This window comes from Sminthopsis crassicaudata, chromosome 2, assembly GCF_048593235.1.
Source record: "Sminthopsis crassicaudata isolate SCR6 chromosome 2, ASM4859323v1, whole genome shotgun sequence".
In the NCBI taxonomy this organism is placed as follows: Eukaryota; Metazoa; Chordata; class Mammalia; order Dasyuromorphia; family Dasyuridae; genus Sminthopsis; species Sminthopsis crassicaudata.
Window position 1 is genome coordinate 540,666,978 of NC_133618.1, and position 66,542 is coordinate 540,733,519.

General features: G+C 41.4%; 2 protein-coding genes across 4 annotated transcripts in view; both read left to right on the forward strand.

Annotated features, from left to right (window-relative positions):
* The first annotated feature begins 2,915 nt into the window (after positions 1-2,915).
* Positions 2,916-41,395, forward strand: IGDCC4 (immunoglobulin superfamily DCC subclass member 4). 2 transcript variants are annotated; one of them, XM_074294800.1, is made up of 21 exons: positions 2,916-3,246; positions 12,912-13,043; positions 15,964-16,314; positions 16,578-16,719; positions 17,860-17,993; positions 19,652-19,792; positions 25,904-26,059; positions 26,993-27,406; positions 28,285-28,449; positions 29,590-29,727; positions 30,558-30,728; positions 31,317-31,556; positions 31,887-31,988; positions 32,241-32,424; positions 33,093-33,220; positions 34,938-35,108; positions 35,515-35,652; positions 36,363-36,468; positions 38,667-38,898; positions 39,720-39,881; positions 40,871-41,395. In XM_074294800.1, the coding sequence occupies exons 2-21, from the start codon at positions 13,019-13,021 to the stop codon at positions 41,333-41,335; spliced, it is 3,765 nt and encodes a 1,254-aa protein (XP_074150901.1). In that variant the 5' UTR covers positions 2,916-3,246; positions 12,912-13,018; the 3' UTR covers positions 41,336-41,395. The 2 variants fall into 2 exon arrangements, with proteins under 2 accessions (XP_074150901.1, XP_074150899.1); XM_074294798.1 differs by lacking the exon at positions 12,912-13,043.
* A 12,870-nt stretch (positions 41,396-54,265) lies between these two features.
* Positions 54,266-66,542, forward strand: part of IGDCC3 (immunoglobulin superfamily DCC subclass member 3) — a 70,353-nt gene continuing 58,076 nt past the window's right edge. For both annotated transcript variants that reach the window (XM_074294801.1, XM_074294802.1), the window contains exons 1-2: positions 54,266-54,586; positions 58,314-58,619. In XM_074294801.1, the coding sequence (XP_074150902.1) occupies positions 54,499-54,586; positions 58,314-58,619 (394 nt within the window). In that variant the 5' untranslated portion in view covers positions 54,266-54,498. The remainder of the gene's footprint in view (positions 54,587-58,313; positions 58,620-66,542) is intronic.

A 66,542-nucleotide genomic window follows, 5' to 3' on the forward strand; every position in this document is an offset into this window, starting at 1 on the left:
AGAATCCAGCCATTCTGGAGAGTAATTTGGAACTATGCCCAAAAAGTTATCAAACTGTGCATACCCTTTGATCCAGCAGTGCTACTATTGGGCTTATATCCCAAAGAAATACTGAGGAGGGGAAAGGGACCTGTATGAGCCAAAATGTTTGTGGCAGACATTTTTGTAGTGGCTAGAAACTGGAAGTTGAATGGATGTCCATCAATTGGAGAATGGTTGGGTAAATTATGGTATATGAAGGCTATGGAATATTATTGCTCTGCAAGAAATGACCAGCAGGAGGAATACAGAGAGGCTTGGAGAGACTTACTCAACTGATGCTGAGTGAAATGAGCAGAACCAGAAGATCTCTGTACACTTCAATGTTGTATGAAGATTATTCTGATGGAAGTGGATATCTTCAACATAAAGAAAATCCAACTCACTTCCAGTTGATCAATGATGGACAGAAATAACTACACCCAGAGAAGGAACACTGGGAAGTGAATGTAAATTGGTAGCACTACTGTCTATCTACCCAGGTTACTTATACCTTCAGAATCTAATACTTAATGTGCAACAAGAAAATGATATTTACACACATATATTGTATCTAGGTTATATTATAACATATATAAAATGTATGAGATTGCCTGTCATCAAGGGGAGGGAGTAGAGGGAGGGGGGATAATTTGGAAAAATGAATACAAGGGATAATATTATTTTTAAAAATTACTCATGCATATATACTGTGGAAAAAAGATTCTAAATTATAGATAGATAGATAGATAGATAGATAGATAGATAGACAGACAGACAGACAGATAGATAGATAGATAGATAGATAGATAGATAGATAGATAGATAGATAGATAGATAGATAGATAAATCATGAGGCAAAGTTGTCCCTAGGCTGTATAGCAAAGGAGATCTAAATTCTGCCTATCATTACTAACCTAGAAAGGCTTCAAATACAGACTGGAGTGGAATTGTACTGCTTAACTTCAGAGATCACCTGATTAAAATCATATGACCGAGGCTGGTCCTTGGATAATTATGACTATAATAACTGATGAACACTTTCTACCAAGGAGTAGAAGATAAAATTAAACAATATGTTTAAAGTACTTCACAAACCACAAAACAACTATAGAAATGCTACCTTTATTTTCCCATCTGTATGGAGAGAGAAATAACTTTAGTAGCAAAATCACTAATCCTTGAGGTATAGCATTGTTTTTTTAATATAATGTTTTTTTACTGCAAAAATACAGTATTCATTCTGGACTAAATATATTTTTTCTGGGCTAACCTGGAAACTCAACTATAAGAAAAGTGTGTTCAGACTTTTTTAGTAGATTTTAGGAAATGCCTGTATAAGCCAGGATCTCTTCTTTTAAAGAATTTACACCTCTAGTCCTGTTTGTGGTAGTAAAATATCGAAAATGGAAGGAATGCCCATCTATTGGGGAATGACTTAACAAGCAGTGGTATATGAACGTAATGGAGTACTATTGCACAATAAGAAATGAACAGGCAGATTTCAGAAAAAAACTGGAAAGACGAACTGATGCCGAGTAAAGTGAGCAGAACCAGGAAAACACTGTATCTGGTTAACAACAACATTGTGAGATGATCAATTATGATTGTATCAGCTCTTTTCAGCAACACAATGATGTGGTTATGATTCATAACCAAATAAAGAACTGATGGGCTCTGAATACAGATCAAAGCCATTTTTTTCACTTATTTTATTCTTGTGTTTTTTTTTCCCTTTTGATTTGCTTCTTCTTTCACAACAGTAATTAATATGGCAACGTGTTTTACATAAATACATGTATAAACTGTATCAAACTGCCTTCCATCTTTGGAAGAGGGGAGGGAACAGAGGAATGGAGAAAAAACTCAAAATCTTGTAAAAAAGAATGCTAAAAATTTTCTTGACATGTAACTGGAGGAAAAATAAAAATAACACACATCCTCATCAGGGTAATAAAATTACCATATATATGTAACCATTAAAGAACAAAACAAGAAAGTGCCCGGAATTGCTGGTCGGTGTGAGACAGACCATGAATGCTTTGGAAGTTCAGAAAAGGAAAGGAGGAAAGAAATCAATGCCAAATAGGATGTTCAAACAAAGCTTCGTGGAGTTGACAAAAGTCAAGCCTTGAAGGATGGGAAAGAGGTGGATTGATTCTAGAGAACAGTAGCTGACTGAACACTACGCCAATCACTGAGTTCATCATACTAGGGAACCGAGGTAATCTCTTGATTCACCCAACCCTCATAAAGACTACGGAGAAATACCCTGTATTTATATATACTTATGTGTGTATGTGTTGTTTCTTCTAATAGAACGTAAGCTCCCTGAGGGAAGCCAAGTTTCATTTTTGTCTGTATCCCCAGAATTTAGCTCAGTATTTGAGACATAAATATGTGTTCAATAAATGTTTAGAGAATTCTTTTTGGGTGTTGGTTGGACTAACTAGCTGCTGAGGATTATTTCAACTTTCAATTCTTTGATTAATTGGCGTGGGCGTTGGGTAGACCTTGTGAGCCAAACTAAGTGACCTCTGTGCCTCAGTTTCCCCACTTGCTTAAAAAAGGTGTCCTCTGTCTTTGGAGTTCAAACAATAGCTTCTGAGACACCTGATTCCAATGTGAGGACCCTCTCTTCCAGGAACCGGGGCTCCCTTTCCTGGGGAGAAAGCTGGGCCTCAGGCTAATCCAGGGAGGTGAGTCCTAAAGGCGGAGACATCGAGATAGAGAGACACATACGCGAGAATGGGATTTTGTGTATGCATCTATGTATAGTTTGGTTTTGGGCTGGGGCTAGTATCTGGGAGGGGGGTGCTATTAAGGGGCGGGGTGGGGCCTCGGGGGGGGGCGCTGCTGGCCACGGTGGAGTGGGGGTGGCGGGGGGCGGAGGAGAGGTTGCTGCTGGCACAGGCTCAGGCGTGTCTGGCGGACAGCTCAAGTGGGACTTGGGGCCGGCTGAGCCTTGCAAGGAGCCCCAGCTCGGGTTCTCGCCAAGATGGCGATAGAGGGGAGGGAGAGGCGAAGGCAGCGGCCCCGGCCCCGGCCCCGACTCCGGCCCCCGAGGCCGCGCCCCCGGAGCTGCGGCTCCCTGGGCCAGTGACACCGTGCGCCCCTACCCCGGCAGGCAGCGGCCGCGGCGCCCGGGGCTCCCTCCCATGGCGCAGGGAGACGCCAGGCGCAGTCTTTGGGTGCTGTCGCTGACCTTCTGCGCACTGTCCGTCCACGGTAAGGGGCCCGAGGGCCACCGGGATGAGGAGGGGGAAGGGGACTGCGTGTGTCCGTGTGTGTGTGTGTGTGTGTGTGTGTGAGTGTGTGTGTGTGTGTGTGTGTGTGTGTGTGTGTGAGTGTGAGTGTGTGTGTGTATGTGTGTGTGTGTGCGCGCGCGCGTTCGCATTCGCGCCCGCGCTCCTGTGCCCCAGTGTGTGCCCATGTCCCTAGGGTGTACGCGGGTCTGTGCTTGGAGGTGCGTGGCTGTGTGTGTGCAGCATTGTTTATGCGCGTATTTGTGGTACAAGGCTGCCTGGGGTGGGGTGCAGGAGGTTGTCAGGTTTGGGGGAGACTTGCGGTTTATGGGGTGTGGAGAATTCTGTGACTTTGGGGCGGGAGGCGTGTGTGGATTTATAGGGCGGGCTGGGGGTATAGATTCAGAAGTGTGGAGTGAAGATTTGGAGGTGGCCGCTGTGGGGACTGTGGGGCTACTGGGCTGTGGGTACGGCGAAAATGACGCACATCTTATCCCAGTGCAGGCGATCGCTTGAAGGTTTGGAGGGAGGTAGAGTCCAGACATCAAAATTATTGCTCCAAGGCAAGCAGTTGCGGGGGGGGGGGGGGGGGAGGGAGGGGAAGGAAGTGAGAGGAGAAGAGGGATTTTGGGTAGAGAGAGGGGAAGGGTGTGTGTGTATTTGTGTGTGTCTGTGTGTGTGTGTGTGAGAGAGAGAGAGAGAGAGAGAGAGAGAGAGAGAGAGAGAGAGAGAGAGAGAGAGAGAGAGAGAGAGAGAGAGAGAGAGAGAGAGAGAGAGAGAGACAGAGACAGAGAGAGACAGAGAGAGACAGAGAGAGAGACAGAGAGAGAGACAGAGAGACAGAGACAGAGACAGAGAGACAGAGACAGAGAGAGAGAAAGAGAGGCAGAGAGAGACAGAGAGACCCAAAGCAAGATTTTACACACACACTCCCTCTCACTGAGTATTGTGGAATAAACCTTTCTCTCCCATCTCCACCCCACTCCCCGAGGGAGCTGGGACCGAAGTGTGTCAAACCAGTTGGAGAGAGGAAGTTTTGGGGACGACAAGGGTTCCTGAGGGGCAGCTGACCCAGAGCTCGTTTCTGTTACTCCGATCCGGGTTCTGCCGTGACAGTGCAATCTTGTGCTTAGTTACTGTTCTTCAGTTTGGGAGTTGGGGGTGTCTGGGCTGAGCCGCCTGAGGAGGGAGGGAGATGAGCGGGCCGGCTTTGTTTGCTCCTTACTTGAGGGGGTGGGGAGCGGGGAGCGATGTGGAAGAAGGCCTAGAGTGGGAGGGGGGAGAGAGAAGGGGATCTCTCCAGCTGCTTTGGCTTTCCAGCTGGATTCAGAGTCCCCTAGCCACAGACCATGTGGTGGTGTTGGGAAATGAGGCAGGAGAGGGAGAAATAGGGACTTACTGGAGCTTCAAAACCTCTGAGACCTAGAAATCTTTTGCAAAATTCACACCTACCCCTCCAGTTCTTCCCTCCACGTCCCCTCATTCCAGTAACTTTGACCAGTACATAGGGTTCAGAGAAGAACACCAGATCCCTATCTTTTAACCTTTTAGAATTCCTAATCTTACTAATGGAGTCTATTGTACAAGAGAGAGACAGCTTTGGGGCAGACTGATAGAAGGAGAGGTTGATGGGAACTATCATACACACACTGATCCCCTAACCCCAACCTATGGAGTCAAAGCTGCCTTCTCTCTTTCCATCTCCTTGTCCTGTTTTACCTTTCCATCACCCTCACCTGGGTCATTAAGATCCAGTGGGGATTATGCTTAGAATCATAGGAATATAAACTGAGGGTTAAAGGGGATTTCAGAGGACATCTGGTCCACCCTCTTCATTCTGTAGATGACAAAATTGAATTCCAAAGAAGTGAAATGATTTGCTCAAGATCATGCCAAAAGAAATGAGAGATCTAACATTGAGAATTCAGGTCCTTGCACTTCCAAATTCAACATCCTATTCCCCAAACTCCCTTCTTCATGTCACTCTCCTGTTCAGAACCTTTCAATGGCTTTCCATTACTCATAACATAAAATCCAAAGTTCTTTCAGTCTTACTTCCAGTACTTACTAGCTCAATGACCATGGATCAGCGATCTATCTAGGCGTGTTTCCTAATCTGAGTGATAGTAGTACCTACCTAGAAAGACTGTTGACAGAATCAAATGGGATGATGCATGTAAAATACTTTGAAAACTTTAAAACACTATAAAATACAGCTGCTATCACTGCTACTACTCAGCCTGGTATTCAAGACTTTCTACAAATCTGCTTTTCTCTCCATATTTCTGTCCTCCTGCTGCCTCTACACATTCAGTTAAATTCAGCAAACATTCATTAGGTGTGAACTAAACTGTGTGTAAGACATTGTGTTAAAGGTCAGGGCTAACACATGCTATGTTCATTTTTTTTTTCTGGGTTGTTTTTTTTTTTTCTTCTTCTCTCTCTCTCCCTTGGTTTTTCCCTTTTATTCTGATGTTTCTTTCCCAACATGATTCATAAAGCAATGTGTATTAAAATTAATTAATTAATTAAAAATAAAAAATAAAAGTCAGGGCTACGAAGACAAAAAAAAAAAAAAATTGGAAAATTCCTGCCCTCAAAGAGTTTATATTTTGCTAAGAGAATATATCATATCCACAGAGCTAACAAGTATGCTGTATCATAATCCCTGATATGTTCTATTTCTGCTTTCTACTCCACCTAGATTACCTGTTATTGATCTTTTCACAAGTTTCCATCACATCATCATTAATCTAAACCCTATTGTTTGCCTTTGCTTTGAATCCCCCCCACCTTTCTGAAATTTTTCTCAAAATCACATTCTCCTGGAAGCCTTGGGATCTTTCAGTGGTTAGTGATCTTCCCTTCTTGGAAGTATCTTTCCAAGTATCTGAAATGGACCTCTGGTGTACATCTCATGTATTATTTTGAAGTGTTATTTTGTATTTGTATCATGTCTTCTTATTCGTGGAATTCTTAATCTGGGGCCCATGAACTTGTTATTTTTAATATTTCAATAACTGTATATATTTGATACATAGTTATGGAATATATGTTTGATAATTGTATGACGGGTTTCCTTTGAATTCCTACATATTTTGTATTGTTTATTTGAAAACATGATTCTGAACAGAGTTCTAAAGGAGTGACCAGATTGCCAAAGGAACCTATCATACAAGTAAGGTCGAGTCTCCGTGTAAATGCTAATGGGGAGGGACAGTGTTCTTATATGTCTAATAAGAACTATCATGCTGTTCTGAATACAGTAGGTGCTTAATGTTTCTGCTTCTTGGGATTTTATTCTGTATCGAGGATTTGGTTGGATTGGATGGAACAGTTTTTGGAGAATCTTGGTTAGGACCATGGTTCATGGGTTGAGATTGCTGTTGGGATGAGTATGAGAATAAGTTAGAGGAGAAGTTGGATTAAGTACTTCTTAATCTTTTAATTAAGATTTCCAGGGGCATCTTTTAATAAGCAGCCTTTATTTTCATATGTAGTTTTTTTATTTATTTTTATTCCAAATTTAGACACCAAACTGAAATAGGCATTTCCTTTTACATAGTAGAATAACAAGTAGAAAAAGAAGGTTATATAATTTCATATATATATATATATATATATATATATATATATATATATATATATATATATATATATATATATATATAAAGATACACACACACACACACACACATATATATATATATATATATATATATATATATATATATATATATATATATATATTTCCCCCTTTCTCCTGAAACTACTGGCTATGAAGAGCTGGGCATTAATAGTGTGGGAACAATTCTTAGAGAATTCATATCTGGATTATGATATGAATCAATGAGTACATTGATTTTGCCTGCAGGTGCCAATCTTTCCTTAGCTAAGGATATACCCCTCCCCATTTCATCATTGTCAGTGCTTGTCTAGAAATAGACAAGAGGGGAATGTACTGCTAGAGCATGTGGAGGGGAAAGAAGTGGGGAGAGACATAGGCATGGAACATTGCACTGGAATGACTTCAAACAGTGTACTTTGCCCTCTGTCCTGATGCCCTCTTACTCACTTGAAACTCAAACAAAAATCCCCAAAACACCCTTAGCTAGCATAACTTGGGGAGTTAGAGAAGATAAAGAGGGTGGGTCAGCAGATAAGACTTGAACAGGATGCCTTGAGTTATTATCATGATCCCTACAGCCCAGTGTCTTGGAACTGTCTACTTTTCATCTCCAAGTCTTTGAACAGGTCATCCCATTTACTTAGATTGTAGTCTTTCCTTTTCTTGGCTTTCTTCAAAACATAGCTCAGGAGTCACCTTTCCTGATCCTATTGCTTGTTAATATTTTCTTTTTCTTGAAAGAATTTGATAATATTTTATATATGCTTACTTATGAACAGATTGTATCTTCTCCCTCCCTCTGCCATTTTTCCATGTTAATTCCTTAAGGATAGGGCAGCATCTTACATATATTAAACCCTTTATAAATGTTTGGGGACATCACTTAAACATCTCTAGCTTTTTTCAATAACAAATTAGACATTCAAGTACATCTGAAATAACTCCCTTGAAAATTGGCAAAATATTTTCCCTGCAAGAGTCCTATGAAATGTAGATTGTAAAAGCATCTCATTTTACAGAAGGGAAAACTGATTCTCAGAGAAATATTGTGACAGTTCTATCTTCATATAAAACAATTAGAAACTGCTATACAAACATGTCTCTTGCCTTTGAGTCCAGGGTGTTTTCTATCATACCAAATAGCTTCTACAGGAATTTAGTTAAATCATTCTTGAACCTGTTTATGCTTTTAATCTGAACCATTTTTTTTCTTGGTAATCAGTCATCCATATATGGATGAAATATTTATTAAATATAATAATAAGATCTTAAGTTCTTTTAATTTATCTAAAACTTAGCTCTTTCAGCCTTCAAAGAGGCTCTTTCATCCAATGATTGTAGGACTTGGTGAATTTACCTTTCATAAAAGGGAATAACACTGAGCAGTTATTGAGTTTGAGAAGACCCAATTTTTGTAGAATGCCTTTCATGCCTTTGATAATTTGAGTTGCCCCTCTGTGGACCTCTTCCAGCTTTGTTACATTTATACTTGAGGTGGGGGGAGTCAGATTTGCGTATGATATTCCAGATGTGGAGCAGATGGTTTTGCCAGAAGGAAGGCCTGGGGTAAAGGGTGAGGAGGTTCTCAAGAATTGGTTTGAGGCCCCTGTGTTTTGGGGATGAGATCAGACTGATACCCCAGTCTGCCACAGAGTATGGTAGGGGAAGGACATCTTTCTGAGAAAGAGAAAGGAGAAGGGGAAGATGGATAGATGTCAGAGAGCATTTCAATTCCATATATTCAAACTGTTAGGAGACCATTAGTCTTCTTTTCCTTCTATAAGGAATCTGGACCTAACTTTCTAAGGATTCATTGAAGATAAGGGAACAGATCTAGTCTCTAGAGGAACACTAGGGCTTGAGATGAGATTTGTAAAACATTTAGCACAATGCCTAGTACATAGAAGTCATTTTGCTTATTCCCTTCTTCCTCTGAGGTACAATGGGATTCAGGAGTTAGGAGAGCATAGATTTATTTTTATTTTTATTATTAGTTTTCACCATTTACTTTTATAAGTTTTGAATTGCTATTTTTCTTGCAATTGATATAGGTTTTACAATACAATCATATTAAAAATATTTCCACATTAGTCATGTTGTGAAAGAAGAATTAAAAGGGAAAAATCATCAGAATGCAAAAACAAAAACAAAATGAAAATCGTATGTTTTGATCTATAGTTCTTTCTCTGAATGTGGATGACATTTTTCATCCCAAGTCTATTGGTGTATTGCTGAGAAGAGTCAATTCTATCATAGTTGATTATCTCATAATCTTGTTCTTAATGTGTACAATGTTCTCCTGGTTCTGCTCACTTCACTCAGCATCAATTCATGCAAGTCTTTACAGACTTTTCTAAAATCAGCCTGCTCTTATTATAAAACAATAGTATTCCATTACATTCATATACTACAACTCGTTCATCCATTCCCCAATTGATGGGCATCCCCTCAAATTACAATTCTTTGCCACTACAAAAAGGATTGCTACAAACATTTTTGCACATATGGGTCCTTTTACCTCTTTTCTGACATCTTTGGGATATAGATCCAGTAGAGACACAGCTAGGTCAAAGGATATGCACAGTTTGATAGCCCTTTTGGCATAGTTCCAAATTGAAGAGCATAGATTGAGAACTAGAAAGGACCTCAAAGGTCATGCAATCCAGTCATCCCATTCTACAGATGAAGAAACCTTAGTTCAGATAGTGAAAGGTCTTCTCAAGGTCTAGTGAGCAAAATGTAGTAAAGTCTCCTGACTTCAGATCTAGCGGTCTTGGCATTACATCACATCTCTTCTAGGATCAGGTGAGTCCATCTCTATAGACACTGACAAACGGGGATATTCAGATGCGGGTGACCAAGATAGTAAAAAACTTGGAAACATTTTGTAAGAAACAATTGAACGAACTAGATCTAGAAGAAGGAAAGGTGGGGATGGAAAGTTAAATGCCTTCAAGTATTTGAAGGGAGACCAAGGTGAATTACATGAATGTTTCAGCTTTGTGGATTCAATCCCTCTTGATTAAAAAAAAAATTACATTGTTATCTTTTTTTTTTTTTACTGTCAACTTAATTTCCAAATACTTCCCTCCATCTCCGAGATCCATCCTTCACAACAAAGAACAAAAAAAAAAAAAAAAAAAAAAAAAAAAAAAAAAAAAAGGGGGGGGGGAGTGGGAAATCTCAGCATAACTAACCAGCCACATCAACCAAATCTGACAGGCTTGATGTTTCACACCCCATCTCTGGGTAGAATAGAGGGAGATATCTTTTCTTCTGGGCCAAGTTCAACAAGCACTTTTAAAGTCCCTGCTGTGTATCAGGAGAGAGGTAATATTGTAGAATGGATAGAGTAGTGGAGTTAGAATCAGGAAGCCATGGGTTCAAATTTCTCTGGAATTTACTTGACCTGTGATCACTTTTTCTGAATTTCAGACAATCCTCTAAGGCTATGGATTATTGTTGGATGCCATTTATTTGGGTGGAGTAAATTCCCACCTGGATGGAGAAAGCCACAAATCATTTAGAAGGAGTAGATTTGGTCTGGCCAGTTTGGGAGGGTTGAACTATGGATTCGATAATATAGAAAGAGCACTAGCTGTAGTCAGAAGATTTATTAGGTTCAAACGTCCCTATTCTGGGCATGTCATTTATTTAATCTCCCTAGGACTCTGTTTCCATATGTGGGAAAGAGTGGGTTGGCTCTAAATTTGTGCTTCACTAATCCTTACTGTAATGGGAGGCAGACTTCAATTTTGTTGGGGAAATACTTTCCAAAAATTAGAACCACTTAACAATTGAATTGGTTACTTAATGAATCAACTCAATGTTCTGAAAGGCTGCAAGACCAGTTAGTGGGACTGGTCCTGCACTGGATGGGAAACTGGATTAGATTATATCTAAGGTTCCTTCCAACTCTATGAACTTTATCTATATTGCCCTCTCAGCCTTTCTCTGTAATAAATCTTCCTGTTTGCCTCTCTATTTGTCTCTCTTTGTTTCTGTCTACCACTCTATCTCTTGGTATTTGCTCCTCCATCTCTCTCAGTTTTGTGTCTCTGTGTCTGTCTCTGTCTGTGCCTGCCTCTCTGCATATCTCTTTAACATTTCTGGAAATTGGAGACGTCTTGGTTATTTCTCTCTCTTCCCACTCTGTTCTTGCTTAGTCTACTGTTCCAGTCTCTGGAGTGTTGGAGTGAGGGGAGAAGGAAGAAGAGGAGGGGGAGTCCCCCCATATCCCAAGAAGTAGTTCCTTTCTCCCTTTCCAGCTGTTGAAGGGGGAGGGGAAGAAAGAAAAGTGTATGATGCAGTGGGTGTGTATGTGGGGGGGTATGGGGATGTCTCCAAGAGACAATGGTTTTGTTTCCCCTCTTCCTCCACTCAGCTCCCCTTAGAAGGGCCAGGGAAAAGGAGAATGACTACATGGGGAATTTTCCAGGAACAACAGTCTGCAGAAAATAAGTTTAAAATCTGGTTGGGCCCCTAGATGGAGGAGCTTCAGAGGGGAGAAACTCGTTAGACTGCAAATGTCAAGGCATTAATTTTTATGGCATTTTTAAAGCTTAACTAATTAGGTATCTTGAAATGCTGGAAAGACCCTTTCCCCCCTCTGCCCAACAACTCCCCCTTCTTGATATTTCATTGAAAAATGCAGCTTGGAGGATCCTCCTCTGGAAAGGGAAAGACTGGAGCCCCACTAATCCTGCTCTACTGCAGCAGAGCTGGCTCTGTGCTTTGGGCTGTTAATCTCCTTTCCATCCAAGTTCCATTTAACCACATAAAATCTCATCTCTCCTGTAAGTGGGCAAAATATTCTGTTAGAAAAGGAAGATCAAGAGTTACCCTGGAGGCTTTCAAGCAGAGAAACCCTGTATCTCTGCCAGAGATCTCACTCTGCAAATTGGAAGATGATTGGGGAGTGAGGAGGAGGGGAAGTTGGGGAATAAATGAGCTTAAACTGTATCAATCAATTAATAAATCAGTCAGCAAGTGTTTATTGAATACCTACTATGTGCTGAGCTCCATATTCCAAACCAAGAGGTATGTCAAAGGGTATAGATACAGGACTGATCTTGGGATCAGATAGTATAAGATTTTGGACCTTATCAATCATCTTGGTTTACAGATAATGAAACTGAGGCATAGAGAAGAGATCTGACCAGGTCATCTAGTAGTAGGATAAGGCACCAACACTAAAAATGATAAATATGTTTGAGTTAAGCAAACAAAGAGTTAGTTGGAGCTTGTAGCAGCAGGAGGGATAAAGGTTAGCTAGGAGAAGAAACTTCAGAGAAGTCCTGGGAGCATCCCTCCCATCCCACCACCCTCCTCCCACCAATCTATAGTCTATAATTTGGTTTCCATGTTTTTTGCAGCAGGGGTGATATTCATCGAGGTGGGGAAGCTTTGACATCTGCTGTGCCATGAATATTCAGAAACTGAATTAGATCCCTGATCAGCAGGAGCTCCTAGAGTTCCCCTTGCCGTGGCAAAAACACAGACTGCTGATATATCCAGCAGCTGCTCTTACTCCAACTGCTCCCATTGTTTGTCCATCTTGGCAGGGGATTTTCCAATCCAGGGACAGGCTCTGGGGAGGGGAGAGGAGGGAGTAGGGGGAGGGTTGTAGGATGCTTGGATTGTATAGTGTGTGGTTTTTCTCCCTTGAAATCCAAACCAACTGCACAGCCTCTAGAGTAGACAGGAAGCTCAGCCCAGCCAAGCCAAACCCTCTATCCCCAATTTTTCCCTCTTCCCTTGCCCCAAGCCACATAAACACTACACACACACACACACACACACACACACACATACACACACGCACACACACACACACTGTTGGACACTCTTTGTTTTAGCTTTCTGTAAAAGGATTTCCAAACACCCTTCATAGGCAAGTTAACTCCAAAGAGTTAAAAAGTACCCAAAATTCAAGGAGGGGAAGGAGGTAAAACGCTACTGTTCTTAATAATGGGTCTTACAGTCTCTTTTATTTTTCATCTTCTTATATTATGTAACAGACAGACCTTCCTCAAGAAGATTATATTCTGCTGAGGGCTGCAACATGTACACAGAAAAGTAAATACAAGATAATCTATGAGAAGAAAAAGCACTAAAAACTGGGGATATGGGGAAGAAGGGTCTGGGATCAGGTATTTTTAATAAGAAGCTTTTCCATATCCTCATTAATGCTTGTGCTTTCCTCTGTTAGTTACCTCCAATTTATCTATGTATATCTTGTTTGTACATAGTTGTCTTCATGTGCCCCCATTAACCTTTGAGCTAGTTCACAGAGAACAGGGCCTGTTTTTCGTCTATCTCTAGCACTTAGCAGAGGAGGCTGACCCAAGGTAAGCACTAAATAAATGCTTGTTATGACTACCTGACTGAATGGTACCTAGGCTGTTCTTGAAGGAAACTAAGGAAACCAAGAAGCATAAGTGAGGAGGAAGTACAGTTTATGTTGGGGGGTTGGAGTGTGGATAAGAGTGGCATATATGAAAAGCCAGAGGGAGAGCCCAGAATGTCATAGTAGAAGAATTAATAGACCACTTAGGATAAAAGTAGAGTTGGAAAAAGGCAAGAGAATAAGCTTTTATATAAGCATTTAGTGTGTGTCAGGTACTGTCCCAAGTACTTTAACAAATATTATCTTATTACCCTGTGAGGTACTTGCTATTATTATCCCCATTGTATAGCTGGGGAAATCAAGGCAGAAATCAAGGCAGTCAGAGACTGAGGAATTTGCCTAGAGTCACACAGTTTAAGTGTTTAAGACTATATTTGAATTCAGGTCTTTCTGGCTATAGGCCCAATGCTCTATCCACTACACCATCAAAATGAAATAAAATAAAATGAGCCTAGAAAGATGGATTACAGCCAGATGAAAGACTGAAGAGTTTGTATTTTTATCCTACAGGCAGTAGGTAACCACAGAAGGGTTTTGAACAGAGAGGTGACATGGATAGATCTGTTGCTTAGGAAGGTTATTTTGGTAACTGTGGAAGCCACAACAGGTTCCAAAGGATTGAAAATGAGTGTCATATAGAGGGCAATTGAGAGGCACATGGTAAACATAAGCAGGTTGCCAAAAATAACAAGCGAAGAACTTAGAAAAATTACAGGAACAACGGATGCCATGAAGAAAATATGATAGAAAAATAAGATGGGTTGGTCAACTAATAAGGATATGAGAAGATAAGTGAACAGTACACATTAGCATCCTCTTAGTGTCAGGAAACCTTGGGGAAGGTTCCCAACACACACTAGATGAATCTTGCACACTTATAGGAAACCATGGACAAGAGTTATGCAAGCATGGATGGAGTGTGAGCTGCATCCTTAGAGATGGCATACCAATTGAAGAGAAAACCAATTCCCTTTAATATCTGAGAACATTAGGGCTAGAATTAGTGTTGACTACCTAGGTTATCTTGAAATCCTAGAAGGACCCTCTCTTTTTCTCAGGAAGGGAAATTTCCCTTCCTGAAATTTCATTAAAACATATATACATATATATATATATATATATATATATATATATATATAAAACGTTCCATCGATTGAGAAATGACTAAACAAATAGCAGCATATGAATGTGATTGAATTTTACTCTGCTATAAGAAGTAATAAAAATGATGAATACAAAGAAACATAAAAAGAATAGCACAAATGAGTGCAGAATGAAATAAGCAGACCAGAAAAGCAACATATCTCAATGACTAGCAGAGTGTACCTGGAAAGAACAAAACCATCATAAAGAGGAAAAATGAATATTTCAAAAATATAGAAAATAATCTCATCCTCAAAGAAGAGATATGAGAAGAAATATCAAGTATATTGTCCGAGTTTTAAAACTATATTGATTGGTTTTGCTGATTTTCCCCCCTTTTTCCATTTTAATTTTTTTTCCTTTAAAAAATGAGCTTTATTATTATTCTACAACTTGTAACCTTAAGTTTTTAAAAACAAATTTTAAGTTTAAAAAAAAACCCAAGAGTTTTTAACTTGGGATCTGTAAATCTGTTAATTCTTTAAAATAATTTTGAATATTACATATCAATATAATTGTTGTGGCTCAGTCATTTCCAGCTGTGACCCCGTTTGGAATTTTCTTAGAAAAGATACTGGAATATTTTGCCATTTTCTTTTCCAGCTTATTTTACAAATGAGGAAACTGAGGCAAGCAAGATGAAGTGACTTGCCGGGGGTCACACAGCTAGGAAGTGTCTGAGACTGGATTTGAATTCAGGAGAATGAATCTTCCTGACTCCTGGCTGTGCACTATGGCGCCATCTACCTACCACATCAATATAATTGGTTTCCTTTACATTTCTATGTATATTATTTTATGCATTTAAAAGCTTTATTCTGAGAAGGGGCCTATGGGCCCTTCATCAGACTGGTTAAGGGGTTCATGGCACCAAAAAGGGGTTTACCTAGGGTCACAATACCAAAGGCCTGAGCCCACATCTTGACTCTGAAGCCACCTTTCTATGAACTATACTTTGATTCTTTTCAGATAACTATTATTCATAAAATGACGTAGTGAGTGTATTGGAAAGGAACTAAATTAAGTACTGAGGTCCATGAGTAAAAGGTTGCTGGCTGCTGTTTAAATAACAAACACAGACCAATCTTTTTTCTTTTTTTTTGCCTTGACCCTGATTTTGGATGCCCTTTTCCCCAGGTGATATAAGGGAAATTTTTCTAACAGCTAGTGCTAACTACAAGTGGTTTGGAGATAGTCATGTGCCCTTTCACAAGAGATCTTCAAGTTCAAACAAATGATTACTTGGTGTAGAGGATTTTATCTAGATGATATCTGACTCTAGATTCAGTAATTCAAGGATTCCGTTTTCTTGGATTCCCTTTTCTAGCATTTCTATGTGAAAGGGACAGTCCCTGAGTCTTCCTCCCATTGTAGATTCTGATTTGACCCTGAATGTGTGGAATACTAGGGAGGGAAGCCAGTGCATGCATATAGAACTGATAGGGACATTGGACACTTTGGGAAATGGGACTCATATTCCCATTATACATATTGAAAAGTCACTCTTCTTGTCCCTGCAGGAGAGCAGCTGTTGTCACAGGAGACGTCCTTGGAGTTGGGCTGTGGCGTGGGACCGCTGTATGTGACCCTGGGGCCTGAGCAGGCAGTAGTGCTGAATTGTAACCCTGCACCTGCCCCTTCTGGGCCTCCAGCCCGAGTGACCTGGCACAAGGATGGGAGTCCAGTACAAGAGAAAAAACATCTGCATCTGCTGCCTAATGGTTCCCTGTGGGTGTCCCAGGCAGCCCCCCAGGAGAGTGGTGATGGAGGAGCCCCTGAAGTTCTAGGGGACAATGAGGGCAATTATTCCTGCTTGACTCACAGTCCCCTTGGAGTGGTGGCTAGCCAGGTGGCTGTGATTAAGTTCTCCAGTAAGTGTCTATGTCTGGCTAGTTTGGGACTGAGCAGAGGTGGGGCCTGAAAGGTCAGAAATGTGAATTCCTTATTAGTGGTATGATGAGGACAAGATAAGAACTGAACTTAAAGAAAAGACCAGATAACTTGTCCTTTCCCCAAATTTTATCCCTTCTATTCCAAGAATTCTATGACTTGCTTTTCCTTCCCATTCTTTTGTTTCTGTCTCTTTCTTTCCTTTTCCTCTCTCCCCTTCTTTCTTTTTCTCCACCAAAAAAAGCACTGTCACAGTTTTCTCTCCATCCGGAACCTCAGACTGTGGAAGTGAATGGGACAGCCCGATTTGAATGCCGAATTGAAGGGCTGCCAGCCCCGGTCATCACCTGGGAGAAGGACCACAGGACATTGCCATCTGAGCCCAGGTGAGTGTCCTCTGGAAGGGGACAGGGCTAGGGGGAAGCTGGGAAGCAGGTAGCATAAGGACATTAGTTGGGTTTTTAAAATTTCCAATGAGAGACTGGATTTTCTTTCCTGGTCTAGAAATCATAACAAGTAGTTAATATCCCTGTTACTGTTATTAGGCCTTGAGAAAACAGATGTTGGAGTTTTGTTACTTCGGAGGAGAGGTACTTATTATAGAATGAGGGCATGTCTTCCTGACAAGGGCAAAATGACCTATGTCCTAAGGAGAATCTTTGGGAAAGCACCTTGTTGACTTTCCTACTAGGCTAGTGGGGAGGTGATTACATGATAAGATTTCTCTTCTTTTTGTTCAGGCCTTGTAGAGACAAGCTCATCTTATCACCTTCCCACCTTTGCTCAACATCAGTGCACATCATGTGACTATAAAATCAAAGTTTGGGCTTCTTAGCCTCTGATCAGCAACTCTACAAATAAACCCTGGGAGAGAGGGAACCCCACTTATTCCTCTGTCATATTAACTCAACCATGATTCCTTCCTTGTGCAAAAGTATAAAATATATTTTCAGGGTCCCCACTTTCAGCAGCTCTGAGATGCTCTACTACCTTCCATTGTCCTATATCCCATATTGCTCCTTATCACCTAGGGCTGAAACTTTCCTGTTCCATATTTCATCATCTCAGAGCAATACTTTCTATGGCTTCCATTGTAACAATAGTTTGTGCCAGTGGAAAGGTGCTAAGAGAAGACTCTTCAGTCTATTCTGTCTAGGTAATATGCATTTTAATTGTGACTTTCTGAGGAGAAAGTGGCCCCTCTCTCCCATATTTCTTAACCCATTAATGACTCCAATATGGAAAGTGAAGGAGGAGATTTCTTTTTTTAGGGCTATCAAAAGGTACTAGATTTCCCCTGATTAAGAAATCATCAACCAAATGCTAGATGACCACTTGTCAGAGGGAGTTTTCGTACAAGACTGGATGGTTCCTGGGATCCCCTTCCAATCCTGAGATTCTGTCAATTTAAAGCCAAGTGCAAAATGAGACAAGTCTGGGGCAACCAGTGGAAGGAGGGATATAACTGATGACAGTGACTTATTCTGCTTCTTGCTGCTCATCTCACAATTCATTTCTTCCTCTAGGCTCATCACTCTTCCCAATGGTGTCCTGCAGATTGTAGATGTGCAGGAGAGTGATGCAGGGGCTTACCACTGTGTAGCCACCAATGCTGCCCACCAGCGCTATAGCCACGATGCTGTTCTCATTGTCCATAAAGGTGAGGGAGTTGATGTTTGAAGTTATGTTGCCATGATGTGGGACTATAATAAAGTCACAGGTCATAAAGCAGGGTTCTGAACTTGGGGTCCACAGAACTTCAAGTGGTCTTTGGATGGATTTCAGAGGATCTGTGAAATTGAATGGAGAAAAAAATATCCATCTCACCTCTCGCTGAAATTTAGTATTTATTTTCTCTGAATATTTTGAGAGGGGATCTGGGACTACACTAGAATGCCAGAAGGATCCATGACACAAAAAAAGGTTAAAGGTCCCTATTTTAGTGCTAGAAAGAGCTCATAAATGCCACATAGTAGATACTTAATAGTTAAGTGGACTGAATCAAATCTAGCTCCTTACCTTCACAGATGTAAGTATTGCTAGCTCATTTTACAGATGAGAAATCCATAGCCAACACTGACAATCAATGATTGAGCTAGAACTAAAATTAGCTTTCTTCTTCCTTTATTATAACATTCTACCCCTTTGTGACTTCTTGGGATAATGGGAGCATCTGGGGCAAGAAGTGATGAAGCATTGAAGGAAAGCAGTTTTCTGACCTCTCTTCTTCCCTACCCATATGTAGTATTGTGCTATTCACCTGCCTTCTTCCTCCCACCCCACCCCTCTTCAGTTCATATGCTCAGAAAGCTGACAACCTGTGATTAAGGGGATTATACTTTGGGATATCTTCAGAAAATGTAGGAGTTCTCTCCTCCATTGATTTCCAGTGGGAATATATCTCTGCTTAAATCACCAAAATCTCAACTTCCTCATCCTATCTTCCCTTTCTTCTTTTCTCCATCTTTCCCTTGCCAATCCACTCCCAGCCTCCAGGTGATTTGAGGGGTGGAGAGTACATTGCAAAAGGCCGTTTTTTTTTTTTTTTTTTTTTTTCTGCAAAAGGCCATTTGGATATTTATAACATCACTGGCAGGCCTTACAAAATTGTCAACTTATAGAACTCAAGCAGTAGGAGGTTGTTTTACCTGGCTTTTAGCTCATCATCATCTGCAGTTGTCAGCAAATGATTTCATCTCTTTTATACGGCCAGTGGGCTGGATGTTCCTCATCCCTGCCCTACCCCTTCCAACTTCATCAGTTCCCAGAACCCAAACTAAGAGATCTATATCTCATCCAAGTAGGATGAGTGCCTCCATAGATGCAGTCTGGTCCTTTGGCTTTTTTTGGAGTCTCTAGAGCTGTCTCTATTTCTATCTGGTGGACAAAGCAAGACTAACATACTGTCTTTGGGGAGCTGATGGCCAAAACTTGATAGGATAACTCAGGGTCTTTGATATTCTTCACTTTTCTTCTCTCTTGCCCAGAATGCAAAAGGAGAAACAGAAGGGAAGATGTTATGGGAAACTAGCCAACTAATTACTCTGAATATTGAGTTGGGAATAGAAATATCTCCCTTTCAATTCTTTACCAAAGCAGACTTGAGGAGTCAGGAAGCCTGAGTTCTGGTCCCAGATCTCCCATTAATTGTGTGATCTCAAGTAAATAATATTTCTTTACCTTAACTTTTCCTACTTGTCAGGAAGATTGGGTTGGGAGGAGAGAACCTGTATCCTCTTTACTTCAAAAGAATGTTTGTAAGGATCAAATAAGATAAAAATTTTAAGTATAATTATACTTGTCTCTTCCATATTCCAGGTTCCCTGTCTTCCCCTAGTGTTGGGGATGTGACAATTGTAGCTGCACCAGAGAACACCACTGTAGTTGCTGGTCAGAGTGTGGTGATGGAGTGCATGGCTTCAGCTGACCCTACTCCCTTTGTGTCCTGGATCCGACAGGGTGAGGGAGAGGAACTGTTGAAGAGGGAGGGACAGGGAGGGAACATTTTGGGAGAGAAAAACATGGAAGCTCAGGGTCTTCCCCTAGAACCTAAGGAGTTATGGAAGGAGGACTGATCAGAGTCAAGACGGTGGCGTAGGGTGGGCTACGTAGAGCAAAGATTAAACTGACGTTGCTGGCAACTGCTCTTTCAAAAGTCTCTATTGAGGGAAGAAGTGGATATAATTATGAGGAAACTACAGTAGGACTCTACCCCAATAAATCCAATGTGGTGAAAGAATGTTGAGTCCCAAGTTGGAGGACTAGGGTTCAAATGCCACCTCTGCCTCTTAAAAACTGTCAATCCCTTCTCTAGACCTCTGGGTTTGTTTTGTTTTGGTTTTTTTTTATTTATAAAATAAGCAAAATTGTAAAATAACTAATCTTAAAAGATGTCCTACAACCATAAATGTTTCATTCCTTTTTTTTAATGAGGCAATTGGAGTCAGATGACTTGCCTAATGTCACACAGCTAGGAAATATTAAATGTCTGAGGCTGGATTTGAATTCAAGTCCTTCTGATTATAGGACCAGTGCTCCATCTACTACACCATCTAGCTGCCCTTCATCTTTTTATACTAATACTTCCCATATATTCCCACTCTATAGAGTGCTTTTATCTTTAAAAAAAAAAAAAAAGTCCGTCTTATTGATGCCTTTTGTCTACATATCACAATTGCTTTTATCAGTCCATGAGAGCCTATCATGTATAGAGTGATGTATTAGTTACCAAGAGTGACGCAAAGATAGGAAAGAAGATGGGGAGAGAAGACATACATAAATGTTTATAGATACATTTATTTACATAAATATATCATCTGTAGATATAGATATAGATAAGAATGGTACCTCAAAGTCCAAAATGGTGCTTAATGAATGCCAGATAATGGAACACAGAGAGTAAGTATTTCCATCTTGTTTCATCCTCATTATATCTATCTGTGTGGTAGGCAGAGCAGGTAGGAAGATGGTAATGAACATTACCAGTGGAGTAACTAAAAGAAAACAAAACACTGATTAGGAACCAGAAGAATCAATTCAGTTCAATCTAGCAACCATTTATTAAGTACTTACTATGTGCAAAGATTAGATGCAGGAGACATGAATATAAAAAATAATACTCTCAAAAAATTGAAAATACAATAAATTTGCATATATAAAATAGCCATATTATTTGAGGAAAATCACTTAAGTTCTCTAACTCTAACTCAGTTTCCTCAACTATAAAAATAGGGATAATACCTTTGATGGGGAATAATAATATTTTAATATCTGAAATCCATGTCTTCTAGCTACAATCCTGTGATTCCCTTCCCGCCCCCATTGTTTTTATTATCTTTGTCTCTTTCATAGATACTGAAAATCAATACTTGAACAACTTCAAGATCATATTATTTCTATTGTGGATTGATTGTGCCCAACTGTTATTCTTGTTTTTATCTGGCTAAGTTCCATTTCTACTTCCTAATTTGGCATGTTAATTACTGAATTATTAAAGTCTATATATGATGGAATATATATATTCCATATATGGAATTTTATATAGAAATACAGGAAAATCTGGTCAATTTTGAATCTATATGTTGTCCCTTCACTTTCCTTTCTAAACACTCTTGAGATGACTTACCTTGTGGATCTCATGCTAAGCTTTTTGCAGGCTTGTTTTTTTCCTCCAATTCTTTTCACTATTTATAAGATATTGCTCCTTGCAACCTTCAGTTGTCCATAGAGTTTTGTTAATGAGCTTGTTTCCTAAATTGGCATTGTCTTTGATTGTCCAGTTGCTAAAGTAGTCTCTGGGATTTTGAGATTTTTATATTGGTTATGTGGTGATAATTAGATCTAGTCTCTTTATTTTTATCTTGGTCTCATTATTCACAAATGACTTCTTTCAGTAGTTTGAGTTGAAGATAATATAATTGTACCCAATGTCTTTGTGGTAATTTATATTCTTATCTTTTCTTCTATTTTGAGGTTGATTTTGACCTTTCTTCTAATTCTAACTGCACATTCATGAGTGCACAGTACATGACTCTCATATCAATAAGCACTCATTTCTTATCAAGATTTGGTTAACTTCATTTTTTGGCAATATTTTCCAGTACTCACCATATTAAATGCCTTCTGATTCTTCTTAAATCAATTAATTAGTCAACAAGTATTTATTGAAATTTCGAGGATTTTTTTAAAAAAATATACAAGTATTTGTTAATTTTCTACTATTTAACAGGCACTGTGATAGGTACAGAGGTTATAACTAAACAGTCCCTACCCTTAAGGAGCTTATATTCTATAGGAGAGACAAGGTATTCATACATAACTATATTTCAAAATAAAGGAGGGAAAGTGTCCCCAATGTGGGGGAGCCCATGATGAAGACCTGCAACTAGATGGGAAAGGATGAGGCAGCTTCTCTGATCCCTCCTTAAATGGAGGATCTGAAAACAGCTCTCATAATATCTACCTTACACCTTCTCCAGTGAGAAGGAAAGAGGTTTCTGAGCTGATTCTGGGTGGGGTTCTGGGAAGATATGAGTTTCTTGCAAGCTTGCAAGAAAATGAATGCTTAGAGACAATGATAAAGTCAGGAGATTGGTCAGATGGGGAAAGATGAGATAGTTGCACTGGGCCCCCAAATGCAGGAGTAATTAAAACATCACATCCACATATAAAACTATGTCACACTATCCTACCAAGGCTTGTAGTTTCCATAAAGAAGAGTGAATACATACTTACAGAAACTTAGTAAGGGAGACACATGAGTGAAAAAAACACATATCTTTAGGACAACTTACAATTCTTAACTGAAGGCCTAAATGTCTTTGGTATGCTTAAGAATAACTAGGTAATACAGTGTTGATCCTGGAGTCAAGAAGACCCGAGTGCAAAATCAGTTTCAGACACTAACTGTATGATCCTGGAGCAAGACACTTTACCTCAGTTTTCTCAACTATAAAAGGGAAAGGGAGGAGAATAATAGTAATGCTAATTACTTATTAGTAATACTAATTACTTATTATAATTATATATATATATACATATTCATACTATTATTGTGCTGCGCAAGAAAAATCAGGTCAAAAAAGGGGGAAAAAATGAGAAAAAACAAAATGCAAGCAGACATCAAAAAGAGTGAAAATGCTATGCTGTGATCCACATTCAGTTCCCGCAATCCTCTCTGGGGGCTGATGGCTCTCTCCATCACAAGACTGGCCTGAATCATCTCATTGTTGAAAAGAGCCGAGATCCATCAGAATCGATCTTCACATAATCTTGTTGTTGCCGTGCACAATGAGAGATCATTTTAAAACGCACTTAGCACAGTGTCTGGCATGTAGTATGTGCTGTATAAATGCTTCTTCCTCTCCCTTTAGGAGAAATCTTTACTACCCAAAGCTGCTTCTCCACTAGCTGCCCCCCCCCCTTTCTGGCCCTCACTATTCTCCTGTCGGACAAATCTGTTCCTTTGATGAGATGACAGATGACAAGCTCTTTTAGCTCATAGGCCCCTTTAAAAGGTGCTAATAACATTTGAAACATAGTACATTCTAAAAGGATACTGTTGCAGCCTGTCCCCCTCAGCCTTGGCAAGGCAGTTACAATGTTTCTTTCCCTCTCTGCTTTTCTCTCTCAGACCACACGGGGGCAGTAGAGAGCAACAAGACACCTGTGAGAGGTTTCTCTCCCAAAGGATAGATTCTATTGCTGGGAAAACTTTCCTAACATCCGATTTCTCCTCTTGCCATCTTCCTGCTCAGCGCCTAATGAGTTCTAACTCCTGTCCTGAGTGACACATGGATAGAGCACCAGGCCTGGATTCAGGAAGACCTGAATCCAAATCTAGCCTCTGAGAGTTTCTAGTCCTGGATGAGTCCCTTAAACTCTATTTCATCTGTGAAATGGGGATAATAACAGCATCACACTCTCAGGGCAGTGAACATATGGTCGGTGATAGATAAAATGCTCCTTCCCTTCCTCTGTCCTTTCCCCTCTCCTGCAGGGGTCTGCATTGCCTCATTGTTCCAGTCAGGTCTCCTACTAGTAGTTAATGGTTTATCTCTCTCTTAAAGGCAAAGCTTAAGATATTCAACTTTCCACCAGCGGCAAACCAAGCAGTCCTTTTCTATTTTTTCCAGCCTCTAGTTATTTGATTTCATGGTGGTCTTTTTGCTTACTTTTGTCAAGAACACTATAAGACAAGATAACCAATCGTCCCCTTGAAACAATGCCCTTGGACGCTTGATGTACTCTCTTGTCTCCTTCACTGTTCTCTCCAAGAAGCCCCTGGGAGCCATCCTCCCATCTAGCTATAGCTTTTTGACTTCACTGAATATTCTAGTATTGATTCTTCCCATTTCTGCCACCCTGAGCAACAATTTAACTCCAGCAGACAATTCATCCAAAGGAAGCATTGTGCAGGGCCCTAGGGATACAAAGACTTATTCTATAAATATCCTTTCCTTTGAATTAGTGTAGAAAAAATCTGTAAAAAATGCAAAAAAAATGTGAAATGTAAAATAGACTCTGGAATCTAGAAGACTGGAAATTAAATAAATATTTCTAATTTTTTAAAAAAAACCTATCGTTCTCAATACCTTTGATCACTTTTCTGTGGCCATCAATATGGAAGGAAAGGGAAGCCATATTAGGGCCATTTAAAAAAAAAAATAGCAGCTTCAGTTGATAATCTTTTCTACATGTATCTAGGCAGGAATTCAGACAGTAGGGATGGTTTTTCATTCAGACATACTTGGCATTGAAAAGTATGCTGACTCTGGAGTCAGAGAATTGCGTTCAACTCCCACTGTACTTCTGTCATTTATTATCTGTGTGACCTTAGACAAATCACTACCTTTCTCCACTTCATTTGTCAAGTGGGGGGTTTGAATTACATGTCCTCTGAGGTCCCTTTCATCTCTACAGCTATGAGCTCATGAGCCGTTCTGAGTTTATGCTCTGAAAGCCCAAGGTCAACTCTCCACCATGATGGGATAGCAGGGATTTTTTTCCCATAAATACATGTGCTCATTAAATAGAATGTTATTATCAGAAAGAACACCTGACTTAGATTAGAAGACCTGTGTTGATATCTGTGAAATGGGGATAATAACAGTATCTGATACTTTTTAACTGATACTTTAATTGATGGTAAGCAAGTCACTTAAACTCCTTAGTTTTCTCATCTCTAAAATGGGAACCATTATTGTCATATTACCTACTTCATAGAGTTACTATGTGAGGAAAGAGTTCTGAAAATGGAAAGATCTCATTTGACATATGAAGAAAGAGATCAAGTGGTTTGTCCAAGGTGATGGAGCTGGTTAATGTCAGAGACAGGTCTAGCACCTAAGTCCTGCTGGTTCCTCACCTTATACTCTTTATTTGACCAGTTTGATTCTCTAGACATATACTTGTAACTTCATGATAATCACCTTGCTTTCTGAGATCCTAAGAAAGATTTGTTTGATATTTCAGTTGGGATTTTCAGTGGTTCACAAATGTCTTTAAACACTATGAAATGAGAGTAGAGAAGGGGTGGACTAAAGTGCCTAAAGACTGAAAGAATTTAAAATGCTTTTGATCTATTTCACACATATACATTTTAAAAATTAATTTATATGGAAATATGTTTTGCATGACTTTACATGTATAATTGCTATATTGCTTGCCTTCTCAATAGGTGGCAGAGGGAGGATGAAGAAAGAATTTAAAACTCAAAACTTTTAAAAATGAATATTAAAAATAAATCTAAAAATTAATAATTGTATCAGAATCTTTTATTTTTACATTACCTTTGTTTCTGAATATATTCTAGTACATATACATTTTTAAAGTTCCTAGTCCTCATAGCTATGGTTGTACCAGAATAACCATTAGTGCTTGGTTTAAGGTAGATATAGAAGAATGTGTCTCTAGCTATTTTTCTGCATTTTATCTTTGAGAAAGTGAAACTAGAACATGTGTCCACTAGACCAAATCATCTGAGAGACCCAAGCTTTGCAAAAGGGTTGGGGGAAGAATTCCCAACCTCAATTTATTCCCAATGGATATGTCTCTTCTCTCTACCTCCAGATGGGAAGCCAATCTCTACAGATGTCATCGTCCTTGGACGTACCAATCTTTTGATTACACACACACAGCCCCACCACTCTGGTATCTATGTCTGTCGAGCCAACAAACCCCGAACCCGACATTTTGTTACAGCTGCTGCTGAACTCCGGGTGCTAGGTGAGAGCAGGAGTCCAGGAAGGCTGGGATGGTCCTATAATTGAAACAAGTAAAGAAAAGGGGATTTGAGGAATAGGTGGCCTGGTATTGGACTGGGTAAAGTGGGTAAGGAGGAAGTGGTATGAATTGAACTGATATATGGAAGAATCTGAGGCAGATAAGCAAGATGGGTTTAGGAAAGGTTTATGTAGAAAAAATAAAGATAGGGAGGAGAGAATTTGAAACTAAAATGAAAGTAAGTTTATTTAAAAAAAAAAACAATAGATTGGAGTTGGTGGTGGTGGTGGTGAGAATGCAAATCTGGAACAGAAACAGAGGGAATTGGGAGCAATGACTGAGGGAAAGGGGATAGAGGAAGTCAGATAGATGACTTAGGAAGAAGTCTCTAAGGTAAGGTAAGGGGAAACTAGAAAATGAGTTCTCAGGAAGATTTTATTGTTATTAGAAACTAAGATGGAAGAAGGAAAGAAATTACTCCAGAGGAGTGAATGGTGGGAGGATATATGATATGATGGAAGGTTACTGAAAAGTAACCTGGGAAAATTAAGGAAAATTGGATGGGTTAAGATTAGGATGGAGAAAGAAGATGTGGGTAATAGGGAAAGTACGTTAGAGGAAGGCTTCTTGAACATCTACTCATGATCCCTTTTTGCATGAGAAATTTTTACTTGACCCCAGATATATAGGTATACAAATCAAACATTTACTGATGATAAATCATAATTTCATAACCCCCACATTCAGTTATAAGACATGGGGTTGCAAACCACAGGTTAAGTAGCTAGGAATTAGAATAAGGCTGGGGAATGAATGAAGTGGTGTTTAGGAGGGAAAAGAAGGTGACATCAGGATAAGGTGAGATTCTGAAAGGAGATTGGGACCTGGCTGAGATGACTGACCTGAAAGGAGACCATCAATGTTTGTCTTTCCTAGCTTCCCCCGTCATCTCCCAGGCCCCAGAAACCATCTCCCGTACGAGGGCAAGCACAGCACGTTTTGTGTGCCGGGCAGAGGGTGAACCAGCACCAACTCTACATTGGCTACGGAATGGGGAACCACTGTTGTCCAATGGAAGGGTCAAGATCCAGGCTGGAGGAAGCAGCTTGGTCATCACACAGATTGGCCTGGAGGATGCTGGCTACTACCAGTGTGTGGCCAAGAACAGATTGGGTACAGCATGTTCCACGGCTCGCCTGACTGTCATTGTCCGAGAAGGCCTTCCCAGTGCCCCAACCAAAGTGGCTGCTACCCCACTGACCAGCACCTCAGTTCTAGTATCCTGGGAGCGGCCAGAGCTGCACAGTGAACAGATCATTGGCTTTTCTCTTCACTATCAGAAAGCACTGGGTATGTCTCTCTACTACTTTTCATCTAGGCCATGAGAAGGAAAAATGTAGGAATTTAGATTAAAATTAGAAAGAACTGCCTGATGAGAAGTGGGGGGAATAGTGAAAGAAAAGACTAGACTTAAGGATCTCTGGAGGTTCTTAAGAAGGAATTATACCCCAAGATGTTTGTCTTCTTCCTTCTGGAGAAAGCAATGAAAGGGAGTGGGGCTTGAGTGGCAATGGAGGAGATTGGGATTATAGATTGGGAGGGATTACCTGGTGCTTCAGGGGATAAGAGAGACTGGAGCAATGGATACAGGGAGGCTTTGGCAGATCTTTTAGGATACCAGGATTGTCTGTGCAGGATAAGGGAAGAGTAGTCAGCCTGGGAGACAAGAGGCTTCATTGTACGGTCTTTTAAAGGCTTTAAGAATTGGATGTGGGGGGAATTCTCTGGTTCTTACCTAAAAAGTAGTTGGTTTTAGAAACAGATTTTCTTTTGTTACAGAGGACTTTTTTGGTATTTTTAGAGTTCTCATTAAAGCTCCAAGGGTGTCCCTCATCCCGACTAGGGCAATAAAAGGAATTTCAGTTAGAGCTCAAGAAAACGGTATAAATACTCCAACAGGCAGCAGCTAAGAAAGGTCATGCATTTTCAATTCCAGGAGACTATTAAAAGCAACATTTCATTTCCCCTCCGCCCCATCTATCTACAGTGTTATAATTACGGCTTTTTTTAATTGCAGAGGACTGGTCTAGGTAACCTCTTCCAATTCTATTCAATCTCCCAGGAAAGTGTTCAGGTCTGAGGTTGAACTTATGTCAAGTTGCCTTTTGGGGATTTGTCATATCCTTTCCCCTCTTCCCTTACCTTCCTTCTTGATCCTTAATCTTCAGGCACAGACAATGTGGAGTACCAGTTTGCTGTCAACAATGACACAACAGAGATGCAGGTCCGAGACTTGGACCCGGATACTGACTATGAGTTCTACGTGGTGGCCTATTCCCAGCTGGGAGCTAGCCGCACCTCAGCTCCCGCCCTTGTTCATACCCTGGATGATGGTATACCACTGAACCACTGCTCCTGGGGGGGAGGGGGATAAATGGGAAGATGGGACCTGGCAGAGGGGATGAGTCCAAGAGATGCCCTTAATCTCAATAACTGATCATAACACTTCCTAAAATTTGTTTAAACTTTTCCCTTGATAATTTCCCTTGACTGTACTTCTCTATCCATCATCTTATTTTTTCTTCTCAACAGCTTATGTGTAGTGAATGAGTAAAACGGGTGTGACTAGTTCCTTATGGTAGATGAAGAACCTGAAATCTAAAAGCTGAAATTACTTGTTCCATATCAAGCACAGTTTATGAGAGGCAGAGTTGCCATTGGAGTGCCTTTCTCCTGATTCTCAATCCAGGGCTCTTTCCCACTACACCATCTCTCCTGGCCTCCAGATTCTCTCCAAGAAATTTTCAATTAGCTCTGAAGTCAGGCCAAAAATGGGCTCTCCACCAGGTGCTTTCTAAATATTATTCAAGTTTTTCAGTAAGAGAGGGGAGCCTGGTTTCTTCTACAATTGGAGAAATCCCCTTCATACTATGGTGTTCTGCGTTTCAGTTTTTGACTACTATCTTACTGCTATCTCAAGTGTGACTGGACCACATTAAAAATGTGATGGAGAAATATTTAATAAAACAAAAACACAATATATGTTTTTCTATATCTATGTGCCACTATCAGGTTCCTTACTTATGGGTTAGTGGTCCATTTCTGCTTGAGCTTGACACTACTGGTTCAGAATGTAATGGTCCCAAATACTTCCCAAATCAGATGAAAATGTAGTTGAGAAATATTTAGCAAAATAATAAAAAAGAAAATTTAACAAAATACAAATTCAATTTAATAAAATAATTTTTTAATTTAATAAAATAAATAAAAACAAAAAGAGACATTTTTATTAAGTCAATATGCAGCCCCCAAGGATCTTCATGGTTTAAAGGACTTCCAACTCTATTTGAATTTGCCTCTGTTGGTTCAAAAGTCTTATGTCCTCCAGCTTTCTTGATTTTCCCCAGGATAGCTTTTCTACTTCTCTCATAAGTTCTAGTCTGACTCTTTCACTCACATACTGTTGCTTTATTTCCCTGGACCCTTATTTCCTCATCAGTCTGATGAACTTCACACTAACACTTGGTTCTTAGTCCCCAGTGCTGCACCCCAGCTTTCTTTGTCAAGCATTACTCCTGGGGACATTCGAGTGAGCTGGCTACCTTTGCCACCCTCCCTGAGCAATGGGAAAGTTGTGAAATATAAGATTGACTACTGCACACTAAGAGAAGGTGAGCATAAGATAGGGTCCATTCAGGCACCTAGCTCTATCCAGTCCTGGTAGAAGAAGGGGATCAATACTGGATGAGTGGGTGGTTGGTTCACAGAGTAGCATAGAATGTGGGATGCCCTTCAGGGTAGAATGGAGAGGTTACTGAGAGTCACCTGTAGCAGAAGAAATTGGGAAAAGAATGATATGGGGTCACAAAGGAGAGGGAGAAAGGGAAGAGTAGTCTGGGAGAAGATAGAGAAAGAAGAGAAAGTAGAATAAGTTAAAATAAGGCTGAGAAGATATTCTCTGTAGGTTCATTGAATGGAGAAAATGAATGAATAAAAAACTCTTACCAAACACTGTTTTAAGCAGCAGGAATACTAGATAAGGTCAGGTAACAAGAAGAATGGGGTTTAGGGCCTCCTCTAAATTAGGAATTTCTGTATCCTGAGTTTGGGGTGGTCCTACAGAGACAGCAGGATGAAGACAGAAACTTGGAGCTTCTCACCTCCCTATCTTTTCCCCTACTATGTCCCTGGTTCTGAAGTAGTAAGCAGTCCCAGGTAATGTTATGGGGGTGAAGAGATGTTTTCTACCCTAGGTTGCTAGGTATAGAGGAAGAGAATTTTGTTGAGAACCCTCATTTTAGAAGGGAAAGGCAGTGTGGAGCAGTGACTCCTCTCTAGAGTGAATCTTTTAGTTGAAGTCAGATAAACTTGGGTAGGTGTTCTTGAACTTGCATCCAAGTGTTCAAGTGCCTAGGGCCAAGTAACTGGGGGACCAAGTGAGGGTCTGTTGTCAGAGTCTCAAAGCTGTTGCTAACTTGTATCTTTTTTCTGCCTTTAACAGATCAAGTTATTTCCATTGAGGTCTCTGGAAATGAGACACAGCTCATGTTATACTCATTGCAACCCAACAAAGTGTACAGGGTGCGCATTGCCGCAGGCACTGGTGCAGGATATGGAGCCCCCTCCCAATGGACTCAGCACCGAACACCCAATACAGAAAACCAGACTCACAGTATGGAGAACAGAGGGATGTGCTGGGGGAGAGGGAGGCATATAGAGGGAGGGGAATTTTATGTATGGGCTTGAGACCATATAGAAGTATGTATGTAGACGTATCTGCATGGGTACATATTGCCAGGTGAGTGGTTTTTCATGTATTGTGAGGACATATATGTTTATGTATGTGAGGAGGTATGTGTTTATGTTAGAGTATATTTTCATATGTTGTATGATATGTATCCTTATCAAAGTGTGGAGTATACCCAAAAAAGTCATCCCTCTAATAGGAACTTGGGGGCCAGAACAGATGAGCAGTCTAGAACTTGACTATATTCTTAGTCTTGTCTCTAGAATGGATTTGGAGGTGAGCACTGTGTTTAACTGGGTGGCCCCCAAAGAACCAGGAAGGGAGATTCATGTAAATGGTGGTTTGAATAAGCATCTGAGACTCATTGAATGTTTTTGTCTTACCCCACCCTTTGTTTCTTTTTCCCTCTCCTCCAAACTTTCAATTGCTTCCTCTTTATTATCTTACAATTTCTGTATCCATTTTCTTCCTTCATCTAATTCTTCCCCTTCTTCATCTCTTCACTGCACCCAGTCCCTTTTGCTCCCACAGATTTGAAGGTCAGGGCAAGGATGGAATCCTTAGTGGTGACATGGCAGCCACCGCCTCATCCTATCCAGATCTCAGGCTATAAGCTGTACTGGAGGGAGGTGGGAGCTGAGGAGACAAGTGAAGAGAGATCTTCTGGCGGTGGGAGTCGTGCGGATCAGGTCTGGGACGTGGGACCTGTCAGACTCAAGAAAAAAGTGAAGCAGTATGAATTAACTCAGCTAGGTGAGGAAGGAATGGGCAGAGAGAGAGGGTGCCTCTGGATCTTTGAGGGGAAGGAAACTTACACATCCCTCCCTTTGTGCCCTGTCCCCAAATATTCAACTTGAGGGATCCATGAATCTAGGAAGTGAAATTCAGGGCTTTCTCAGGTCAGTGATACCGGAAGTAGATGAATGGGTGGGGAGAAGTCTGAATTTGGGGTCTCTGATCATCAAAGTCTTGAGATCAAGTTGGGTCAGTAAACCTATGGATCAGGAGTCAAGATCTGTGGGCCATGACCATGTGGATCAGGAGCCAGGATCTTTGGTCAGTGGTCCCCTGTGACTTCTCCAGCACCTGGACGCTTGTATGAGGTGAAGCTTGTTGCATTCAACAAACATGAAGATGGCTACGCAGCTGTGTGGAAGGGCAAGACAGAAAGGGCACCTGCAGCAGGTAAGAGCTCGGCTGTGTATTGGAGATCAATCTTCCTCCTATTTTCACCACTTTTACATTGTAGTCATCAGGCTAGTATGATAGACTAACATGTGAGTTAGAGCAGAATGGGAACTGAGACCCAAATCCCTGTATTTCTAACCCAGTGCATTACTCTTAAAAATCTAGAATGGCTAGTAAAAATCACATCATAGCCTACCCTCTGGGATTAAACCCTTCATTCTTCTCCACTCTCTGCTTCCTTTCCAACAGACCCACCAGTCCAGAAGAGCCCCCCTCTACCCCCAGCCCATGTACATGCGGAATCCAACAGCTCCACATCCATCTGGCTGCGTTGGAAGAAGCCAGACTTCACCACAGTCAAAATTGTCAACTACACAGTTCGCTTCAGTCCTTGGGGACTCAGGAATGCCTCCCTGGTCACTTACTATACCAGGTAAGGAAATGCATGTGGGGAAGGAGATCAGAGAGTGATGGGAAGGAAGATATAGGCTGAGGAGTTTAAGAATCTGTCACTATTCCCTCACTTCACCAGAGTGAGGATGGTCAAAGAATAGAAAAATAGAAAAAGAAAAGGGCGTGATATTGGAATTAACCCCTCCCAGGGGGTACTGTACTTAGTACTGGAGCATATGTCACAGAATAAACAATGTCTTCAGCCTCCTGAGAGCTCCCAGTCTGTTGAGGAGGACATGATATCTGCCTTTTGAGAACTCCTTCCTCATAGAAAAAGGAATGGGTTATATGTCACCCACAGATAGTGATGATAAAATTATATAGAGAGAGGATAGGTCAGTCAATACAATAGTATAATAGTACATGGTGTAGGTGTAAAATGGGCTGAGGGTACTTGGAGGAGATAGCATAAAATTGAAATTTCAAGTTAGAAAATGAATGCAAATTTAAATGTAGCTAGCATCCCTACCCTCTGGATGTGACTTGTAAGACACCTTTGTATCAAAGCTGAGTGTTTCTAAAAGTCTCTGCATATCTGTCCCACCTCAAAGAGGAGAATGGGGAACTAGTGGGACAGGACCTGGGGAACCTTAGGGAGGGGTGGGCTGGAGTCAGATTCAGTGCTCAGTTGAGTTCTTGTCCTGACAGTTCTGGTGAAGACATCCTCATTGGTGGACTGAAGCCATTTACCAAATATGAGTTTGCAGTGCAGTCCCATGGGGTGGGCGTAGATGGTCCGTTTGGGTCTGTGGTGGAACGTTCTACTCTGCCTGACAGTGAGTGGCTCTGTAACTGCTTCCCTCATCCCCTTCTCCCTCCCTCCTCCCTCTCTCTCTCTCTCTCTCTCTCTCTCTCTCTCTCTCTCTCTCTCTCTCTCTCTCTCTCTCTCTCTCTCTCTCTCTCTCTCTCTCTCTCTCTCTCTCCCCCTTCCTCTAAATTCCTAGTCTTCTTTCAGGATCTGAGTCAGCCACCTTGAGATTCTTTCTCTCTGATGATGATTTTATGGTATTATGAAAAGAGGCACCTGCCTTAGTGAAGGAAATAGGACTTTGAGGGAGACAATAAAGGATTTGGACTTTAACACCTGGCTACACTTATGGTGATTACTGAACTGAAATGAAGGCTGCTCCCAGAGACCCAAGAAAACCGAACAAAGAACACTACATTTTGGCACCCCATATTGGACGCCAAAATGTAATGTTCTCTTATCATAGGTGTGAATCTTGTAGAACTATATTAAGTACTAAGTACATGTACTGAACTAGAGAACTATTTATCGCCATGCTAAACTACATAGCCATTGTTTCTATCAATTCCACTGACTTAGCATCTTGTAAGAATCCTTTGTTTCAAATTCAGAGTTCTAGCCCATAACACCTTAGAGTTAGGAGTCTTGCCCTAATCTTGGCTTGCCCACTTTCTAGTTTATCTAATTTGACTTTGGAAAATCACTTACTCTCCCAAACCCTCACTTTTATCACCTGTAAAATGGGAATGTTAATCTTTGCCTGCCTTGCAAGACTGTTGGGATGATCATATGGGAGAAAGGAACAAGCAGGTTTTTGTAAATTATTTCTGTAATCACAGTTAACTAAAAGATGAAAAGGTACAGGTGCCCACAGCAGTAAAAGATGAACTGATTTGTCTAGCAAGTACATATCAATGACATGACTTGAACCTGGGTCCTCCTGGATTATGAAGCCAGCTCTCTACTACACCAATTTGCCTGCTTCTCTTACAAGGCTGAGATGGGCCTCATTTCTGCTGCATCCTGAAGTTAGTTTGTTTATTTGGATAGAAAATAAGTTATTTCAGGGGCAGTGGATAGAGCACCAGCCTTGAATTCAGGAGGACCTGAGTTCAAATCTGGTCTCAGACACTTAACACTTCCTATCTGTGTGACCCTGGGCAAGTCACTTAACCCCAGCCTCAGGGGGGAAAAAAAAGAAAATAAGTTATTCCATATACTGTTGTAGGATTTGGTTACCCAAAAAAAACATCAATAAATTTTAATCTCAGGGCAATGTGCAGATTATCTCCATTATGCATATACCCTTAGGGTAAGTTTCCATAACTGCAGAAGGACTTTGTGGAAACTCTCTGCTTTCCAAAGTACTTTGATATACGTGACGTTTACCAAAACCTGCTGAGACTATTATCATCCTGTTTTACAGATGGGGAAACTGAGACCTAATGAAGTGAATCTAAAGATTGATCAGTATGTTAATGACAAAACCAGGACTAGAAAGAACTCAAGTTGTCTAACTACAAATATTTGCTATTTCCAGTATAATGCACCATATATCCCTATACCCTTGTCTCTGGTCCCATACTCTGAAAGGACCTTAATAATGCCTCTGTTGTCCCATTGCCTCCTCCCATCTATTATATTCTCAGCATCCCTTTTGACTTCCTTTAATGCCATTACTCCTTTCCATGTTTAAGCCTCAGTAAGTATGTCCCTGACTTTTTTCCCCTTCTAACCTTACCCAGGACCCTCAACTCCTCCTTCAGACCTTCGCCTAAGCCCTCTCACCCCATCTACAGTCCGACTCCGCTGGTGTCCACCAGTGGAGCCCAATGGGGTGATTGTGGAGTACCTGATCCTTTACAGCTCCAATCACTCGAAGCCTGACCACCTGTGGACTCTGCTCACCACAGATGGTGAGTGTGCATTGCCGGGCTTCCCAGCCTTCAGTGTCTCCTCAGGCAGCTGCAAGCTGTCCCATCGCTTCTGTCTTCCTCCATGACGCACCCAGATGTGATTCATCTTTAGAGGGGAACTCTCCAATTCATTCCAGAACTTAGGAAATTCTTTCAACTGCTTAACCAAAGTCTGTCTTTTTGGTTGTTGATATAGCTAGGAGCAAGATGCTGATGGGGGGCTGATTTTTAACACCTCCTAATGAATCAGGAGCAGAGAAGCTGTCTGTCCTCCTTAGTCAGGAGGTTGGCTGGTGGAGGTGTGACAGGGGTGAGGAAAAGTAGCAGAGCTTTGCAGGAGGCTTCTTTCTACAACCATTCACCACCAGCTAATGTTGCTCTTTCTGCTTTTCATACTTTTCCCTAGGAAACATCTTTAGTGCTGAAGTTCATGGGTTGGAAAGTGACACTAGATATTTCTTCAAGATGGGAGCACGCACAGAGGTGGGACCAGGGCCATTCTCTGGTCTACAAGATGTACTCACTCTGCAGGAGAAACTTTCAGGTATAAGTTGAGAGAGAACACAAATGGGAGGATATCGGGAGGAGGAACCTGGCACAAATACCATTCAGGAGCTAGTACTGAAATCACAAAAGACTTGAACAAAAGACCTCCTCTTCTCCCTCTAACCCCAAAGGTCATTTCACCTAGTCTCCTGTGTTGAGACAAGACTAACCCTAAGTCATTTTAGACATTCTGTGTTGACAAATAGGTTAGATGTATTGAGAGACTGTTTCAGTCTAAAGATTTTTTAATTCAGGAGATCCGTTTAGAAGGAAAGTTAATTCTAATTGATGGGGAGGGGGCTAAGGACTAAGTTATTTAGAGAGTCTGGATAGGTGGGAAGATAGATTTTATTAGGAAACTATGTGTAGGGTGGGGGCTTGATTAAGAGACCAGTTTGGTTTGGTGGGAGAGGAAAAGGCCATTGTTTTACTAAGAGGTTGATTTGGTATATTTTCCAGAACGGCTTCTTCCAAATGTTAGTACATACCCAAAGTCCCATGGCAAACAAAAACTAGCTTAAGGACTCTTCCAATCTAAACTGCTTAGCATGTTGCCAAAAATAAAGGTTGCTCTTGTTAATATGTTAATATGTTAAGAATGTATTCTGGTTCTTCCATGAGAGGTATAAGGACTCTTGCAAGATCTTAAATACTATCTATAGCACACAGTGCTTTGATTGTCCACAATCTCTCTCTTACATCTTTCAGATGTCCTGGATGTGCACTCAGTTACCGGCATCATAGTGGGTGTCTGCCTGGGGCTCCTCTGCCTCCTTGCCTGCATGTGTGCCGGCCTTCGAAACAACTCCCACAGGTAAGAAGGTGACATAGGGAATCCGGAGGACAAAGCAGAAGTTTCTCAGCCTTTCTCCTCCTGCATAACCATACTTCCTCTATGTCATGATAAGCCCAGAGTATAAAGAACTGAAAACAAAACAAAACACAGTTCCTGCCCTCAAGAGACTTGCATTCTAATGGGGGAAATGGAAATAGCTTCCACAAAAGGTTCAAATAACTCCTGGGCGAAAGTTTAGGGAGGGATACCTTTATACACAAGAATTCCCTAGTCTTTCAAATTATTTATATATTTTTATGCAAATTGAATGTTTAACAGAATAAAATATTCAGGTCCAGAATTGAATGAAAAGTTATTATTAAATTGTACAGATTGCTGATAACTCTTAACAGGGCCCAACTGAAGAATGGGAAAAGTGGCAACAAGTCTTGGATTAGCGTTCACACTCACCTTGGGCCACAGGTTGGCCCCAAGTATGAGCCGGCTCTCCTGTATGCATGTGTACAGTGTAGTGGCTTGGTTGCCACTTGGTTGATTAGTATAGCGGTCATTCGTTTCCTTCAGTACTTTGAAATAAAGAATTGCGACCTGAAAAAAAAAAAAAAAAGGAATTCCCTTACAAAAGAAACAGTATGTTTGGAGATATCCCTGCCTTTTGAAACAATATCAAGGAGTAAGACCATTGCCTCTCTCCCAATGGCCCCTGGACACACCTTGGAACTGAGCTGGAGGGTTCATTGATGATGATTGTAAAATGGAAGGTGAGGTTTGGACGCATCCATTATTTCTTTTCAGGATCTGCCTGAGAATTTCTTTAGTTATATTCCCCATCCATCTTCACTGGTTCCTTCTAGGTTCCTTACCCTATATGCTGATCTCACTCTCCATAGGATATAACTGACAAAGGTTGATAAAAGAAACTTTCCCACTCCCCCACCCTCACTCCCATTTCTTTATTTCTCTCTATCATCTTAGATCAACATTTCAACATTTAGGGAAAAAGAGAAAGAAAGAAAGAAAGAAAGAAAGAAAGAAAGAAAGAAAGAAAGAAAGAAAGAAAGAAAGAAAGAAAGAAAGAAAGAAAGAAAGAAAGAAAGAAAGAAAGAAAGAAAGAAAGAAAGAAAGAAAGAAAGAAAGAAAGAAAGAAAAAGAAAGAAAGAAAGAAAGAAAGAAAGAAAGAAAGAAAGAAAGAAAGAAAGAAAGAAAGAAAGAAAGAAAGAAAGGAGGCAGGGAGGAAGGAAAGGAGGAAGGAAAGGAGGAAGGAAGGGAAAAGGAAAGAAAGAAAAGAGAAAGAGAGAAAGAAAAAGAAAGAGCTAGTTGAAATAGTAAAAGTTGATATGCTTATAATTTGTGTCATTTCCTTAGATACAAAGTTGTCTAGTAAAAGATAGCGCTGGTTAGCTTTTCCCTTTTCTACTGTACTGGTCAATGAGATATTTGCCCCTAGACAGTGAGGATGGGCAGAAAGAGGACTCAGTTCTTCCTTCTGTTCAGCTTTTGGGCTTAATCTGAAATCAGGGGAATGGAGATGAAGTTAAAAGTATCTTCTTTTTTAAAATATATTTTTTCCTTTAATAAATTTATTATTTATTTTTAAAATTTACAATTCCAAAATCTCCTCCCTCTTCTACTCCAGTTCTTCACATATCCAGGGAGAAGGCAGGCAATGTGATATCCGTTATACATGTGAAATTACATAAAGCATATTTCCATCTCAGTAAGGTATTTTCTATATCCAAGACAAATTCTACCACTTCTTTCCCTACCATCCCTCACCTCACCCCAGCCTAGGGCTTTTAGAATATGTGGGAAAAGGACAATAACTCCCAGGTGGAGATGCTACCCATTAACCAAGCTGGGCTCGGTAGAATCATAGATTTAGGTCTGGAAAGGGCCTTAGAGATCACTAAGTTCATTTTGCAGATGAAGAAACTCATATTGTTAAGTGACATGCCCAGGGTCACCCAGGTAATGTTTGAGCTGGAATTAAAACCCTGACCCTCCCAATCCACATTCATTACTCTACTACTCTACAATGGCAAAATCTGTTCTTTGTCTTTGGATCTCTCTGGTTGTTAGGACTACAATTTCTTGCTTCAGGAAGAGTGACTCCTTCAATATCAATGACTTCTGTTTGTTTTTCCCCAAAGATTCTTGCCCCCACCCCAAATGTACACTCTGATTCCTTTGCCTTTTTCTCCAACTTCCCTACATAGGGAGTCGCTCCCCGGCTTGGCCTCTCCCACTGCTGAGAATCCTCGGCTTTATTCCCGGGCCCAGCTGGGTCCACCCGGTCCACCTGCTGCCCACGAGCTTGAGTCCCTCGTATGCCCTCACCCTCGGCTCCAGGATGGGTCCTTCTCTCCTTTCCCGGACCTTGACGAGGGAGCTGAAGTGCACAGCCTCATGGGCGGTGGAGTTGAAGGTCGAGGCCATACCAAGAGAAAGGTGACATCTCGGACCCTTTTCTACCCCCCCCTCGGCTGCCCATCTTGCTACAGTTGGCAGCTTCCTCAGGCTGCTCCCACGTGTCACTTCTCCCTTAGGGCACCAGGGGGTGGCAGAGTACAGCATGTGCCAAGTGATAACATCTATTTCCTCTGGACCAGATGTCAGTGGGGGCAGGGAGAGCAGATGGACCACCATCCTTCTGGCAAATTTGGGCAGTTTGGTTCTCACGGAGGGGGAGGGCTCCATATAGTCACCGTGGGTAACCTTAGTGATCAAGAGCCACATTCAAAAAAGCTAGGATGACCTCCAAGGTCAATTCCCCCTGTCCCAGTAGACTCAACTTCTTCTACTCTACCCACTTCATTCCCCTGCAGACAGCAAGCACATCTGAAATGGGATCAATAGTAAATGGCATAAACATAGAAATATAATGCTCTACTTCCTGATCGTTAGTCCAAGCCTCCTCCCTCGATGATTCACTTACCATGCTCCATCTCCATTTTAGAGGGCTGGAGACTTATCCAAATGCCTTCCCCACCCCACCCTCACACCCTCAACACACACAGAAACATTGACCCTTGTCATAAGTTCTCTCCTGGTAGAGCCATTCCTGACATCTTTTCTACCTGGAAAGAGCCTGGATCTCCTAGATTTTTTCCTGTATAGTTTGGGACCTATGCAAAAAGACCATCTTTTACCTGCAGCTTTCACCTTTAAGGCTCCCTCACACTGCTGCTTCTATTCACTCCATCCCTACCCCATAGCGGAATCTAACTTTGGCTTTGATCACTGACCAATCTTTTGCTCTTTGCCTACAGGTCACATGGGCTCACTCTGGAGGGCTAAGCTGGTCAGGAACCTGGGCTGGATGCGGGGCCCCTCAGACATGTACTAACCCTGCTCTGACTCAAGCCCTGCTACCCCCAGCTGGAGCAGGGCAGACACTGATTCTGCAGGCCTTAATGTATGATGCCATGATGGTTAGTGTATACGTGGAGAGGGTTTGGGCCAGCATTTGATTGGTGGGAACAACCTCATCAGGTATTCCCCATTAAAGTATCCCATTAATTTGTTGTCATCTAGAAGTACATGGGGCTTGTGAATTACCAAGAGATTCTGAGAATTTTCCTCTAGAAATGAATATGTTGGTGGAGAAGGGTAGATGGATGTACGGGTCTCTGTACTTCTTTCTTCCAGCTTAGGTTGACAGGTGTCTTATAAAGGGCCATGACTCTCCAGTCTACCTCAAAACCACATAGGAATGTTTTATACCTCACAATCTCAGACCCTCCCATTGTGGTTCTGGAGCTTCTCTTGACTTATGGAGATTGGGACAAGGAAGTTCATCTCCTAAACTAACTTGCTTAATGCATATCAGAGTAATTCTCGCTTACATAGCATACATATTCAGGTTCTAATGAGAAGGCAGAGTGGAGTAATGGAATCAGAGCAACCTGAATTTGAATCTGTGTTCTGCTTTAGCATCTATGTAATCTTGATCAAGTAACAATCTAAATTTTTCTAGGCTTCAGTTTTCTTATCTAAAAAATGAGAAAATGGTCGTGATGATCCTTAAGTCCCTTAGAAGCTATGATCCTAGAAAGGCAATGTGCTCTCCTCCTAATTCTGTGAGATAGGTTATTATTCTTATTTTGCAGATGGGGAAACTGAGTCTCAAAGAAGTCATTTGGCTTTGGGTTACATAGTTAGTATTGGATCTGGGATCATAGGCTTAATGTTCTTTCCCTTACAGTGAGCTACCTTTCCACCTGCAGTGACTTTCTAGTATCCCTTAGGTTCTGAGGGTTACTCTGGTGCCCGTCCCCCGTGTGATAGTCATTTGTCACCCCCCCCCCAAATTTGGGCTATGACAACCATTTACTATTCCTCCACTCCTGGATGTGGTAGTCCCTCTGCATTCTTCTCAGCATCTTCATCTTTTATATTTTGTGTTCTTTGTCCTTACCAGAGTGATGGAAAAAAGAAACCACTTTCGTCCTGCAGAAACCAAGTGGAGGCTGATGTCATCGTCCACTCTGATTTCTCCGCATCTGAAAGGCACCATGATCCTGAGCTCTGTGGCCCAGAGCCTAGGGACCCCTCACCCCCTGGTTCTCCAGCCTCCCCATCCCATGTCAGTGAGCAGAGGCCGGAAACACACTGGTCAAGCAGAGACCTGGGAGAAGGTGAGCTAGAAGCCACAGGGCCGGACAGGCTGACTCACCTACCAGAGGCAGCTAGTGTTCAAGATCTTTGCAACGGCTTTCCCCAGCATGGAGATGCCGTGGAGAAAACAGCCACTGAGCACCCTCCTACCTATAGGAGTGGGCAGCTGAAAAAGGGATCCCCCACCCTTTCTGGACAACTCGATAGCCTTCAGGGCAACTCTTCTGGCCTCCACTCATCCACCGCAACCCATAGCCAATGGCCCTGATTGGTAAAGCTTGGCACCCATTTGATCTGGACCATGTGAAACAACATTTGCATTTGTGCATCTGTATGTGTACCTCCTCACTAAGCCATGTGGAGACCTCCCTGGGCCCTTGGGAGGAGCCAGTAGGTGCCCTGGAGGAGCTAGATCTCTCACGCTAGGAGTCTGCTCTTCCCAAAGTGCCTCACTTCTCTCCAGCAGTCACGCCTTCCCATCCCTCAAGAACTAGGCTTCTGCAGACCCCCATGTGGGCTCACACATTTGGTTAGTGGTTGGGAGGAAGCACGTGGTGTTTGCTGGAGAATCGTGGGCATTTTCATGGCTTTGCTCAGAGCTTATGAGAATGAGGAGTTATGGGTTAGTAGATGATATTCTTTCTAGGACAGTCTCCGGGAGCACCTCCTGTTGCTGTAGCCTGCCAACCTTTCCATGACTCCACATCTTTTATTACACACTCTGAGAGTGTCTCTAACACCCTGTCTTAGCAAGACAGTGCCGCCCCTCTACTGCCTCCCGTTCGGGCTGGGCAGCTAGCTCCAAGTAGGTCCCGGTGCCTGACATTCTAGGTGCGTCTCCTTTCTGCCACCTGCTTTCATGCTGCGTGTGCAAAGGACTCTGAGTCCTCTCTAAACAATGATTTTACTTTATTTTGAGCAAAGCCTAGTTTTATAGCCACTTGCTAGTCTCACTTCCCATATCCTGTCTTTCTCCCTTCCCTTGAAATCTTTCCCTCCTCTCTCCTTCCACTTTCCCTTTTTCTGTCCCATGCACCTATTTATCCTCATCATTTTGTCCCTCTGTGCTGTTTCCTCTTTCTTCTCGTCCCTATTTCCTTTCCCTCATCCCAACTCTCAGTCTCCCTCAAACTCCTCCTCTTGTCATCTTTCTCTCTTCTCTGCCTCTGTCCTCATTTCTCCTTCCTCTTACTTGTCTCTTTTGTTACCTGTAAAAGCCTTCCATCTCTCCTTTATTGTTGCTTTCCTCTTTCTTGCCCTGTTTTTCTCTATCCCTGAATTGTCTCTCCGAATTTCTCTCTTTCTCCTATTTTTCTCACCCTCCCACATTTTCTCTTTCCTTGCTCCTTCCCCCTATTTCCCCATTCTGTTTCTCTTCTCCCTTTTTCCTTTCTCTCTCTTTGCTTCTTGTCTTTCCCTTCCCTTTCCTCCTCCCTCCTATCTCTTATCTTTCACCTCTTTCTTCACCTCCCTTTTCTCTCTCTCAGCTCTCTTTCCCTCCTGTCTTCTCTCTCTATCATCTCTTATTACTTCCTTCTTCCCCACTCTTCTCTCTCATCTCACTTCCTCCTTCACCTCCCTTTTCCCTTTCTCATCTTTCTCCCTTCCTTCTTCCCTTCTCTTCTCTCTCATCTCTCACCTCCACCTCCCTTTTCCCTCTTTCATCTCTCTCTCAATCCTCTTCTGGTCTACTCTTTTCATCTTTTCCCTGTTCTCATTACCACCTCCCCTTTCACTTCTCTTGTGGTTGGTTTTACATTTCTCTCCTCACAACAGGACTACCTCACATCTGTTTCAGAGGCTGAAGTGATTCCCCTGCCCTATCCATCTGTAACTGGTTCTTGTACCACCTTTCTCTAAAGATGCAACTATGCCCACTGCAGTGACTTTAAAAAAACACAGCCCACCTGCCTACTGGGTGCCTATATGGGAGGCTCACACCTCTTTGTGAAGCATCAATATCCCTCTTCCATTCTGGTCTTGGACACAGTTCATCTAAAAGATTTTGGGAGGGGGTTGTTTTAAATTTGGGGAAGTAGTGTCATAATCTAAAGTGAACATTCACATGGCCACATTCACCTTGATAATTAATTTTATCTCTGATTTAACTTGCCAGCAGAGCAAGTTATGAGAAAAGATTGGATGAGAGAAAGAGTTCCTTTCCAAAGCAATAACTGAAGAGAATGAATAGTCTAGCACCCAAGATCAAGGAAGTCCAGAGTACTACTACCACAGGTTTGGGACTAACCCTGACCAATCCCCTTACAGAAAGAATGCCACTTTTGAAATTTTACTTGGTCCTAGTTCCAGGCACCAAACAGATCAGTTTAAATAGCAGTACTCTCATAGAGTGCTGAACTTCCCCAACCTTCTTTTTAAAGCTCTGCCTTCACAGATAGGAGCCCTGAATGGGCATGCACCTACCCCTATCCCCCCCCCAAGTTCTGAGAAAGACTGGTGTGGGGAAGGAAAGAAGGGGGGAGGCCAGTACAAGAGCATCCCATGTCTCGTTCCTTTGGTTTAAACTCATTTCTGAAATCATTATAGGACCTTCGAAGTCGTATCTGAGGTCCTTTTCATCTCTGAATCCTGTATTTCTCAACACCTAGCATAGTGTTTGGCAAACACTAGGTTCTCAATAAATGTTCATTGATCATTCCTTCTCACATATGCCAGCTCCCATTCCCTAGGTAGGGTTACTTTCTTTTCTCTTTGGCCCTTTTTCTAGGGAACTATGCTTGCAGTTGGGTTGAGGAGGTTATTCCTGTTTGCTACTTCATACAGAACAGAGAGTCGTGGGTTAACTCTGGCTTCTGCATCACATTAAGAAACGATCTTTTTTTTCTTCCCCCCCCCCCTTTAAATCATGAAATATATCCCAGAGTTCCTGTAGCTTCATCAGACTATTGGTGTGGAAACAGAAGGCATCTGTGTGTTTATTATGTGTTTGTTTCACTCATGATTGATACCCTTAACCTGTAGACCTGCTCCCCCTTCCAATCTTCCCCATCACCACCAGCAAACTAAACCACTAAAGATCACGGAGGTTGGCACTGGAGGCTGCTGAACCCAGAACCCTTTGTTTCTCCCGCCATTTCGTAGCCTTTGGGGTTATGGTTTGACTGCACAGCTGTGCATATTGGCTTGTTGCTCAGAAGGTCAGAATCCTTGCTTTATTTTGTTTTTATGTTTTTGCCCTGATGTTTATGGTGGCAGCTCAGGCCTGGCTGTATGCTTCTAGCATGGCACTCTGTGTCCTCATTTTTCATGTCCTTGTTTAACAGGCAGTGAAATTCTGGTTTAAATTAAGTAGCTGCAAATGAGACAATTTATAACCCATTAGGTTGGGATGGAAAATTGTTTCTCAAAAGCAAATAAGTAATAAATCTGGTCTCTGCCTATAACTCATACTTGATAAGAAAGTGGGCCCGATCCTCTCCAGCATCCCAGATGTATTTTGCTCTGCAAGTAATCTTGGAGGTGCTGGCTTTGTCTCTTAAAAGTAGTAACTGGGAAAGAGATTGTTGGTACATTACAGGGTAGAGTCTCCACTCTTTTATCACTTTTCACTGATGCTGCTTTTTTAAAAAATGATTTTGCTTTAAGATTTCCTTCCTATGATGCATGACTAGTGTAATCAGCACCTGTCCTACTATTTATCTGTATTAGCTCATGCTGTATTATTTAATTATTCCTTTTGTTCCTTAGCAGCTTCTCGCCTCTCCTCACAGATATTCTTTAGTGTTAAGATGCCAAGATGGCAGTGACCATGTATCCCTTCATATGAATTAATAAACTATTTTCCAAAAAATGCTGTGTTCACCACAGGAGTCCAGTTCAGTTCAATTCAACTGTTCTAAGCACTGAGAGCATAAAGGTGGGGAAAGGAAACATTCTGTCTTCAAGGAGTTCACATTCTGGGGGAGGGGATACATAAATGGACAATTTTTTCATAGAAAAGTAAAAAAAAAATTATCTGAATTTTGTAATTTCAGCATAGTGTAGGAGCCCAGGATCACTATCTAGAAGAATCAGAAAAAGTTCCTAAAAGGAAATGATACTTGAATTGTTCCTTGAACCAGGAAGCAGAATAAAAGAGGTAGACTATTTTAGACTGAGCAATAATAACTAAGATTAATAGTAGCTAACATTTTTATAGCACTTACTATGTGCCACACACTGTGCTAAGTGCTTTACAATTATTATCTTCAGTGAGTCTCACAAAAACCCTGGGAGGTAGGTGCTGTTATTATCCCTATTTTACAGACCAGGCAAACAGAGATGACCCCAAAGTCACAAAGCTAGTAGGTGCCTGAGACTATATTTGAACGTAGGTCTTCTTCACTCTACACATAAGGCTCTATCCACCTATCTTGTCATCTAGCTTCCTTAGTAATGAATGATGTACAGAGAGCTTCAAGTAACCCAATTTGGCTGGTATGTAGAATCAATGGGGGGGGGGGGGAGAGGATTAAATGAAATCAGCCTGGAAAAAGAGGGTGGAACTAGATTGTATAAGGGTTTGAAAGTCCTAAGAGAGAATGTTATATTTTGTCCCAGGGGATTGAGCATTGATCCTGGAGTCAGAAGGACCTGAGTCCAAATCCAACTTCTGATACTTAATGCTTCCTAGCTAGGGTTGTCTCAACCCTAATTGCCTCCAGCAAAAAGAAGAAAAAAGAGGAGGGGGAGGGAAGAGAAGAAGGAGGAAGAGGAGGAGAAGGAAGAGAAAGAAGGAGGAGGAGGAGGTGGTGGTGATCGTGGTGGAGAAAGGACATGGTCACACCTGCACTTTAGGAATAACAATTTGATAGATAGATACACATATATATATATATATATGATACATTGAAGAAGAGAGACACCAAAGAGAGTGCAATTAGGAGGCTATTTCAATGCAGGCAAAAGATTAAAGGGGCTTGAAATAGGACAGTGGCTAAGTGGAGTGAATCACTTATAATAGTACTTACAGGGGTAAAAAACTGCTTTTCTGCCCAAGGAAATTTTTCCAACATAAGAAAGGGTGGGGGTGGGGAATCATGTATTTAATAGTATTTTATTTTTTTCCAAGTGCATGTAAAGATAGTTTTCAACATTGATTTTTGTAAAATTAGAACTCTAAATTTTTCTCTCTCCTCTTTACCCTCTCCTCCCCAAGTCAGCAAATAGTCGGATATAGATTATACATATACAATCATGTTAAATATAAGAAATGTTTGCATGTAGTCCTAGATCATATAATCAAAATAGACCGTAGAAGTCATGAAGATCAACCTCCTTCTCCTATAAATGAAGAAATTGAGACCCAGAATGTCAGTTAATCAAAATGTGTTTATTAAGTACTACTCTGCCTGGTATCGGTATGAAAAAACAACAGTAGTGAATGATAACATCAAATTAGTGTCAGAGCAAAAGTATTAGAAATAAGATTTCATGATTTAAAGTCTAGAGTTCTTTCCATTGTTCTACTGGGAATCAAATTCTCTCTTACTTTACAAGTCCAGAACTTTTTTAAAATTTGTTTAATATTTTTTACCAGTTATATTTAAAACATTGTTTACATTTGTTTTTAAAATTTTTGAGTTTTAGGTACTCTCCCTTATCCCCACCCACAATTAAGAAAACACATGTAAAGTTGTGCAAAACATTTCTATAAAAGTCAAGTTGTGAAAAAAAAAAAACAACAGATTTCTCATCCTAATGAAAATAAAAACTCTGAAGAAAAATTAAGAGAGAGAGAGAGAGAGAGAGAGAGAGAGAGAGAGAGAGAGAGAGAGAGAGAGAGAGAGAGAGAGAGAGAGAGGAGAGAGAGAGAGAGAGAAAGCTTCAATCTGTATTCAGATCCAATCAGTTTCTTCTCTTGGTATGGATAGGATTTTTCAGAGTAGTCATGGATTAATGTTCTCCTGAAAATAGCAAAGTCATTTACAACTGGTCATCTCAGAACATTGCTATTACTTTGTATGCAGGACATTTCATGGAGGACTTTCCAGGTGTTTTTCCCCTAATAACATCCTGCTTATTTTTTTCCCACAGAGCAATAATATTCCATCAGAAATACAGACCCAAAGTTTACTAAGCAATTCCCCAATTGACAGGCATCTCTTCAATTTCCAATTTTTTTGCCCTGAGAAAAGAGATGCTATGATTATTTTTTGCACATATAGGTCATTTTCCTCCTCTCTCCCCCAATTTCTTTTGGTATTCATACCTAGTAGTGGTATAGATCAAAGGATATGCATGAATTTATAGCCCTTGAGGCACAGATCATGTCTTTTGATCATTTATCCATTGGGGCATAAGCCCAGAACTTTCTCCAAAGAAATCTTCAAGATGATCTGGACATCATCATTTTGTTATCTTTAATCCTCCATCTGCACAGCACTGAACAAGGCCCTTGAGAATGTAAAGCCTATAACACACCAATTTCTATAATGTCAGACTTCCATCACTGTAACATAAACCTTTATGAAATATATATACCTACTCCAGAAACATATATATGTGATTTCTGCATTCTAGAAGTTATGAATCTAGGTTCATATAGTTAGAGTACCAGTCCCAACACATATGATTATATTCACAAAACTCTAGAATATTTATTAAGCACCTACTAAATGCAGGAGTAGGGGTAGCTAGATGGCATAAAATGCTGGGTCTGGAGTCAGGAAGACCTGAGTTCATATCCAACTTTAAATACGGCTTTATGACCCTGGTCAAGTCATTTAACCCTGTTTGCCTCAGTTTCCTCATCAGGAAAATGAACTGGAGAAGGAAATACCATTCCTGTATCTTTGCTATGAAAATCCCAAAAGGGGTCACAAAGAATAAGCTCCAACTGAATAAGCCTTGGGTAGACCAATTCAAAAATTAAACAGTTTCTGCTTTCAAGAATTTATGTTCTAGAAAGGTGATTATGCTGTAACATGTACATTAGTCAGAAAATACAAAATCTATACAAAAATAATTCCAGAAGGAAAGAGTGAAAATAATTGGCAGGGGGAGATCAGAAAGAGTTTGTGCATGATGCTATCTAAACTGTGCTTTAAAGGACGCTACAGAGTCTAGATGAGTGTAAGTGCATTCCAGACATGAGCAAATAAATGCAAAATCATGGAAGTAGGAGCGGAGAAAAGGCACATTTAGTAGGTCATTTTGACTTGAATGGATAGCGTATGAAGAGAATTTAACTTCCCTGATAAAGAAGACCACCTTTGGGGGAGGGAGCTCAATACACAGTAAGTGCTTAATAAATGCTTCTTGACTTGACTTGAAAGATGATGGAAGCAAATTGTGATTTAAAATGTCATGCTACACCAACATCACCTCTCTGAAGATTTCGTATGCTATCTTAGAGTTCACAAGGATATTTGCAGATTTTTAAGTAGGTGGTTGATATGAACTATGTTTTTAGAATATCAATTTGGCACTTATGTGGATAAAGAATTGGAGATAGGAGAAGAATTAGGAAACTATAGTCTAATTAGAGGTGAGGAAAGACTGAAATAAGAGACTGTGGTTGGAGAGACTCAATGCTAGATATTATAGAAGTAGAAACTAGACTTGGCAACTGATTGGTTAAGGGAAAAGGCTTAAGGATGACTCCAAAATTTTTAACCTGGGTAACCAGAACAGTTGTGATACTGTCAACAGAAATTTGGGGAAATTTGGAAAAGGGATGGGTTTAGGGGGAAATATAACTTCTGTTTAGTACATATGTAGCTTGAGATATTTATACAACATTGAGATAGAGAAATTGAAAAGGCTGTTGATAATATGGGGTAGAAGTTCAGAGAGTAGATATATAATTTGGAAATAATCTATAAAGAAAAAATACTTGAATCCATGGAAGTTGCTGAGTTCACAAACCCATGAGAATTTTAGAAGCAAGAGAGAATGCAGAAGTCACAGGACAGAACCTTCAATCTACATTCAGTTGATGGAAGGACGGCAATAGTCCAGCAAAGGAGATTAAGAATGAGTGGTCAGATGGGCAGAAAGGAAAGCAAGGAAGAAGAGTGCCATCAAAATCCAATAAGAAGAAAGAATAACCTAGGGAGAGAGTGGGCAAAAGTTTCAGCAAAGTCAAAAAGGATAAAGATTGAATTCAATTCATTTTAACTATTCAATTTAACTATTATGAAATTATGGATAACATTGAAGAAGAGGAATTTCAGTCAAGTAGGGAATTAGAAAACCAGATTTCAAGGGATGGATAGAAAAAATGAGTAGGAGGAAATCGAAACAATAAATGGAGATACTCATCTCTATCAATTTGGCAAGTAAAAGGAGAAAACGTGACAACAGTTTGAGAATAGTGGCAGGAAATCTTTTTTCCAAGATAAGGAAGACATGGGTGTATTTGTAGGTGGTGAGGAAGGAACTTATGAATAAAGAGAGACTGAGAATAGAGAGAAGCAATGGAACCTCTGATGGGAACAGGAGGGGATGGAACTAATAGGACAAATGGAGGACATTCTGATATTGATAAGGAGATAATTGAAGAGGAGGAGGAGAGAAGGGAGGGATGAAGATCAGTTTGGAGGTATTAAAGGGAAAATAAATGGCCCTTTTTCTTAATAAGGTAGGAAGTAAAATCTTTTGTTGAGAGAATGTGGGAGTAGGTATAGGAAATCTTGAGAAATGAGGAGGCTTAGAAGAGATGCTAAGGAGAAGACGAGAGTCAACAAGAGAAGAATCAGAGAATTGCCAAGCCACGGGAAGGGCTAGGTGAAATTAGATAACAAAACTTTATAGGAAATAGAATCTAGATGTTTGAGTGATTCTCTCCATGTGCATTCAGGAGTACATCCATGGGAACAAAAGAAAACACTCAGTAGCACGATGGGGACCTGAATATAGCCCCCAACCCTCTATCATCTCTGACTTTATGAACATGCTATATGTTTCCTCAGCAGTGTTGGATCCCTCATGCCAATGGGAGTGGGGGGAAAAGAGAGTGAATTAGTTGGTAATGGGGAAGGGGAAGGGAAGGAAGGCTGGAAGAATATTATAGAGGAAGAGAGTAAGCACATATGAACATAATAGATTACTAATCTTTCCATATCATTCTAACTACGGACTTTTTATAAATTCAGAGGATTTAACACTTAGTGACCATGGCTTTGGAAACTAGCAACAGCAATTTATGAAGCCATCACTGCCTCTTCTGGGTCCTGGAGAAGTAGGGAGGGCTTGAAGTAGGAAGACTATTGAACTCCTATAGGGAAACCAATCCTTAGAGCTAGAGAAGTTTCTTTCCTTTTCCCCTTCATCCAACAGTTAACATGTCTCAGTGAGCCCCTTTAACAACAATAAAAGTTCACATCTAAATAACACTTTAGGATTTATAAAACATTTTATAAACATTTCATTTGATCCTCTGAAGAACCCTGAGAGGTAGGTGTTATGATTCTTTCCATTTTAAAGATGATGAAAACGAAACTCCACATAATTAAACAAACTTGTCCTGGATCACAAAGCTAGTAGATACTTGGAGGGGGGTAATCATCATCATCATAATAAAAAACTTTAACTTTTACACATATATTATCTCCTTTGATCCTGACAACTCTGCGATATTAATGCTATTATTATTCTCATTTTCTGATTATTGTTGTGTCATTTTTGTTTGCATTTGACTCTTTGTAATTCCATTTGGGATTTTCTTGGCAAAGATATTGGAAGGGTTTGTCATTCTCTTCTCCATTTTATAAATGAGGAAACTGAGGTAAACAGAGAAGTGACTTGCCCAGGGTCACACAGCTACTATTTAATCTGGGGCAAGATTTGATCTCATGATGACAGTCTTCTTGATTCCAAGTCACCATCCACTGTACCACCTAGCTACCCCTTTCAGATAAAGAAATTGAGATCAAGAGAGTATAAATTCCCAGGATTTGAACTCTAATCTTACTGATTTCAATAGTTCCACTGATGCCATGTTCTCTTTATGATCAACATAGGATAGTAACTAGGTTGACATCACGGGACCTTTAGGAACTGAAAAATGAGTGCTTTACACAGGTAAGTGGGCTTCCCTTATACTCTTAATACCTTCTTCTCTCCCCCAACCCAATCAATTTGTGAAAGATTTAAGAATCCCCAAAGTTGTGGAGATCTCATTTCCATCGAATTCATGTAGTTTTAACCTCATATCTATTCTTTTAGAGGCAATTTGATTATATTGTAATCACTAGCACCCAAGTCTCTTAGTACCAGAACCAAGATTTAGAAAAGAAAGATTGAAAGAAACCTTCTAGACAGTCTTGTTCAGTCAGTCCTTTTCACAGATTCAGGAACTTGAAGCCCAGAGAAAGGAATAAACATTCCCTAAATTACCTAGCAAGAGTTCGAACTAGAACCAGACTTGATGCTCTTTCTACCATGCCACATGGCCTTCCTTCCAGTCAAGTAGATGAAAATAGGATTGAACGATTTGTGAATGACAAAGAGAAAAAGGACCAGCCTGTCTTCATCCCTTCCCCCCCAAACACATAAATCCTAATATCCCAGGCTAAATGTGAGATTTTCTCCTCTCTTCAGTGAAAAGATTGCCTGATTCCAGACAAAGATTGAGGGCATAGTCACAGACAGCTTTTAGTGGAAGTGTTGCAGTGGATAAAATATAAACAATACAAATGTTTGGCATTTAAAGCCTATCACAATCTGGCTTCAACCTGTCTTTCCAAATTTTCCTCATATTCTGCCTTACAGTCAAACTGGGCTGTTCCACATGTATTCCCAGAATGCACTCTAACTACCTTTGGCTCTTTGAATTCCTAACTTCCATTAAGACTCAGCTCAATCGGCACCTCCTATGTGGGATCATTCCTGATTCACCTCCCTAGTAGTGTCTCTCCCCCTCCAAATTATTTTATATTTACTTAAAACATTTTATTGCCTTACTTAAATACCTCATGGATCTCATTTTCCTCATATTTAAAATGAACACATTGGATTTTATCACTACTCTAAATTCTATTACACCTAAATCAATGATCCAATGTTGCCCTTCTTAAAGAATGGAAGCTTTTTGAAGGCAGGAATATTTGGTTTTTGTCTTGAATCTGTAATGCCTACCCATTATCTGTAATGTCTTCTGCATAATAAATATTCAATAAATGGTAAGTGAATCAATATGTGAGTGAATGAGCACTGGATTTTGAAGTCAGAGGACTGGAGTTTCAATTATGGCTTTACCACAAAATAAGAAAGCATGTGATCCTGGACATGTCACTATAGCTCTTGACTTCAGTTCTCTGATTTGTAAAAGGAGAGGATTGGATTAGATGTTGTCTCAAAGTTCCCAACATTTGATGACTCTATGACAGAGTCACTAAGAGTTATAGTATTCAGAATTCATGAACAATGTTCTATGTAAATTTATGTGGCATAGATGCTCCTGTGGATATATGTGTCCTCACCTGGGTCCTATATTTTATTATCAGCAATGTGTTGCATGTTGTCTTTGAAAGTTTTCCAATTAGAAAACATGGGAATAGTCTTTCCTAAATTTCTGTCACTGTAAGATTTTCATTGTGTTTAAACATTTCATTTTTATGATTAAAAAAAAAAAAAACACACATCCTAGCTATGTGACCCTAGGCAAGTCACTTAACCCCAATTGCCTCAGCAAAAAGCAAAAACAAACAAAAAAACACTTCAAAAATAGTCTAAAAGGAATAGCTTCATTTTGATAAAGGGGAGTGAATATGGTGGTCTATCCCTGTGATTTCATCAGTGTAGGGAGCTCCTGGTATAAAATCTCCCTCCTCCAAACAGATTGCCAATTCATCCATAATTTGTAATCTCAGAAAGCTTTCTGAGTCACTATGTATGAGGTTAAATGACTTGATCAGTATCACACAGTATTATGTCAGGAGTAGGACTTTGAAATCTCTTCTCGCTGACTCTAAGCAGGCCCTCTATCCACTAAATGACTGCTTTTCATCCTAATTTTACAGATGAGAAAACTGACATAGAGAGATAAAGTAACTTTCATTAGCTCCCTTATCCAAATAATAGTTGATCTGGAATTATTGATTATCCCAGGTGACAAGGTAACCCAAGAAATCTCACAGTTGAATGACCTAATCAGTTTTTGGAGGACTAGGAATCCTACGAGGTCACCAAAGACGTTGTGCTGTTTTATTCAAGCATTCTTTCACTGTGTCTGTGTGTTGTGTGTGTGTATGTGTGTCTGTCTCTTTGTGTTTCTGTCTCTGTCTCTCTCTCCTCCATTTCTCTCCCTCTAATATCTCCCTATCTCCTTCCCTCCCTTTCTCTTTCTCCACACAGATATGTTACCTATCTTTTCTACACATATACCTCTATCTTTTTCCTTCCTTCCTCTCTTCCTTTTTTCTTTTTAATCCATCTATCATCTAACAGACCCTTAGGTGGCTCAGTGTATAGAGAGCATCAGGCCTGGGCTCAGTTCAAATTCTGCCTCAGACAATTGCTAGCTGTGTAATCCTGGGCAAGTCCCTTAACCCTGTTGCCTTAATCCACTGCAGAAGGAAATGGCAAACCATCCCAGCATCTTTGCCTCGAAAACTTGGACACGTGGTCCACGGGGTCAGGAAAAGTCGGACACGACTAATAACAAAATCTGTTCTCTATCTTCTCTACACATGTATACCTAAGCCTAGAGACTTTGGTTCTCCTTCTTCCATTGAGTAGTAAACCACAAGGGGATGGGCAATTTCAAAACAGGGCATCCCCGAATCTTTGCTCTCTTCTCTCAGCCTCTGTGTACACACACACACACACACACACACACACACTCTTCTCCCCTCTCCGTTTTTTGGAAGTCAAGCCTGAGAGTGCTCCCCCGTCCCCCGGTCTTTCTAGGTAACTCGTCGCCAAAACCTTCCGGAAGAGGGAGGGAGGTCGAGAGCTCGCTGGCTCTCCGGGACTGCTGGAGCTTAGGGAGTTCTAGGGCCCCGCCGGCCTCAGTTCAAAGAGTGGAAGGAGGGCGGGAGGGGGGGAGGCAGGGAAGCTGCCGGGGATGTCCGGCCGAATAAAGCGCTGGTTGGGTCTTTTGTTCCCCAGACTGGGCCTCTGGAGAGAGGGAGGTGGGGGAGGGGGGAGGGGACAGGGTGGCTAGAGGGGAAAGGGGGAGGGAATAAGGGAGGGAGTGGAGGCAGGGGGAGGAGAGAGCGGGCCAGCGGCGGGTGGGGAGCGTGTGCTCTGAGCGCTCCGAGCGAGATGCTGACAGATCGCTCCTCTATGTGCAAGATGGCGCAAGCGCCGAGTACCCCGCAGCCCCAACGCTCCTAGGCAGCGGCATGCGGCCCCAGCCTCCAGCTGCCCGGGCTCGGCCGCGGCCCGGGCCCCGATCTCGGCCCCGGCGCTGTCCCGAAGAGGCGTTGTGAGGACGCTAACGGGTCCGGAGGGGCAGCGGAGCGGAGAAGAGCAAAGCGCCCCATGGCTTCGCCGCGCCCCGCGCTCCTGCGCCCCCGCTTCTGGCTGCTGCTGCTTCGGCTGCTGCTGCTGCAGCTTGTTCTCGCCAGCGGTGAGTGTCGGGGCAGGGGCCGGGCAAGGGCAGGGGCGAGGGGAGGCGGGGCCCAACGGACAGGGACCCGGGACCGAAACTAGATGGGGAGGAGTCCGAGGAGAAGCAGCCCGGAGTGAAGAGAGACGGAGAGGGGATGGGACCTCGGGAAGGGATAGAGCCCGGAGCGAAGGGAGCTGCAGCTGGGATAGTCTCCGGGAGGTGATAGAGCCCGCAGCGAAAGGGGCTGGAGCGGGATGACCCCTGGGAGAGAAAATGGAGCTCGGAGCGAAGGGAGATGGAGCAAAGATGGGCCACGGGAAGAATTGGAGTCCAGAGAGTAGGGAGATGGAGCGGGAATGAAATCTGGAGTGGAGGGAGATAGATAGAGCCCGGGAGGAGGTGGAGGCCGGAGCGAAGGGAGAGGGAGGGAGGAGGAATCCCAGGAGAGAATAGACCCCGGGGTGAAAGGAGATGGAGCGGGGGTGCAGTAGACTCTTGAGAGTGGCTGAAGCCCCGAGTGAAGCGAGATAGAGGGGAAGGAGGCAGAGTCTGAGACAGACTAACCCAGATAGAAGGGAGAACTCCGATCCTGGAGGGAGCAGACAGCTAGCCCAGAAGGGAGAGTGAGAGCAAACTCAGCCGGGAGTTGGAGGGCTTAGAGCAGTATTGAAATGGGAAAACTGGAGGACGTCAGAGAGGGACGGGTCCCTAAGTAAGGGGGTACGGTATTGGAACTAAGCAACTAGTGTGAGGCAGCTGAGCGGGATTTGAGAGGAGGAGATTCCGCGCGAGGGTTAAGGGATGTGTCAGGAGTCTCACGGTAGGACTCAGCCTAGAATCGACGTGCGGCATTTGTTCCAAGAGAAATAAACCCAAAATCTGGTGTTCGAGGGTCTCAGGAAGAGATGTTTCCGGTGAGAGAAACACCCCACCAGGAGTACGGGCAAGCACTCTTACTTTTCCACCCTTTCAAAAGAGCGCCGAAGTTCATACACACATAAAAACCGCTCATACATCCAGGATGCCTGCACACAGGCACTCTGGGGCTGGGTCGGGCTTGCCTGCACTTGGCAGCGCGGGCTTATGGCAATATTCTCCCTTTGGCTGACCAGAATGGACCAGTTCTCTGTCCCTTCCTTCCATCTTCATCGGCCTTCCCCAGTCCTAATGTTTGAACCTGCATTTCCCCCCCTTTCTCCTCGGCTCTTATTCTCTCTTAACAGAACACAACCCTCCCTTCTCCTAAAATCACTGAAGAAACTTCATCTCCACAGAGGTGCTGTTGGACAGAGGTTAGGGAAGGTTAAATAGGGATTGAAAATAGGCGGCTGTATCCCGTTTTAAAGAATTTTTTAATGCACAATTATTGAAGGAGTTGATGTTGTCGTTTGCTCAGTTACTGAAAGTAACTCCGGCTTAGATGGATGCCACACTCTAGGGAAGCAAAATCCCCTTGACTCCTCTGGGGCTGTGTTTTACCCAGATGCTGATTAGCCTGCTCTCTAAGCCGCAAGCTTCCTCCCTCGTTGCCCCCCGGGTCAGCAGTCAGCTATCAGTCTCAGTCAGACTGTGCCAGAGGGAGGGAACTGGTCTCGGTGAGGTCACAAAGGGAGCGAGCTGGAGGGGGGTTTGGCTCTGAGTCTCAGGCTCCTTTTGTATGGCTTCTTGGGGGTCAGAGGAGAAACCTTACTCTCTTACCCTCTCAAGTAAAGTTGAACAGTTTGTAGTGCGGGGTCCCATTAATTGGGTAATAAGCCAAGCAGGCTTCCAAGGTGAAGGCGTTGGAGAAATTGGTTTCAGTGGTTTAGGATGAAAACAAGCTTTCCCTCTCACATCTCACCTCCTCCCACACCTCCTTTCTCCCTTCTCTTCTCCTTCCCCACTTCCTTCTTCCTTCTAGTTCAACCTCCTGATTTTGTACTTAAGAAAACTGAGTTTCCAGAGGTTAGATTCTCCATGATACAGAGAAAAGTATCATCCTAATTCAAACTCACCTACTCTGAACATAACATGCAGCCTCTTGGCAGGAGAGAGCGGTTTCAAAGGACTTTTCCCCTTTTTTTGAAAAATGGATTTGGGCTGACCTAGGGTAGGAGGGAGAAAAAGGAGAGTATCTTTTCTGTTTCCCTGCTGCTCACATTTGCACAGCATATATTAATTGGGGGGAACCAAAGGACCAAGGTCACAAAGTTATGCTGAAATCAAACCTAGGTATCTGATCTTTCCTGGTATTGGAGTGGGTCCCTGTATCCTTCATTTTTGGATGCCCGAAAAGGCAAAGAATACCCAAGGTCCCAGATGGCCCAAAGGATAGAAGCCTGGATCTGGAGTCAGAAAGACCTGAGTTCAAATTCTCCCTTAGGCAGGTACTGTGGACATGGGCAGATCATTTAACTCCTGACTGCCTCAATTTGCTCATCTGTGAAATGGGAGATAATAAAAACATTTACTTGCTGAAGTCATAAGTATAAAGTACTCACAAATCTTAAAGCTTGATATAAATGCTAACTAATATTATTGGGGGGCCCTTTAGCAGTAATTACGACTAAGCAAAATTAATAAAACTTATCTCTCAAAATCTCTACACACCTAAGTTGTCATGATTCTATGACAGTATTAACAATAATACTAGTAATAAAAGGAGAAGCTGGACTAAGAGAATAGAGAGCTGGTTTCTGAGTCAGAAAAAACCCAGAGTTCAAGCATGGATTTTGACACTTACTGACTCTATGACTCCAGGCAAGTCATTTAATCTTTCAATGCCCCCAAGCAATCTCTGAGATGATAAATTGAAGAGAAGGTGAAGATTTGCTTTGGTAGAGGCTGGACATTTTCTTCCTACCCTAGTGAAATCCCATATCTAGTTTAAAAAAAAAAAAAAAAGAAAAGAAAAGAAAACAGAAAAAAAGCTAAGCAAGAATCCTAAGCAGTTTTCCTCCACTTTCCCCTGAGATCTGTCTTTTTTTTTTAGCCTTGAGCATTAACTGATTTCAGGTCTAGGCTCAAATCTGTTCTGAGTTTAGATGATTTTCTGGGTGAAGGAAGAAAAGAAATTATTATTAAGCCTTGCTTTGTGTTATTACTGCTTTAAACTATTCATAGTATTGCACCCATTTATTACCTCAATTGACACACGATACTTTACATAACAGATAAACTTAGGTGTTAGCTATTATGCTATTTGATAGATGAGGAAACTGAGACATGGAACAGTTAAGTTTATTCATCTGGCAAGTATTTATTAAATGCCTACTGTGTACATCAGAGATGTAAAGTTCCTCCCTCCTGCAGTTGCTGAAGGGGAGCTGTCACCGAAAGACAGGTTTTGTATAGGGTTCAAGTTTGGGGAAAAATTTTTAAATCCCCTAAAGATACTTGTGTCATCTTCCTTGGAGATTTCTCGAAATGAGAAAGACCCCAAACTATCCAAATGAGTTTCAGGAACCCAAAGGCAACATGAATAGAATCAATTAATCAACTAGCATTTGTCAAGCACACTATATTCTAGGCACTATGCTGAGATCAAAAGACATGTAGGCCTTTTGGAGGTCACAAATCATATCAGTTTTGAAGCATGAATTTCTGATGGTTATACATGAGGGGCTAAATGGGGAGACTGAAACTGGGATTATCTAAGCCATCTGCTTTCTGAAGAGGATTTGCATGCATTTATATGACCCTATAAAGTAACTCTATGAACTCCTGACACTGAGATTTGTTTCCTCTCTTCCTGGTGTTGGTCCAGACCTAGGTCGCTCCACGGAGCTGGCATTCACTGTGGAACCAAGTGATGAGATTGTTGTACCTGAGCAGTCAGTGGTACTGGGCTGCCGAGCAGAAGGTACACCACCCATTCGGATCACCTGGAGGAAGAATGGCGTGGAACTTCCCGAGAGTACCCATGCCCTAATGCTGGCCAATGGTTCACTCCTCCTCCCCAACTTCCGCCCAGAGCGGGGAACTGGTCCTTCTGACGAAGGAGACTATGACTGTGTGGCCCAAAATCGATTTGGGTTGGTGGTTAGCCGAAAAGCCCGAATCCAGGCTGCAAGTAAGTGAAGACACACTTTCTCTGTTTCTGTCTCTGTCTGTCTGCCACTGTCTGCAATGTCTCTCTCTCTCTCTCTTTGTCTCTCAGTCTCTCTCTGTCTCAGTCTGCCTCCGCCTCTTTCTATTTGTCTTTGTCTTGTGTATTTCCCTCTCCCCTCCCCTCACCCCTTGACCTTTGGAGGCAAGTTAGTGACCTTGAATTCTCTGGAATCATCAGGTCTTTGGCGATCGCACGAAAGAGAAGGAACAAAATCTCTGAAAGCTGAAAGATGCATCTGACATCACCTTGTCCAACTCATACAGTGACATTAATAATGGGCTCCTAAGCAAGGATGGAGACAAGAGTTACCAGAAAGATAGGAGACAGGAGGAATACTATCTTCTTTAATCCTTTTTTCTTACTTAATCATATAATTATACATAAAGTTCATAGTTATATAGCTAAATGTCAGAAGAAGAGGTTGAATCCAGGACTTTACAGGGGAATCTTGATTGAAATCCTAGATTTAGCCTCCTCCTCTGACATTTAACTGTTTAACTATGGACATAATCTCTGAGTAAACCTCAGAGTTTTATATATGTGTGTGTGTGTGTGTGTGTGTGTGTGTGTGTGTGTGTACATATATATATATACACAAATATTTAGACACACATTTATGTGTATAATTTTATAGTCATATATAATATGTAGAAAATATATATACACATATAGAGTCTTATAGTCACATATATATATAGACTAGATATATGTATGTATAGTCTTTAAGACTATATTTTGAAGGTAGTATGATAAAATTAGTAGAAAGCTCGCTGAGTCTGGAGTCAGAGGATCTGGGTTCAAATCCCATCTTTAATGCTAATTACCTCTGTGACCTTGGATAAATTACTTTATTTCCCTGGGTCTCAGTGTCCTCATCTGTAAAATAGGGAAGTTGGACTAAATGCCCCCACGAAGTCCCTTCCAGTTCTAGATCTACAATTCTATGAGTTGCATGCAAATTGCTGACCTGTTTTAGTGGAGTTAGTTTCTATACCTGGAATTCTTTTCAATGATGATATCCCAGTTCCCATAACTGTCTTCTCCCCCAAACTCAGTTTCTTTTTGCCTCATATCACCTCCATTTGAAGTGAGACTGAACAAGTGCTGGTGGGAGAGAACTGAGTGAGCCACTGTACCCTATAAATCTCAAAAGAGGCTATGTTGGTATAATAAGTTTCAGGTCATCACTACCCTTCCATCATTAAGACCTTAGCAGAGTCACTGAGTCTTGCCTTAGGTAGAGAGGGAGGTGGTAAATAGAATCATGGCTCTCCAGTTTCTGAAGACCAATTAGACCACAGAGGGTGACTGTATTGGGGTAATACAAAAGGAAGTTAGCTTTCGGTGTCAGAAAAAGAGAATTAGATTTTTTTGGCTACGAGTGCATCTAGTCTAAGTTTCTCATTTTACTGATAAAAACGTGAGGTATTGGAGTGGCGATGCCCAGATACAAAGAAAATAAAGGGAACTTTAAGATAAGATAAACTTTTCTTTATTTGGTTCCCCAGTGTCTGAAATAGAGAGAAGGGACTGAATCACTTCTGGAATCTAACTTCCCTTCCCCCAACCAAGCCCACAATTCTATTATATAAATCCCAGGTGTTTATATATAGATAACCACATACATACTTTTCTATAAATGGTAATACCTTCAAGATGTTTAGTTTTCTCAAACTCATAACAGTGGGAGAAATTGAGCTGTGCTATATAGTGTTGGAGTGGGTAGCTGGCCCCAATTTTGGCTTGGTTAACCCTTTCTGGTCCAGAATATAGCTCTGAGATTATCTTGAGATTGCTACAGCACAGTCTTTTCATGTCCACTTTCTTCCACACAAGGCATAGATTCATTTGGCAGCAGGAAAGATCTTGGGGGTGCATCCCAATAAAGTCATGTAGCTAAATCTTTCTTTCTGTTATACTTTTTTGAAAAACAATTCTGCAGCAGTTTTCCTCTGGAAACCTCAAAAGCCAGTTAGCTTTGAGGGCTTCCTCATTCCATTAATTGCTCTACTTCACGATAATGATGTAGGTATATTACTCACCTGGATATCTTTCTGAAAAGGTTCCATAAATTCCCTCTCCCACAACCCATTACTCCATGGGCTACCAAAACCTGTCTCAGTAAAAGACCAGGCCAGTAATTATTCTGTGCATGTGTTAAACTGTATCTCAACTATTCAGCTCTCTCCTTGAACAGGTAGAGAATGTTCTTTTTTCTGTTACTCCCTTGGCTATACCTCTGGCACCAGGCATTCTGTTTTGGAATGAGTGACCTGTCATGATGGGCTAAAATCATAGAGGATTCATTTTAGTCCAAAGTACAAGACATTCATTTGTTTATTGTTAGTCTGAGGCTGCTTTTTAAGGTTTGTTAATGCCTTTTGTTTTTATATCACATTTATTTTCAAAAAAAAAATTCTTGCTTTTCCAGGAAAAGGAATAGAGATGGGTTGGGTGATGGAATATAAGATACAGGATATAGCACATAAGCCACTTTGGGGAATGTCATAGGGGAGTGATGTGAAATTAGTCTGGAAAGATAGGTTAGAATTCGATTGTGAAAAGCTTTAAATATAGGCTGAAGAATCTGTCTATGTTTTAGCCTAGTGGTATTATGGAGTCTTTGAAGAACCTTGAGCAAAAAAAATGGTATAGTCAGAACTGTGCTTTAGAAATATCAGTGTGAACTTGGCTAATATGGGGAAAGGGTTTAAATGATTACATATATATGTATATATATATACATATATATATATAAAATCTATATCAAATTGCTTATCATCTTAGGGAGGGAGGGAGAAAATTTAGAACTCAAAATTTTATAAAGAATGAATATTTAAAATTGTCTTTACATGTAATTGGAGAAAAATGTCATAAAAATAAAAATAATAAACTTTTTTTCCTACTTTAGCCATTACCTAGATAGCCATTCTAAAGATTATTACTAAAGTTTTGTTTCCCCACCCCCCTCTACATTCAACAAAGCAATTAGCATATTGACCACATTTGACAATATATCAGGCTCCATTTGTTTAGGATTCAGTGAGCTGAGAGCTCTTGGAATTTAAGGTCCTGCTATATTCCCGGGGCCATAATCCTGTTTTAATTCCAAGGCTAGGTGGTTCTCTGGGTTTTCGATGCTGTGTCAGTATCGATGGATATTGATTATATTTAAATGTAATTTTGACTAACTTAACTCACTAACTTAAGTAAAAAAAGTTTCAAGCACAGAATCTTCCCTAATTCCCTTCCCTTCCCCCTCTTCTCTGGCAATCTTATTCCCTGGTAGGGAAGGGGTATCAGATGGTGGATAATGAAACTAAGCCACAAAGAAGTGAAATGATTCCTCTCAGATCTCACAGCTTGTTAGTGTCAGAATTGGATCTGGAACTTAGATCTTCTCAATCTCCTCACCGCTGGATGGGTGCCAAAGGTTGGGTTTCTATACTGGTCTATCAACCCCCCATCCATACTCCTACCCTTTCCTCCTTTGGTGGATTCTTCATCCATTTTATACCCACTAACCATGAGGATCCCCCTGGATCACTTCTGGGTTTTCCTCTTTTGTTTCCTGGCGTACGTATTCTGGCCCTTTTGGCATTCTGATAAAACTCATTTGGACCCTTTGAGAATAATGATTTTAAATAGCATTCATGGGAGACAAATTATATTAAAATATAGTTATCAGTATACTACAAAAAAAAAAAAGTTCTGGATTCTATAGTAAGAGTCCTCATTCCCATTTGGTGATCTCATCAGCCCCCAGGGTTCAATTATGATTCCCAGATCTTTATGGGTAGCCCTAGTCTCTCCTGAGTTCTAGTTGTCATTACCAAATGCCTTTCTGACTCAGTCTAGATGATCCAAACATCCAGACACATTCAAAGGAGAACTCATTATCTTTAACCCCAACATATCTCACTTCCAAACTTCCCTATTATCCTCAATGGCATGGCTTTCCTCCTATAGTCACCCAGGCTCTTAACTCTGGTGTCATCCTTAATTCTAAATCAGCATATTCATTCCACTGCCAAACCTTAACATTTCTGCCTTCATAACATTTCTCATATGTATCCTCTTCTTTCTGATCACACAACCAATGTTAATTAGGGCCATTATTGTCTCTTGCTTGGACTATTCCAATTGGACTTTTGGTTGGTCTTTTTACCTTAAATTTCTCCTCACTCTAATTCAACCTCCATGTATCTGCTAAAGTGTTGTTTCTTTTCTAAAGCACAGATCCAGGGGATGCTGGAGCCAGCTCTGGAGCCAATTGTTAAATTTCATCGAGAGCATTTACACCTTAGAAGACTGAAAATGATTCACATCAGAGATCAATGTATTGTTTGGTTGATTGCTTTGACTTAAAAAAAAAAAAAAAAAAAAAAAAAAAAAAAAAAAAGTTCGAGGAAACATGAGTAATGTGGATTAAATGTTGAAGTGTGCCCTGCCTTTTCAAAGAGCCCATAGTTAAACACTGACCAGCATATTCCTGAAAAGATCTAAGTATTGCTTCAGACTCTCTGATGAAATAAACTCGGGTGGCTCTCTGTTACCTCCAGGATCAGATAGAAAGTCCTCTGGCATTTAAATCTCTTCACAATCCAGATCTTTCCTGCGTCTCTAGACTTTCTATATTTTATCCCCTGCCCTGGCTGCCAAATTCCAACCATCTTGACTGACTTGTTGTTCTTTGTGCATTACAGCCCATTTTCCCTTTCTGTTTGCACAAACTGTGCCCCTTGCCTGCTGGAAATGTCTCACCCCCTCCCTTTCACCTCTTACTTTCCCTGACTTTCTTCAGGATTCATTTCAAACCCTTCTGCCAGAGGCTTTTCCTGAGCCTACCAGAAGCTGGTGCTTTCTCATTTTAGATTGCTTCCCATATACTGTCTGTCTAGACTTCCACCCCACCTCCTACTCCAGAGACAGAGATCTATCTATCTATTATATGTACATGGTATATAGCTTCCTTCTTGCGATGTGAATTCCTCGAGGATAGAATCAGTTTTTGCTTTTCCCTGAATCCTCAACCTTGAGCAAGTGCTGATAATAGAACATACTTGTATATACCTATTGACTGACTGATGCTGGCTCGGGCAAATTTAGAGTCAACTTGGCTCTGAGGGTTCAACAAGACACTTTGCCATACAATCTATATGAAATCATTTGTTCAGTCAGCTAGTAAGCCTGATTCTTCATGACCCTGTGTAACATACTATCCCTGGGATTTTCATTGCAAGGATGATTTTGCCATTTCTGTCTCCATGGGATTAACACAGAGTTAAGTGACTTGCCCAGGATCATATGGTTAGTAAGTGTCTGAGACTGGATTTGAACACAGATTTTCCTAACTCCAGACAGCAGTTCTATCTATTGAACCATCTAGCTGCCTTCTTGGATCATAACATCATAGATTTAGAGTTAGAAAATCCTCTAGTTAAATCTCCTGATTTTATAGATGAGGAAACTGAAGCTAGTAAGGACTGGAGGCAAAATTTGAACCTGTCTTCCTTATTCCATAACTGATATTCTAATCACTATAGCACACTTTCAGTGCCACACGTGCTTCCCAGGATAGTAATGTCAGGGCCATGCTAGACATAGCTAATGAACCCTTCTTCTCAGGGCTTTGTTTTTGTTTTGTTTTGTTTTGTTTTGTTTTGTTTTGTTTTGTTTTGTTTTAAGTCACCTATAATTGACCCAAAGAAAAATTTCTTAACTCTGCCACTATCATCTGGAGAAATTTACTCCCTTCTTGAGACTTAATTTCCTTATCTATAAAATAAGAAACTTCAACTACATGGTTTCTTAGGGTTCTGTCAGTTTTTAGATAGGATTATGAGAATTTCAAGGGAGAGAGCTGTTCTTGTGAGGGGAAAGTCTGGGAGGAAGGTATATAAGTGAGAAGTTGGAAGGGGAGACAGGGAGAGGCTTTGAGGGAATCAGGAAAGGCTTCTTGGGAATGGCCTTCCCAAGGTTCTGGGGAACCAAGTTGTTTAGAATGTTGTCAGAAGTTACTACTATGGGTCATGGAAAGATGTAGACATTCCTGATCACAGAAAATGACCGTTGTTGGTGCTAGACAATGAGAAGGTTGATTAGGCACTTAGGAGGAAAAGATTCTCAAGTTATGATGGATGAGATGAACTGACCCTAGATTATGAAATAACCAAGAAAACTACACATTTGGAAAAGGGTTTTCTTCAAGTGCTCTGGAGCAGAGTATTCATCTTTTTTTAGCTTCCCATGCTGAGGGCAGAAGTCATCTTTGAGAAAGAAGCTCCCACCTATCCCTGAAAACTCTCCCACACCTGTGTCTTTTTCCTATCCACCTGCTTCTCACGAGAATGGAAAGGGGATGCCATTGCCTGGCAGGTCTCACGGGGACCAAGAGCGGGCATGTTGGCTCAAGTCGAACGTCAGGTTTCATTAATACTCTGTTTGCGCTCATGATTGTTTGTGTGTGTAGTGTGTCTGTGTGTGAGACAGAGAGATACAAGAGATAGAGACAGAGGCAGGCAAGGATAGAAAGAGACAGAGAGAGCAGAGAAAGAGAGATAGAAACAGACAGAGATGGAGACAGTGACAGAAAGTCGGAAAGAGACAGATCAAAACAGTGAGACAGAAATAGAGATAGAGACAGTGACAGAGAGACTGCCAGGAGGGGAGGGGAGGGGAAATGGGTCATCTTCATATTTTTGTCTATAAATGGACAGAATAAAAGCTTTTTTCCTACTCCCAATCTACCTTATCTCTCACTACTCTTGAGCTTGTATAGTGAACTAGTGCTAATATAGAATGTTGGCTCATTGGGAGGAGAATCTTTGCATTCTCTGTACTCATAACCTCAGTGCTAAGCATAGTACGTGGTCCATAGAAGTCACTTGATAAATAGTCCTGCCTCCAAATGTCCTCCTCCTCCTCTCTTCCATTGGGATCCCAGCTATCTCTTCATCATGCATTTATTAATAGGTGATTGCTCAGTGGTGGGGAACAGAAACGGTATCTCTTCTATGTGTGTGCATTTACATGTATTGGTGACTTCTTTTCATGATTTCAGGGGCTGTGAATCAGGGGTGCTCAGCTTTTCCTGCTTGGTTCTGTAGGTCTTCTATTTTGGCCCCATTTACCCCTGAGTCAGAGGACCATGTGTCTGCATCCCAATTCTCCAATTGGGGTCTCACTCACCCCCCCAGCTACCAGCCCCCGAGCAATTTGAGTTTAGAAGTGGAACTCCCCCTGGTTCCCACACCTTAGTTCCCCAGCCAGCCAGATGGCCCCCTGAATACAATGTGCAAATCTTCTCCCTTCCTAGTTCTTTCCATTGTTCACTTCTTGGTCTGCTCTGGGAATGTGGGCCAGTGAAAGGCAGAGGCATTTGGAGCCTGCAAGTGAAACTTACCTCCCCCCTTCTTGCCACCCCCCCATCCCCCATACCTCCCCTCCCATCTTTCCCTCTGCTCCACCCCCAAGGAGAAGGGATTTTTTTCTACTTGTGTTTGCTTTCCTTTCTCTCTTCTGTCATTTGGGGGATAGGGAGTGGGAAGGGAGAGGTTTTCCCCTGGGTCAAGGTGGAGGAATTGACATTTCTACAGACCCTTGAGGAAAGCTCTTTATACACACAAGCAAAGAAAAGGTTTTCTGAAGAAATAGGACAGAACCCACTTCTCTAAGTATATTCTCAAATGAAATATTCCAGAAACTTTACTGGCCCTTTGTGAGGGTGGTGTTTTGGCAGGATTACAAAGTGCTTCATTCTGCAGAGACAACGTGTGTGTGTGTGTGTGTGTGTGTGTGTGTGTGTGTGTGTGTGTGTGAGAGAGAGAGAGAGAGAGAGAGAGAGAGAGAGAGAGAGAGAGAGAGAGAGAGAGAGAGAAGGAA

Bases quoted from the DNA above. Each gene is read 5' to 3' on its own strand.
- IGDCC4 (XM_074294798.1), top strand. From the start codon at position 3,177: ATGGCGCAGGGAGACGCCAGGCGCAGTCTTTGGGTGCTGTCGCTGACC. The intron at 31,557-31,886 runs GTGAGGAAGGAA...TGACTTCTCCAG, and splicing joins GTATGAATTAACTCAGCTAG to CACCTGGACGCTTGTATGAG. The intron at 33,221-34,937 runs GTGAGTGGCTCT...AACCTTACCCAG, and splicing joins ACGTTCTACTCTGCCTGACA to GACCCTCAACTCCTCCTTCA.